The following is a 56,275-nucleotide window of genomic DNA, read 5'->3' as shown; positions in this document are numbered from 1 at the left end:
ACACGGAGGGTGCAGAACCGGGGAGGGGGGGATAGGAACAAAAGCTTCCACATCCTCGCCCCCCCGGCTCCTCGGGGCTCGCTGCCCCCGGGGCGATGAAGGCTCCGGTTCCTCCCGAACTTCGCCTCGGAGGAGGAGGAGGAAGGTGGAGGGATGTCAGGGGACGCTTTAGCTGCGCGGGGGAGTTTAGTGGTGCCTAAAACTCGGAGTAAAGCTTAAGGGGGGTGGGGGGGAAACCCGACAAACCAAAACTAAAACCGACCCCCAAAGTAGTTCTCAATTCTTAGTTTGGGCTTGTAAAATATAACTAAAGAAGAAACAACTAATCGCGCCGCGGAGGGCTCGGGGGTGATGCTGCAGAGGGACCCGAACTTGGTGTGTCCCCAAACCCACCGGTCCCTTCAGCCCCTCTCAGTCCAGCTGCAAGAAGGGGTTCGGCTGAATCCCCCTCTGTTCCCCTCGGGAGGGGGCAGGAATGATTTCAAACCTCCTCGGGATGAAGAGCTTGGGTAGAATGTCCTTCTAAATAGACATCTGTTCATTTAGGAGTAAACTTCCCGGTGTGAGGACGGTGAGGTCCCTGGGGGGCACGGGTCCCTCGTCCTCATGACATCTGTGATAACGGGATAAACAAAGCTCTGGTTGTTCCTCGGTGTCTGCTCATCCAGCCTGGATCTGGAGGGTCCCCTTTTTGTCCACGGCTAATGGGCTCCAGGGCTCCTGGAGCCTTAAAAAGGAAATGACAATCTCTGCGTCCTTCATTTCGTTTTATTTCTTCCAAATTCGCTTTATCTTGAGGCATTAGCCGGGCACAGGAAAGGGCAGGGCTGCTGCTAAGTTCTGCTGGGGAATAAGCGAGTGCCAAGGGCTGAGCCTGGTTCAAACTCTTTGTTTTGGAGTTGCTCCCGGTGCCAGCACGGCGGGGACGTGAGCGGGGACTTGGCTGAAGGTGGGAGAGGAACCTCTCGTGGGAAAAACCTGCTAGCTTCGATGAAATGCCTAAAACTAGAAGGGGGAGAGGGTGGGGAGGCAGCCCGGTTAACTCCTGAGCGGCACCCTCGGAAGGTTTGACTCAGATTTTGAGTTCAACAAGATGCAGCGTGGAAGCAGAGGGGATTTCTCGCACAAAGCGCCTGGCTGGGCATATTTATGAGCGAGCTGAATGGCTGGGGAGTGTATTTAGGCTCCTGGATTATTTCTTTTGATTTTCCACCCGTGATCACAGAAGAAAGCAGCTCTACCCTGTGTTACGGTGGAAACTGGCACCTCGACACTCGCTGTCTCTTAAACCCATCCCTGTGTCGTCCTGCTCTAACGCTCCCACTGGAAGGGGGGAAAAAAGAGACTAAGAAAGAGAAAAAGCCATGAGCTGCTGGTGCTGTTCTTATTTCTGACAAGCGTGGGAGTTTTCTCGTATCCAAGATACAGGGACAAAGAACCCCCAGCATTTTATTTTCCTTAAGACCCTCCTCCTTGAAGAAAAGAAACAGTTTGGCTCATTCTTAGGCAAGTTTGGATGCCTCGGCCATAGCAATTTCCCATGGCACTTGCTGGGTGAATTGGGAGAGCTGGAAAAATGTGAACTATGGGGAGGGAATTCCTGGGGCCACACTCCGAGGGGAGTGAGGTCAGGAGATCCTGGCTGGTTCCCAGCAAAGTGCTTGGGTGAGGGTGATATCCAGCCTGGTGCTTTTTTTTTTAATTTCATTTGGTCTGTTTTGAAGCAAACTTTGTAAATGGTCCCATCACGACCACATCAGGACGACCAAGTGAGCTGCAGGACTCCCTGCTGCACATGGGGGGTTCTGCTAAGACAAAACACTGAAGGGATCAGGCCAAGATCATCAATAAATTATAGTGATGTGAACTTCCTTTGTTCCTCTCGTGTCTCTGCTCTGCTTCACTTGATACTTTGAACCCTTCACAGTCTTCCCTGCATGTTACCAGCTCCGTGTCTCCCACTACCAAAGTCCCAGGGGTGGAATCCTGACTCCTCTATGATCAGAGGATGCTTTGCCTCTGAGAGGGGGAGAGGATTTCAGTGCTGGGACCCCCCCCCCCCCTTCAGTTCTGCAGCACACCCCTGTGTTTCTTTCCATGTTCTCATATCTGTTCCTCAGGGCTTCACTGGGGCTTTTTATAAGTGATGGGTGGAAACACAAAGCACTCCTCCCTAAAAAATCAAACTAGGACTCCAAGTTGCAACGCCTCGTAGAGATTAAGTGCAAGTAGTTGAATGAGCGTGGGGGGGAAGTGTTTGCACGCCACAGCCAAAATGTTCCCCTGGAAAAGAAAAAAGAAAAAGGCAGAAAACAAAATATATTCATCATCCGTTGTGGTGTTTGCTCTCAAAGAAGAAAGTTTGTGATGCAGTCGGAGAGCAGAAGGACGAGTGAATTCAAGGAGCTGCTACACACTGCGAATACCAACGAGCTCCTCAGCCCCCCTGGCGCAGCTAGAGAGAGGAGGAGAGATGTGTGTGTCTGTCTGAAGGAAATCAGGGCTGATTCCCCAGCGGTTTGCTAATCAAGGAGGGGGGAGGGAAGGCTGTCGTTTGAATAAATAATTTGCCACGTTCCAATTTTAGGTTATTGTTTCCTTGAAACGGCCACGTTAGGCTCTTGCGTTGCGGCAGGGAGGCTGCGAGAAGCTTCTGCCTCTCCCTCTCCCTGATCCCTGTGCGTGTGTGGCTGTCCCAAATCCTCCCCTTCGTCCCCATCCACCCCTGTCCTCAGCAGGACTTTGAGTGAACGTTGGCCCAGGCCAGGGCCGCCCTGCAGATGAGGTTGTCCTCAGACGTGGCTCAGAGGAGGACCAGCAGTGGAGGGATGAGGTGTTTGCATCCCAGAGTTTGTGTGTCCCAACAGCGTTGTCACCTCCCAGTTCTTGCTTTGCTGGGACATCTCTGCCATCCAGGTGCTGATGTCACCTACAGCAGCTCCCCAGCCCTGAAGGGCTCATCCCTCCCAGCAGGGAGTTGCATCTTAAGAAACAGAGCAAGCTTAAATGAGGGATAGGCCTCCCCAGGAAAAAATCAGGACTCTGGAAGAGATCCTCTGCAGAGGGCTAAGGAACAAACTAGGGTTGAAAAAGGCTTGTCAAGGGCAGGATCTCCCAACCCGAGTGGTATGACAGAGGCTGGCACACCCAGCAGCACTGCGGGCTGGGTGGGTCCTGGTGGGAAACCACAAGCGAGGGCTGGGTGTCAGTCAGGGAGATATTAAAAAATCATTGATTTGCTTCTTTCTGCCAGCGTGAGGCTGCACCCAAAGTGTGCATTTTCGGCAAGGGATCGTGCACTGAAGGCACTCTGGGGATTTATTTCCACCGAGTACGGAAAATTCCCTCCCCATGCCCTGCCCCAATAAATCAAACAACTGTAGTTTCTTTACATTCTGTCCGTGGCTTGAGAGCTCAGATGCCAAGCAAAGCCTGGAGACAATTTTACAGATACATTATAAATCCCTCTAGAATAAGAGCTTCTAATGGAAAAAGTGACTAATACTTCAAAATGAGCAGAGAACCAGGCGCCCTGGGACGGGGCTGCACATCGAGACTAACCAAAAGTAACTATATACCTTTATTTATTTATTTCCTCCTGCTCTCTTTCTCCCTCGCTCCCTTCCCAGCCATGCCTTTTTTAATCTCTTACAGAAGGGATTGACCATTTCTGGGAACTATTTGAAACCGGCGTAGATCCTCCTCTTGGAACTCCAAGGGGTGGTGTGGGTTTGGTGGAGGGATAAAGTGCCAGAGGGCACTCAGGGGGTGAGGGCAGCAGGGGAGTGTGGCAGATAGGCTGGGGGGAGTGAGAGGCAGAGGCTGTGAAGAAAACCCAACCCCTCAACCCCAGCTGAAAGAGGTGGGATCTATGAGGTTGGCACAGGTGGGCTGCGAGGGGGAGGGTGGTGGAGCATCTCCCCATCCAAGGTGAGGAGCAAGAGGGATCGAGGCATCCAGAGGCTGTAGAGACGACTCACTTGGCTTTTCCCTCTCCACTCCAGGGGCAGGGGAGGGGGAGCAGGACCCGTCTCCCCCCTCCTCTGCAGCTGCCTCCAGAGCTGGGGCGGTCGGTTGGTTGGTTTTCCACATCTCCTGGGGGAGCGTTGAGCTCACGCAGCTGCGGTAGGGTCGAGGCAAGAGCAGGTGCAAGGGGAAGCTCAGTGTCCCTTTGCTCATCACGCCGCTTGGGACCCCTCCAAAATTACCTTGAGCTCTCCCCAGCTGTTTATCTTCTCAGTGGTTTGTGCTTTAAATGATAATCCCTCTAGGGAGGGGACTATCTTCGGTGCATGTGCACGACACCTCGCGCCGTGAGGGCTTGAACCTTTCCTGAAGTACTCCAACAATACTCCAGGCTAAATAATACCATAAGTCTGAAGAGTGCGTTTGACAGATGCTGTCCTCTCCGTGTCTGCTCCAGACAAAGGAAAATTAAACCGTGCCAATAATAGAGCTCGTCAGCATTTTCCACCCAAGCTGACTTTCAGTAGAAACCTGGGGATTTGACTAAATGAATATTTGCATGAGAAGTATCTGCTTTCCGTGGACAATTCTGAGTTTTTCTCCCAAGTTTTGGCCGGAATATTTTGGCCAAAAAGCAAAAATGTGCTGGCAGACGTTTGCTGTGCTGGCAAACATGTTTAATTTTGGAGTTTTGGAGCCCTTCTGACAAAAAGTTGAATTTTTTTGCGTGCGATTTCTTCTTTTTTTTCCCTTTTTTTCCTGAGCAGCTGGAGTCGGTCCCGCTGTAGCACAGTGGGCTAAGCCCAGGAGCAGCCCAAGGGAAGCTGAGTTTGGGGTCCGTGTTTCAGATGATGTTTCACATGGTGCCTTGCCCAGCAGCCCACATCCGCGAGTCCCAGCGCGGTGGCGGGGGCTGCAAATGACTCACAGGAACCACTTTCCTTTGCATCCTCTAACCCAACCCAGGAATGAAATTTGGCAAAAGCCAAGCCAAAAAGCCAAGCTGAGGGCAGGGTGCTGTTGAAGTGTTCTCTTCTGTTCTTCTTCTTGGAGAACAGGGCTCTGTTTTGGCTGATGCAGGGTGCTTGCCTGACCGCTCTTTGATTTCTGCAGGTCATGCTCTGCTCCTTTGCCTTCCCCTTTGTCCTCTCTCCAAGCACCAGGGCCAGGCAAGAGGAGAAGGAGCCTTTTTTCCCCCCATGGGGAACCTCTCCCCTGGCTGGTGTGGGGTTAAAGGAGCTGACGTTGCTCCATTGTGTGCTAATAATATACGGAAACTCCTAAGGATCATTTTGGCTGGGGTGCAAAGTGGAGCTCTTCCAAGAATCTGCTCCAGGGGCCCTCAAGTAGGAGCTCTTGGAGAACAAACTGGATAACAAAGGCCAGATTGTGATCGCTTTTCCTCCAGGAAAACCCTGGAATAGCCCATCCCTTTTCGAGCACTTAAGCAAATGCTGATGATCCAGCAGCACAAGTGCCCCAGCTGTAGCTTTCCCTTTCCCCATTAACAACACATTGGGTTTGAGGAGAGGAGATCTGAACCTTTCTTTCTTATTAAAAACCACCAAACCAGAGGTAGTTTGTCATTTAATGTCCTTATGCTTGTGGGGTTCCCTTTGTCCCCACTCCTCCTGGGCTGCAGTAGGTGTGGTGAACACACCTAACCTCATAGGTTGTGTCTCTCTGCTTAAATTGGGTAGAAAAAGTGTTTTCAACAAAGTGGAAACTTTTGTCTCAGAAGCAGCACATTCTCCTCTCGTTCCCTGCCTCCAGAACAGGAGGAGGGGGGAAAAAAAGGACATTTCTGGGCACAAAAATGAAAATACTCTGGCATTTTGCAATGTTTGCTGAAAATGATGGGGGTTTCATTGTGCCAAACCCCAAATATTTTGAACTTTTCCGAAGCGTTTTCGAGCTTCTGTAAAAAAGCTGAAAAGTCTCACTAAACGTAGTTGGTTTTGGTCTTTTGTTTTTTTTTCCCTGTGGAGTTGTGCACTGTGGAAGTTCTCATCTTCCAAATATTTCTGACGTCATCGTGTCTCCCCCAAACCCAGCTCGTGTTGGGGTTTGAGGGGAGAAGTCCTCAAAGAGAAGGCAAGGGCTTGGGTGTTGCCTGCAGGGTGGTTCCTTGCTGAGTTGCTGGTGGGTTTTGGTACCTGCCACAATGCTGGTTGTAGAAGAAAACCTGGTGAATAAGCTCCCAGCAGAATTGCCAATCTGAGATATTTTGTAGTCATTCCAGAGTCATAATATTACCTTAAAGTTCATGAGATTTCAGAGTTAGAATAAATGTTTTCTGCTTTGTTTTTTGGTTGAGCTTTCATACAAGGGTCAGAATCTTGTTTCATCTCCTCCTTGCTAGAGATAATAGAGAGGACTGATAGTAAAAAGTAGGGAATCTGTAGGAGTGAAGTCATAACAGGGAAGTAGGTAGTAATAGTAGGGATGAGAAAACCTGAAATGATTGAAGTATCTGGCAGAAGTCTCTGAGATGGGCTTTTGCCTAAAGTGCTGCTTCTCACCAGCCCATCAGATTTGTGTGTCACATTGAAAACTCAATGGAGATGTTCCTGTGGCCTGTCCCTGGGCCCACATCTGAAAGTCCTTGTGAGGTGAAGAAGAGAAGATTTATTTTGCTTTATGTTCCCAGGTTTCACAGACCAGAGAGGAGCGAGCAGCAGCTCTCTGCTGGGGCAAGCTCAATAGATGCTCCCTTGACTTCGCTGTAGCTCATGACCATCAACTGTCTTTTCCTAGGGATGCTTTTTGGTCTCGTTTCCATGAGGGCTTAATTGCCATTTTTCTGGTGTCTGTGGCTTGTTCTCAGCACAGCTGCTTCTGTGTCAGGACGTGAGACACAAATCTGTTGTGTATCTGGGAAGCCCACGGCCCAGATTTTCCCTCGGAGGTGAGGATTCATGGAAATGAGGAGAGCAGCTTCTCTGGTCCCCCTTCCCCCTTCATCCTGGGTGTTGTTTGGGTGAACGTAGGTTCGTAATTGAGATCTCAGATTCCCTGACACCTTTCAAGGGAAAGGCTGGCGGTGTGGAAGCGGTGACCTCTGGTGCCATCTGCCACAGCTTAATGGAAATATACTGTGGGAATCGAGGCAGCAGCTTGTCTCCATCACCTGCTTGGAGAAGGCAGACGTCAGGACTCGCTGTGCCAGCTTCCTTTGCCACCTTTCAGCGACCAGCCAGCCCTGCAGGCAGCTTCCCACCTGCTCTCCAGGCTCTCTCAGGCCAGCCAAGTATCTGCTTTCTTCCTTTTTTTTATCTTTTCCTCTCCAATTTTTCCATCCAATGCTCATACTCTAGAAAACGAGGTCCACCATCCTATTTTTTTCCTGCACCAATGGAGCAAGCACACAGATGCCCACTCGAGCTCTGATTTTTGGAAGTGTGGAAGCAGGAGCTGCCAGCCTGTTATAGCAGGAGTTGTGGTCTTGCTGCACAGCGATGGGGTGGGAGGGCTGGATGTGTGTGTGGGACCCAACCTTCACGTCCTTTCTGCACTGTGGGGCAGCCCCTCACCACTCAGACTTGCTCCCCAGTGCACTGCCCATGGGCTCGATCTCCCAGGTTTAGGAGGATGCTGCTCTGGGGCAGAATCTGCTTTATTAGCACAGTTCTTCAAGTCTCTTTCCCTCTTGTTATGCCATCCCCAAGTGACCTGGGATGTCGCTGACCTACAGAAGATAGGTCAGAATAGTACAGGACAAACTGTGACCTTCAGCAGTGGGTGCCTGGGCAACCAGTCACCTGCTCAAAGATCTGAAAGAACAAGAATTGGGTATTACTGAAGATAACTGGGTTGCACTTCTCCTCAAGAGCTATGTACACATACTAAAAACTGAATCCTGGTGCTCAGATGAATACACAGTTACAGCAAATATACAAAGCCTGGGAAGATGCCTCCTGTGACCCTTCTCTGGGGAAAAGGGACCTGTCCTGTGTCTGTGGTGACCCTGACAAGAGACTCGGACCCGGTGAAGCGTTTGGTGCTGAATTATATTTACTAAATGCTGTTCACTGGAGATAGTTCCTCTGTAAGCACCATTTCATCTGAGCAGGGAAGGTGAGATAGAGGACACTAAAGAATGGGATGGAGCATTTTATTACCCACACAGAACTTATAAAACATGGAGTGTAACCTTGCATGGAGTGCTCTGTATGGTGTGTTCATCCATCACAGATAAACAGCCTCCCCACAATTAACAGTTTGTCACTGCCTGTCTTCAGCTCCACCTGAAAATTACCTCTGTGGTAACCATCTCAGTGCCAGGATGGACAACCTACCTGGAGATCAGGAGGAATGGATATCCTGGCCTCATGGGCATTTGTACATATTTAGGAGGTTTGGACATTATCCTACAATAAGAGCACTGCCCTGCTCATTGGAACGTTGTGTTGGGAGCATATTGAGTTGTGCTTTAAGGTCTACAAGCAAACTTCTCCCCTACAAGAAGCTCAGCAGATAGATGGTCTTTTTTTTGTGGAGGGTATGTGGCAGGGTCTTTGCTTAATGTTATTGCTATGGTCCAGATATTCAGGAATGGCCAACTCCATGCTGTGGAGCTTGGGAACATCCTTTCCTCCTTTCAGACCCTTGATACTCCATTAAGAGCAAGATAGCCCCACTTTGGTGGAAGCATCATGTCCAAATGCTCCAAGGACAAGGATCTAGTCATGGGTTCCTTAAAAAACCTTTCTGCTTCCCTGAGAAGGAATTATTGAGTGAAGCAGACTGGAGGAGAAATTCCTCCTGAACCAAAGACCCACCTTAGCAGGACAAGAAAGAGCTTGCCTGGCCTGCATGGTTCTGACCTTCATTTAGAGGTCTTGAAAGCAGCAGAGCCCACAATTATGTATTTCTCAGCTAACAGGTTCACAGAGATAAGGTCTAGGCCCATTAACCTTGTGGAGAACGACCAAGACCTGACTCTTGGGCAGACTATTGCACCTCCCCAGAACCCAAAACACCTTTGAAGGAGGTTCTGGGCCAAACGCCTCCTGTTCAACTGCACCGCAGAAGAGCTTCTCCCGCAGTGTCCTGGAGGATGGTGAGGAGACCATCCAGATCTCTGGCCAGATTTGGAGACTCTGCATTTAGATAGCTTGCACAGAATACTGAACTACTGGCCACTGAGCCAAACCAACCCCAGCTCCAGATTTGCAGGAGGAGTAGGGGAAGGGGCTCCAGCAGACAACGTGCTTCCTGTGACACCATTGTGGCAAAGGCAACACACTTGCTTATATTGTATATGTACAGAATTAGGGGAGAAATCTGATTATCCTAATTACTCAAAAATGCTAAATATGTGCAGAATAATTAGCCTGGAAGATTGCTGGCTGTGCAGCAGGGAGGAGAGCGGGCGCTGGGAGAAGTGTGGTGGGAGCTCACAGCCTGTTCCCTGCCCTTTGCACTGGAGAAGATCCAGAGTGGGGAGTTGGAGATGTGATTGGCAGCCTTAAAAGAAGTCACCAAGCTGGGAAAAGGCAATTTTTTTTCAAATGTCTGCCACTTTTGAGGATTCTGGGTCTTTAAGTTGCCTCTCTCTTTATTCTGAGAGGAGACATCAAAGGGAAGGGTGGGTCCACCCTGCTGCACCAACTGGTTGGGGGGCTGGTGAGAGCTCCCCCATGGCACCTTCTCACAGGGATCTGAGTGCTCCTTGTCTTGCCTTGTGCTGACACAGGCAGAGTCACAAATGCCCTCAGAAGCCTGAGGAGACCATGGTGGTGCTGTGAATGGTCCTGCTTCATTTGCACCACAGGCATTAAAAGAGGTCTTCTGGCCCCAAACCTGACCTGTTTTTCCCAGAGAGGCAGTCAGGCAGATGCTAGGCAGGGTGGAGGGTGGCTCATGCTGAGTGTATCTCAAGGTAGCAATCTCCAGGGGGTTCCAGGGATGGGGCACTGACACCTCTCTGGGCCAGGGGCTCACCACCCTCAGTGTAAAGAACTTCCTCCTATCTAGTCTTAATTTCCCATTTTTTTTAGTTTCAAGCCATCCTCCCTTGTCCTGTCCCAACAGGCCCTGTTCAAAAGTCTGTCCCCAGCTTTCTGACAGGCCCCTTGAGGTCCTGAAAGGACACCAGAAGGTCTCTCCAGAGCCTTCTCCTCAAGTTCTTCTGCAAAGGTTAATTTTCCTGTTCCTAAGCCCGTGGCCCCACTCGGCGTGCTCAGGATGAGTCCTGCTGCCAGTTTAAACCAGCACTGGCTGGGAGGTTAGGGGGGAGAAGCTACAGATGCATTTGGGCTTCCAGAGCTGCCACTGAACCAGCTTCAAACTGAGTTGTGTGACAGCCTGAAAGACCAGATCGAGGGATATAAAAACTGCCATGGCTTCAGACAATGAAGACTGTGTCTACCTTCTGATGAATAATGGCTCTTTGTTTTATTCCTCAGATGACAAGGGCTGTTACAACTGCTGAGAACTATTCCAGGGCTAAATATATGGCTGTGTAATAAAGGCTCTGCAATCTATGAACTGGGACTGAATGGGTACTTGAGTGAATCATTTAAAGCACGATGAATTTCTGAAACAGCTCCCGGTGACAGGAGGTGGAGGGGCAGTAAACTCCTTTGCAGATCCTTTAGCCAAAGGATGCTTTCCCTGCATGTGATGTAACCCAGGTTTCATGGCTGCCAAGTTTTTCCTTCGTGGTGGAAAGCTCCTTGCTCCCACTTTTGGACTCTAACCTGCCCACAAAGGGCATTTCAGATGGAGCTGCAGTGGTCGGTGCTGAGACACTGCACAGATTTCCTAGCAGGAATCCTGGCAGACTCAGCAGTAAACCCCAGGCTCAACCATAACCCAGGGCTGGGAGCTCGGAGGGATTTTGCTGGAGCCCATCAGAAGCAGTGATAGCCTGGAGCCTGCTACGATAAGGAGGAAAATGCTGCTGGGGTGCTGCTGCTGGTGGAAGAGGGGATTGATGCACAGATATTGTTATCACTGTTCTGGCGTTCACCTCGGAGTCTTGCCAGATGAAACTCCCTTGGCATTACCTCACGTAGCAGCCAGGATTTGAATTTCTATGATGTGGATTAGCACTTTGCTGTTTTAGCTAAGCCTTGCAGACAGACCTGTGAGCCAGGAGATCAAAAGACCTGAAAAAAAATGGCTCTGAAAGTTTGGAGTAGGGATAAGCCAAAGACCCTGTTGTTCCAGGGATGAGGAATCATCTCACTCCTCCAAGGGGAGTCATAGCTGGCAGGGAGGCAGGGCCCTGCGTGGATGAAGCTTTGGTGACACAAGCTAATGGAGGGCAAGTCTTTGTCCCCTTTTGTGGTGGGAGGAGACACAGCAGTTCAGGAGTGCCCCACGTCTGAGCTGCTGCTCGGAGCATCCACTCCCTGCAAGGTCACCAAACTCTTGCACCGTGGAGACATGACCCCTAAAGACTTGCTGCAAATGAACTTTGTTCTCCAGAGCTGCCAAAGGGGCATCTATTGGCCAGCCTCTATTTTAAAAGAGGGAGGGGGGGAAGGGGGAGAAAAAAAAAAAAAAGAGAGGGAAAAGAGATATTCAGCTTTGCTGTTGAATAAACCATGAGCCATTGAGGAGCTGCAAGTCTGCAGGGGCAGCGCAGAAATGAAGGGGATGCAAACGTCATGCAGAAAAATGAAGCCCAGGAGGAGCCTTGGCCATTGTGTGACACTCTTGGAAACTTAATTGGAGAGTCGGTTGGTGGGAGGCCAAAAGATATATACAATAAAGCAGAGACACTCGAGCGGGCTGAAAACGCAAACAAATTGGGCAGCACAACAGAAGGGAGAAATGATGCTCATAAACCCAACAATGGCTGAGTGGCACTGGATAAACAGTTACAGATAATAACACCACTGTTTGTCCCAGCCATCCTAATTGGGAGGCTGGGCAGCATCCGATGAAAACTCCACGTTGAACATTTTCCCTTTCTAATGAGGAAGATTTTTTCTTTCCCTCCCTGCTGAAAGCCTCCCCCCCCAAAGTCCCCTTTAGCAGCAAACTGAAAGGCCTGGTTTCATTCCACTTTCCCACAGCAAACTCATCCTGGCAGGGACTGCATTAAGGAGGACAAGGAGAAAATGATAATAAATTGAGGACTTGCTCTTATTTCACCTTGTGACAAATCTATCCAGTGGGTGACTCGGGGAGGGTGATAAGAGCATGGGCTGGGCTGCTGCTTCCCCTTTGGTGCTTGGTCATGTGGAAAATAACCCCATTCTAGCCCTCACTCAAAAGGGCTTTCCTTCAAAAATAATGCTTTTTAAAAGGCCCTGAATCCTTATTTAGACTGTTGGGAAGGCAGCGGCTCGCCTCCATCAAAGGGAACATCACAGGTCTCATTTCATCATCTGCTTGGGCTGAGTGAGGAGCAGCTACAAAGGGGATGCCACACAAAAAAGGGATATGGTCAATGCCATTGATACCAGTGGGAGAACTCATTAAACCTCAGGGTTTGGGGTTTTATTTTAGCATGATACTGTATTGCTAATAAATCCCTGATGGGAATCTTCTGTTTCATTGGGACTCTTCTCAAATATAGGAGGAAACCACAACGGTGCAGGAGATGGTGAGCATGAGAAAAACTCGGGCTGAGTGAATTCTCACACTTTGAGCCTGAGATTCTCTGCCCCAAAGCTCTTACTTCCAGCTCTCCATCCAGTTTGTAGCAGAGATGAGCTCTTACCCTTCAATGACTACCCAGAGCAGAATGCACTTCCCAAGCTGCTTTGTCAAACCCCTGAAAGAGAGAGGCTGATCTTCAGCCTCAAATGTCTGTCTGAACTTTTCACCATCTCCATCCTTGGGCATTTACTTATTAATCTCTTTGAGCACTTCATACAATTGCAGAATTGTTTGGGTTGGAAGAGACCTTTAAGATCATCAAGTCCAACTGTTAACCCATCTAACCCATGTCCCTCAGCACCACATCTCCACGGCTTCTAAATACTTCATGTGTCTCTTTTCCTGCCTTTATTCACTTCAGAAAAATAGAGGTGGATCTCTGCTCCCCAGCCTGTAATGCTCCTGGGGAAGTCACAGCTGAGGAAGGCACCCAGGAGGTGTTCAGCCTTCCTCTCCTCCCAGAGCAGCAGGTACCACGCTGCTGGGGCTGTGCCAAGGGTACCAGTGACTCCTGAGAGGTGGGCGACAGCTTAGAAGTCATCTTGGGCCACACAACATTGGCTTTGCCTCCTAAAATGGCTGGAAAATGGAAACATCCCTGGTTTACGTGTCTTGAGGGAGGAAAAGGAAGCTAGATTTGTTACCTATAATCACTAATCAATGACCTAAGTACAACTGATTTTCATCCAGTGAAGCCATCAGAAGATGAAAGTCAATACTGATGGATTCATTTTCAAACCACTTCGTAGAAGGGAAGGTGTTTGTGGGGACTGTGGCTATTGGAAGATTCCTGCAATACCCCAAAAGCCTCTGACAGTTTGTTTGTAACCAAAAAAAAAGTAATTTTCCTGTTTGTTCCAATTTAAAACCCTTCCTGTCAAAAGCATTTCACTGGAACCAGAAGCTGGACCACTGAATGTTTTTCATGCCCAAAATATTCTTCTTCATTTCATGCTTTGATGACAGGCCTGAAGTTTGCTGGTACATTTTTTAGGGGAGAGCTGGTTGGTATTTCTCCACTGATATTTATTCTTCAGCTGCAATGTTTGCTACATGATTTTTCCACTATAGTTTTTTGAGGGAAATTTTTCTTTTGTCCTTTTTTTAACTGAAACAAGCACATTTTTAGGTTGGTCTTTTGGCAAAGGACACACAAGGGGTTGGAATTGAGCTGTCACAGCATGGGTCATCCTGGACTGAGAAGAGGGTGCCTGAAATCCAAGCAAATCACTCGGCCCACTTGCAGCCAAACTCCTGCAATCCCTCCAGCTTCTCATTTGCCTGAAAACTTTCTGCATCTTGCCCTGACTTGCAAAAGGGAAAGTCCTCTGGGTCACTTTTGATGTATAAACCCAATCACTTCTGCAGGATTAACTCATCTGCTCTGCCCTGCCTGCCCAGCTCTTTGTCAGACTGAAGTTATGTTGAGGGTGAGGGGAGAGCAATAGCTGAGCAGCAGTGGGGGTCTGGCAAGGGGCTGGCTGGGAATCCTGTGCTGGGATTTGGCTGGAGCATCAGCTGAGCTGGATTTGGGGGGATGGAGGCCCAGGAGCTGGCAGAGTTCACCTCTGGCTTGTAAATGTGGTGGGAAAGGTGAGGGGCTGGTGCTGGGATCAGCACAGGGAGGTCCCCAAGCTAAAATCCCACCTCTTCTAATGGGCATCCAATAAAAATTGCAATGGTGATGTGGTTTCTGCTGATGTAGGAGGATCAGCATGAAAGATTAAAGCAGCTTTTTACAACCACAACCCAAGTCCCCAGCTATTCTCTGTGTAAAATGTTGCCTCTAGTGCCATTATCCAGCTGGGAAGACAGTTCAGAACTGTGCTGGAGGGCTTGGGTGGAAGGAGCAGGAGCAGAATCAAACCCAGGAGACTGCTCCATATTTAGGATGGCACCAATCTGTGTGTGGGAGTCAGTGCATCGATGCCCAGATGTCTCCACCTTGTTCCCATGGGATCTTCTCTCCTGCTCCACCAGAGCCAGAGCTGCAGAGCCCTTCACACGTGACATGGGCTGTGCCTCAGGTCAGCAGATGCTCCAGGGCTTCACTGAATGGGCACCTCTGTCCTTCCCAAGGAGCTGCTGCTCATGGCATTACAGTGAGGCAAAAAGCATCTTATGCAGCTGCTGGCAGGTGGAAAGGGAAAGCCATAAAGTGATGGGAAACATCCCCTGGGCTACACATGTTGCCTCTCCCTGACCCCCCCCCAATTTCACAGCTTCCTATGAGGAAGCAGAAGTGCTAAAAGCATTTCTCTGTGTCCTGGTGGGGTGATAAACTCTTCAGGGCCACTTTGCTTTCGTGAGAAACGGTCAGTTTATGAAGAAGGGTCCCTTGGCACAGTGATTCCTGGTGGAAATTTGGGGGTAGCTGTGCTCTCTCCCCCTCCTGCTGCAGGAGGAGGACAAATGGGCTTCTATTCTAGGAGACAAAGGCCAATTTCTTTGATTATTAATAATAAGAATATCATTTTCTTCCTCCCCCACCCTGTGCTTCCCTTTTAATGACCCCTCTCCTCTTGCTGGGCCACCAGCCTGATTTGGAATGGAAATGGGCAGCCCAGAGTCAAGGCGACCGGCGAGAGCACCGCGGGGCTCTAATTAGAATTTTCATTAAACTCCTTCTGTTTAACGACTATCCGAGCAATCTGGCACGGAGGCAGGAGCAAGAGGAAATTAAAGCAACACGACCACTCGGTGGCAGGGAGCAGGGACCCAGCTGTCGAGCAGAAACTGAAGCAGGGTTCCTCCAGACAAAGTTTCCAAGGGTTATTTCAGCTTTGGCATCCTCCCTCCCTCGGGCTTTGGCCCCTGCTTGCAGAGCTGGAGTGTTTTTCCCTTCTGAGGATCTGGCTGGTGCAATCAACGCGTGATCTGTTGGTGACCTAATTAAGGGGATCAGCTGCCAGAGCTCCCAGTGCAATGGGCTGGAAGGAGCTGGGGAGAGCAGCCCCTGAGACCGAGCAGGACAGGGTGGGTGGAAGGTGTGGAGCAGAAGGAAAGGCACCGTGAAGCCACGGGGAGAGCAGGAGCTTTAGCGAGGCTCAGACCAGCAACACAGAGACCATTTGTCCACACGTGCTGGGGAGCATCCTGCTGAGCTGAGTGCTGCTCTGCTCAGAGCTGTGCAGAAAGTGGGGCTTTGTTGGCGATGCTACGTGGACACCCAAGGAACTCTCATCCTGGTCAAGAAAAACAGCTCCAGGTGGCTTTCTAGAGGTGTTTCCCCTTCAAGGAGGCAGTTTTGTAGCTCAGGCCACAGCTGACCCTTCATGAGGGGAAAGTGCTGCTGGTGCCAGCCAGGAATTAGACCTGCAGAGGACAATTTTGTCCCTGAAGCTAAAGGCAGGGGATGTTCTGTGTCCCTTGCACACAGCAAGTCGTTCCCAGGCCGTGTGTGGACACAAAACTGAGCTTGGCTTTTTGAAGCCTGAAGCAAGAGTTTCTTCCTCCTTTGGGAAACTGCCAGCAGTATATTTAAGGTCATAATTCAACTTTGGGGCAACCAGAGGCAAAATAAGATTGCAGTTTGCAATAAAAGCCTATAAAATAGCAAAGAAAACCATAATTTTGTCTAAACTGGATGAGTCCAGCTGGTGTCTCATGGACTTTATACATCCTGTGAGTTTGGGTCCAAGTCCTGGATGATTTTAAGTCTTTCTAGAGAGGCCATGGGGCCTCCCCCATTCACAAGAGTCCAGAGAGCTGCATCTTTAGAAGACAGGCTGGGTAGTCCTGGCCCAAATAGTGCTTGTACCCTCTACATAAGTCTTACTGATGTGTTTGCTCCCCTCCTCCAGCAGCAGAGGTGCTTATTTTAGTTAAGCAGACACTAATTAAGTCACCAGGTCCAGGGAGTGTAGGGGATATTCTCTACACCAAAAAACCTTTAGCCAGTTTTAAAGTATTTTCACTTTTCTTCCTGCATCCCTTGTCATGTGGTTGAGCCCAAACTTTGGATGGCCTTGCTGGCTGAGCAGAGGCAGGGATCACACTATCTAGTGCCCTGTTTATACAAAATAAGTCTAGGAAATTAAATTCCTGCTCATCTCCAGCACTGCTCTGCCTCAGGGAACATCTGGCCAGCAAAACCACCAGGCACTGGGTGAAGAAAGGAATTTTTTTCTGTCTGTTGCACAGTCACATCCACTTTGTTCCAGTGCCCCCCTCCTTTGCTGGCTGTGTGCCCCAGTAGGAAGGATATTGCCACTAGCAATAAACATAAATAAATACATCAATAAAGAAGAAGAAGAAATACATCAATGCATTCACTCACAGACTATGACAAAGCAGAGAAAGGAGCAAACCGAGCCAGAGAGCAGGTCGTGGGGGAAGGAACAAGCCAGGTCATTAGCCCAATCATGTAGTCATTGCCAAGAAACAGCATCATTACATTCAGAATCCTCCTTCTGTCCTGGTTCTGCTGTTGTCCCACATCTGCTGAGAAGTCCACTTGTAATGGACAGTCAGGGAACCCTTCTAAAAACTGTTCACAGTGCATCCACTACACAGGTCAGCCCTTCCCTGCAAGCAGAGCCAGCCTTTATACTGCTGACTATAGAGGCAGGACACCTGATGTTAATGCTAAAGGCAGGGCACCTGGTGGGCATCTCCTAGTGGCCTTTCACCCAAGGTTGGCCAGGCCTTGAGAGAAAACCAAGAGGAAGATCTCTCTTGCCTAGTTGTGAGCATCATCCATATGTCAGCCCCGATTCAGGGCTGGGGGATTAGACCCCAGCACTTCACCCCCTCTTTGTTATGAAGCTGGAGAGCCAAAGCTGAGCTGTGAGACTGAGGGAGGAGGAAAAAGCTGGGGAGGAACGTTGTGGGCACAACAGATTAATTTAATTATCTTTGGGAAGCTTAGGTTTGTGTGTTGACGTAGGTTACAAATAAACCAAGATGCCACTCTTGTCAGAGGGCTTTTTATTTGCCTGGATCACAAAGGCACCTGCTTATTAATTTATCCTGATTGCTAATCTGGGCAATCAGCAATCACAGCAGCGTGTGGTACCTGGATGCTGCCAAGTGGAGCTGAGCACCCTGCTCAGGGGGCTGTGGAGCAGGAGAGGAGCTGCCACCCTGGGGGATGTGCTGTTTGGAAGGGATCATGGACTAGGGAGTCTGTGCCCAATCCAGCACTCAGAGTAAAAATCTTGAAGAGTTTTGTGTTGATGGATGCTAGTCCAGAGCTGGTGTCTTCAGCTGAGCAAGGCTGGTGGCTCCACGTGGTGCCTCAGTCCTTCTGAAGCTGGAGCTTCAACCCCAGACACAAACAGGCTCCTGCAGCATGTCGTTGCCAGTCTCACCCCTTCTGTTCAGTGAAGATTGTGCCTTTCCTGGAAAGCTAAGCAGCATTCCAGAGTGTGGGACTGAGTCATGACGTGGCTTTGCAGACAGGATGTTTCTGAAAGCCCAGGGACCAAGGTCAGCATCCTTGGATGGTGACAGCACTCCTGAGATCATCACCACAACACACAAAATGATGCTGGGAGGGGAGAATCCAGAGCACAGAGGTGCCAGGCCAGGGGGAGGGGGAGGTGTGGGGCTCACCCCAGCGATGGGACCTTCTCCAGCTGCCCTGGGGGCCTTTGGCAAGCCTTGGTCCTGAAGGCCACTGACCAGAGTTTGCTTCTGAAACGTAAATGATTCAAAGATTTAAAGTTCTGCTGTTGGAGGCCTCTCTGATGTCTGTGTGAATAGGGGTTTCAGCAGCTTCTGGGGGAAAAAACCAGACCAAAGTGAGCAGAGAATGGGACTTATTGTATCCAGTGGCCAGAGAGAGCAAAGATGTCTGAGGGACAAAGTGACCAACAGAGACCTCCTGGACAATTAGACTCTTGACCTCTCTGGTTCCTTGAGGGATGCTGGGAAGGGAGCTGTGGACCAGAAGACCCCAAGGAAGGTTTCCTTGACAACACTTGCTGAAGAAAAATGAGATTTCCTGAATGCAGTGGGCATTGGCACGTGAGAGGCTGACTTTAGAAGAGACAAGGACTCAGCACCCAACAGAACCAGCCCCTCGGTTAGTGGGGTGTGAAGTAGTGCCTCAGTGAACTGCTTTTGCAGAGAAACTTAATTAAACAGCTATTACAACCATTAATATTTATTTAGAGATGCAGTCACTGTGGTAAAAGCAGACGTACTGTTTCATCTTTTTTTTTCTAGCCAGAAGATCTTCTCCCCCTTGACTAAGCACTGGCACACCAGGGGATTTTCTGCTCACTGCTGATAGTTTCACCACCCTGCAGCCTGGGTTTAGGATTCTTTAGATCTAGAATTGCCCCACCATTTACAAACACAAAGCAATTGCTTCTGAAGACTATGTATAATAATGTAATATATCATAATAATGCCAATACAATTATAATAAACAGAGCAAACTGGTTTTAATTATTGTCCAGCTTAAACTGCATGGACGAACCAAAACTAAAGGTATTTGTGTTCCAAACCTAAATGGCTATTTTTGTTTTAAATGATACATTTGAGACTTTTTCATGTTTTCCTGCTCGTTCAGGGAGCTGGGCTTAAATTTGCATCCTCATATGCTGTCTCCTAGGGACAGCAGCCCTGTGACTTTGTCCTGAACTCAAGCCACCAACGGTTGCGTGGCTGAAATACCTCAGGAAATCAATGCAAGTTTTGCCTGAAGAAAAGACCCGTGACCTTTCACAGTGGAAGCCTTGGCTGCTCTGGTGGTGTTTGCACAGTAGAGGAACAAAGAGCATCTTCTTCAAAAGCAAAGCCAGTTGGCAGGGAACCAAACGCTGAATGGACGTGTCAGGAATCGGCCAGGCAGGAGCCTGCTGGTGACCAAGAGCTTCAGCTCAGGCTGGAAAGTAAATACAGGGCTTTAACTTGCAAGTGTTGAAGCTGTAGATACACCCTCAGAGGTCCACGGTGGCTTGTCCACCACTGAACAAGGCCAGTGCAGGAGGTGGAGCTGTCTGTGAGGCTCCAAGTCTTTATAGTGGTGAAAGATGAGGAGCAAAAGAGTTTTTCAAGTTGCTTTTTCATAGGCCAAGTGGAAAATGGTCCAGGTTTCTGGGTAAAACATTTTTTCCTCCTCATTTTGCAAGAGTATTTCCCCAAAGTCCTGGCTGGCTCACAGCAGAGGGTCAGCCTTTCCCATCTCCTCCATTTATTGCATGCTTGGGTATTTATTTCTACCATTTAATTTTAAATAGAGATCTCTGACTAGAGCTGAAGTTGGGAAGTGTAAAAACAGGTTTCCTGGCAGGAGCAGCTTCATGTGGACGTGTGTATGTAGGGAGGACATCCTCTTTGTGCATCTCTACCTCTCCTTGGGCTTTCTGAGCATCTTTCCTGCAACTGGATGAGTCCTGTCAACACCTTGAAAGTGATATTTGTTGGGTGGTGTCCTAACTGATTTCAGAACTGCAGTGACAGACACAGGTCCACACAAAATAAGATTAAAGGCTTTAAAAGCTTGATAAGCCAAGAGCAAATCTAGCTGATAACATGGACTGGATAGCGGGCTAGGAAGGCAGTAAAGAATTAGAGGTGACTGACTTGTTCATCAGCATCCCTTCTTCCTTATGTATGGAGGCACAAGGTTGAATTCTCCAGCTTATCATCATGACAGGAGCAACAGCAGACAAAGATGAGGGGCTAGGAAAGATTTGAGGAACCAGAACTTAAACAGACACCCCACAACCCCTGTTGAATCAGCTCAGTGTGTCCTGCTGGCATTGACATCTGCCAGTGCAACTGTCCTGCCAGAGCCAGCAGAAACTCAGCTGGAATGGTTTGAACCCCCTGATAAGACACTGTTCCACATTTTGAGGTGTTTTCTAAGACCATTTTCCTAGTCTTCAATAGACTCTGGAAGGCAAGGCTCCCCTCCAGCTCAGATCCAACTCTCTGGTACCCCCTGATAAGACACTGTTCCACATTTTGAGGTGTTTTCTAAGACCATTTTCCTAGTCTTCAATGGGCTCAGATTGCCCAGTCCCCTCCAGCTCAGATCCAGCTCTCTGGTGAAGTTTTAATGGTGTAAAGACCTTGAGGATGTCCATTGTGCTGGTTACAGAGCCTTTCTCTGCTCACTGTGAGCTATGGGATAGGACTCCCAAAGCTGCAGAACATCTCCTCTACCTTTCTTACCTTCCCCAGCCATCCAGATGAAGGATGATCCAACAGGGATCTTTGGCTTGTTTTGTTTGCCTGCCTAACGACTGCTCCACATGGTTCTTTGCTGTTCCAGTTTCACCCAGATCAGCAGAAATGTGGTTTAGTTAAAGTCTGCCACAACTATCCTGATTTTAGTACTGCAACAAATCATTTCATTTAAAGAATGAAAGGTAAAAATGTTCTATGGGATGGAGAAGCCAAAGGAGCAGGAGGAACCCTGGTTTTAATAAGAATAGTCATAAAGAAGAAGAATGTATCCTCCCTGATGGAAAGGTCCTGTCAGCTTTGAATGGTTTGAAACCAGAGCCACAATCTGTGAAATTTCTCTTTACAACCAATATCTCTAGAATATAATAGTCTTTCTCAATAGAAGAGTGTGAATCATCATAAAGAACATCACAGGAGGGATATTACTCTGCAGAAACTTGGCAGCAGCAGAGAAAATGCCCCAGCTCAACACGAGGGATCTGAGGGAGGTTCAGGACAGGGGTGCAGATAGGTCAGTGCTCGTGGGCAGGGGCAAACCTTGACCAGGATTGAAGGGTACCACGAGGTTCTTCACATCCCAACCCCAAATCAAGGCCAGCTTAGCACAACCCTCAGCCCTGTTTCCCTGCACATCTCAGCAGCATTTAAGGGGTCAGCTTTGCCTTCAGACCCATCATGGGATAGCTGTTTATCAGGTTGCTTTTGGGAAATGTTTCCTTAATTATGCTAGTTTTCTTTGGCAACAGGGACAAGCCCAAGGTAACTTGAGGCTGCATTTCTGATTGCTTTTATTTTACTAAATGAGGAAGCAGCTTGCCTGAGCTACACATCACACCAAGGCACACTGAGCCAGCTCCTGCTGAACCAGCTGATCTCTGCACCAGCTGAGTCACCCCTGCAGCTCCCAGGGACACAAAACCATGACAAAAATGCAGAGAAAGTAGCAAAGGAGCATAAATCAGGACAGAAAGAACCTGCAGATAAGGGCAGTCGCAGTAAGGAAGAGGGAAATATGACCTGAATGGGATCATGGGGGAAAATCCACTTGGCCAGGGACTGGAGACCTCTCTAGGAGTGTTCCTCAGTCTGAAGTCAGTGTGGGTTGGCAGGTCCATCTCCAGGATGGTTGGTAGCTCTCACTTCACAGACCAATGTCTTCCCTGGTCCAAACAAGCCAGGAAACATCATGAAGCTGTAGCAGGACAAGCTTTCCCCTCTCTGTGCAGCCCTAATGGCAAATGTTCATCTGAGAGGCAAAAACACTCTTCCGGGCATGGATGCCCTGACTCTAGAGTGGGAAAACTCATGGCAGAAGACACGGGTGGGAAGGATCTGTCTTCACCCCCCTTTTCAGGGCCTGGAGGCAAGAGGGGAGGCTGAGCAGGGCGTTATCTCTGCAGAGCACACACCCGTGCTGTCCCCTTGGCTCAGGGATGCATCTCAGCACTGGCTCTTGGGGCCAGTGCTCCCCCATTCATGTAAAGCACAAAGCCAATTAAATCCCTGATTGGATGAAGTGCTCACAGTCAAGTGACCCATCGCCAGCCAGTCAGGATTCAAAATTTCCCATTATCGTTAAGGTCTGTGCGTTAATCCCCTCCTAAAAGATTAAGCTTTTAACCTATTACTGCTGTTTCTGCTGAGATACAGAAAATCTCCGTGCTGGGGGGGGAGCAGGGGGTGTGTGGAAGGAGCAGAGCTTCCCCTGGTCCAGCCCCAGAGCCCCGTGTGCTGCAGATCTCACAGCATCTGCCAGGAGGTTCAGGGGATCACAACAGGGCAGTGTGTGTTGCTTCAAAGGGAAGACAGATTATTTTGCAGAAGAGACAGATTTGGAGGCTGCCCCCATGGTCCCCCCACGCTCTCTGCTCCCCTTGGCCAGCAAAGCCACTTAGCACCACCCCAGCTGATCCCCTTCAACCAGGGCTGCTAGAGATTTCCTTGGAACACAGATTTGGGTTGAACTTCCAAGGTGGTGTTGGGAATGGCAATACCTTCCTAGCCCAAGAGACGTGTGATTTCCCCACTGACCTGGGAAGAAGGAGGAATCATGGGCATTTAATGCACATGGCTTGAACCTGCAGCCACTCACACCCTAAAATGCTTTAAGCCACTCCAGAAGCTTGATCCCCAGCTGCTATTTAAAAGCCAAGCCAGGAGAAGACATCACGTAGCTGATCACACACAGTGGATGAGGCCCACCCATGGTTAATATCTAATTAGTAGTTAAATTACTCTTGACTATCGATGGTAAATGGTGATGGTGTATTTGGGTGACAATAAATGTGAGGTGCAACATGCACAGGACAGAGAACGTGCTCCCACTGGGGCACTGGAGCTCCCTGGTCTGCACTGACTTGGCCATCGGAGGAGATGGGAGGAGTGTAGAGTGGAGGTGGGCAGGTTGTGGTGTGCAGACTCATCTTCTGTCCTCCTGACCTGCCTCTCAGGCAGTAAATGGCTTGGGGAGTGGAGCAGCACCTTCAGCTGCTGCAGTGACCTGCTCAGGGAGCCTGTCACAGCCTCCAGAGCAGAAGCCAGGAGCCCAGAAGCTGTAACTCTCCTTCTTCTCCCTTCCAGCTTGCTGCCTTAGAGAGGCAAGTGTTTGATTTCCTGGGCTACCAGTGGGCCCCTATCCTAGCCAACTTCCTCCACATCATCATCGTCATCCTGGGCCTGTTTGGCACCATCCAGTACAGACCCCGCTACATCGTGGTGGTAAGTCACACCCCTCCTGTCCAGAGCCTCCCAGAGACCCTCACCCTCCTTGCTCTGGTGGGATAGGGCCATTTTACCCTAATTTCCCTGCCCTCATCTTCACCACAGAGATAGAAACTGGTTCTAGTGACTTCCCAATGTGCATGACTCCTCTCTCTCCTCCCCTTCCCTTCCAGTATGCCATCTGGACTGCAGTGTGGGTCACCTGGAACATCTTCATCATCTGCTTTTACTTAGAAGTAGGAGGGCTCTCCAAGGTGAGTAGGAGCTTTGTGGGTGAGTGCCCAGGGCCTGAAGGGGATGGAGCTCAGCTGGGGGATAAGGGAGGGGGTGGGGAAGGTGGGGAGCAGCTCCTGCCCTCTTGCCTAAGGAGGGGGCTGCCTTGGAAGGGGGTGAGGAGCACAGCTTGGTTGTGTGGTACAATGAGGAGCTGATGGTGATTTCTGGAGCTCTTGGCTGGTCAGTGCAGGCAGTGGGTGAACAAGCCCTACCCCTGTAGAGTGTGTTTGGTTTGAAAGGTGGGAGCAGCCTGGCAGCAGAGCCAGCCCCAGGGGAGATGGGGCTGGAGGGCTGATGCCCAGCCACGATGCAGAGGAGGCTGAGGAAGGCTGTGAGATGGGAAGAACTCCATCCCTGACCAGCTCCTGGTATATTTTTTTTGCCTCTCAGTCCTGTTGAAGACCTAGTGCACTTCAGCAGCAGGGATCTTTACCTGGTTATCACTACAGCAGGTGAAATATTTCCTGTTGCACCTTTTGGGAGAGGCTCCTCTCTCTCTGCTGAACAGAGGACAAACCAGAGGGGTGCTGGGGAGGCTGGGGCATCTCCTCTGGGTGCAGGCTCAGAGGTGATGTGGCTTCCTTCTCTTAATTCTTCCTTCTTAAACACAGTGGTAGTTACTCATGGCTGTTGGCCAGGGGTGTTGTGAGTTAATATGTGAAGCTCCCCGAGGACTAGATAAGCAAAATATTGCTCCTTGCTTAATGAGGGATGAGTCAGGAATAATAAAAATGGGAGACAGGTCCTAAATTAAGCCTTGGCTGTAAGCAATGAATTACTAAGTGTTGCTGTAGCTCAGCAGCCTCAGAGTGATTATAGGATATGGGTTCATTCTGGAGCACTCTACATCTGGCCTAAATTCCCAGGTCATACATCTAAGTTGGAGTCATAATTGGAACTGCATTAGGGTTTTTTTTTATCAGCCCTACAGCAAGTCATGAGTGACAGCATAAATCCTTTGCAGATAAGAAAAAGTCGCTTCCTAATTCTTCAATTAATCTCCATTTCCCTTCTCAATTATTCCCAGAAAATTTGAAAGAATTCTTCCCCAAAACTGAATACTCATGGGCTGAAGGCTCAGCCTGAGATGATCTTGGTGTTGGCTGTGACCAAGTGAAAAAAATAAGAATCATGTAATTAGTTAAACACTCCCTTCTGCAGAGGAAATATTGGCTTGATAGACTGCTCTGAGAGCTTCTCTGGCAGCCAAGGTTTGCTTCCAGCAGCTGATGATTTGTGTTTACTGAGCCCAGCCTGCCCTGCAACACGCTGGGTTGCTCTCCTGCAATTCAAACAGCACAGCAAACTTTCTCCACTCCACAGGAGCTTCAGCCCATAACCTTGCTCTGTGCTGTCCCTCCTCTTAGCAAAGCCAGCACACAGAGAACCTTCCTTTAACCTCCAGGGTGACATTTGTGATGGGGGGCTTATTTTTTATGGAATTGAGCTGCAGTAGAAGTTATTGACAACTGTAGAGCTGCCCTGAGAGATTTGTGCTGTTAGTTCAGGGGCAACTGGCAAAACCAAAAGTATTTGTGCTTGTTTTGGTGGTAAAATGCTTCACAGCTTTGCTGTTCTTAATGAGTTCCTTTCATTTGAAAAGGCTGTCTTGTAAGAAGAGCTCTTGATGCTGCTTCCTTTCCTCCTCCCCTTTAAATGAAGTTATTTTGGTCTTTGTAATGGCAAAATAAAACCTTGCTTGTAGATGAGGGCCAAAGAGGCACGTGGAACAGGAGTGAAGGTTTCTGTAGGGCAGTGTGGTGCTCTGCAGCCTGGACTCAAGAACAGTGTTGCTTTCCTCCTGCATCTCCAGAGACCTGATCCAAAGCCACCAAGTCTTATTGATCTTGGTTTTGGAATGAGACCTCAGAAGGACACCTGGGCTTGGGTGAGCAAGTGTTGGCCAGGCTTTTGGAGAGGGCAGAGGAGCAGGGACCTCTGTGTGCCCTCAGGAGCCTTGGGGGGAAGCTGTCCTTTAGTTCCCAATAAAAAAAATCAAAGTCTAATTAGCCTGGCAGTAGGCAGATAGGTTGCAAATAGAAGAAGAAGAGCTTTGGTGGAGCAAAACTGATGGAGCTGCTCAGGTAACCACTAACTCATTAACTGCTGGGCTAAGCATGATGATGCTGGGCAGTGCTTTGGACAGGGCTGTGCTCCCGTGCAAGTCTCTGAAGGGGCTGATAGCCCTGAGGAAAGTCTTTGGGTGCTGTTTTGCTCTGTGATTCCTGGAGAGCCTGTGGGAGAGCAGGAGGGAATTGGGAGAGTCGTGTTCCTGCTGGTGCTGTGCTTATCCCTCTGTATGCCTGACAAGGGCAGCCTGCCAGGGACATCTCTGTCAGCAGCTTCCTAATTTACAATGACAAAATGCAGGCAGGGCAGCGAGCTAGAAAGAACAGAGTTTGTGAACTTGGCTGCTGGTAAGGACAGCCCCGTGCAGCTGAGCCAGGGGATAGCTCAGGTGGGGTGAGAAAGGGGTAAAGGATCCAAGTGTTTCTGCTGTAACAAGTTCAGGAAAAACCTGAAGAATTGCAAAAATGAGGAACTGGTTATGTGCACATAGTGCAAGTAATTCTTTGTGCTCTGGTGCCCAGATGTGATTTCCTGGGCTGCGAGCAGGGGGGTGCAGCCCAGGGCTGAGGTGAGCATGGACACTTGTCCTTGTGCCCCCCTTGAGCTGGGGGCCTGGCTGATCCAAAGAGCAGAAACCAAGGGCACCAAGGGGTCTGTGGGCTACGGTCCCATGTCAGCCCACGAGCAATTTGGCAAAGGGGTGAAGAGAATACTTCTTTGTTGTAAACTCTGGCATCAGTAGACTTTGGGCTGGTAGGTGCCTGGTGGTGGAACTGTGCTGAGGGGGCTGGCTGCTCACTTTGCTCTGCCAAGTAAATGCTTCTCCACTGACTCTTTTCCTCTGCTGGGTTCCCTGCCCACCACTTCTCACCCTCTATTTCTTCCTGTCTTTTCTTTCACACCATGTCCTGAACTGCTCCTTTATCCTCCAGGTTCCTCCAGCAGTACTGGCTCTCTGCTGGCCATGGAAACCCTGAGAATGGCTGTTCTGGTCAGCTCTGCTCAAAGCAGTTACAACTCCTTGCTAACCATCTGCTGGGTATAACTACCCCAAATTATTTTATTCTAAAGGAAAATGCTCTTTTCTTGCTCTGTGAATCTACTCTCTACTTGGAAGAGCTCAATTTGCCTGATTTCTCTCTTTCTATTCTGTCTCTTTTTTATCTTGCAATCTTTTAACACCCTGATTCCTACTAAGAAATATATGGCACAGTAGAACCTCATGAGGTGGCCAGGGACAAATGGATCAGCACAGGTGTCTAAGCAAGCACCTCCCTTGTTGCTGCAAGGGCTTCCCTAAGCACGTAGCCCTTGCCAGCTTTCCTGCCAGTGCTTTGCCAATGAGCAGGGCAGCGACAGAGCAATCTGGATTTGAGGGGCTGCTTCTCAGCTCTGGCAGTGAGATGATGGTGTATCTCTCATTTTGGCAGCATTGCTGACTTGTTCTGCTCCTACTTGTGAGCACACTTGCAGCATCTGGGGGAAATGGGGCCTCTCCAAAAGTGCTGTGCCACTGCTGCATGGTGGGGCTCACCAATGGATTTCCAGATTGCTGCTGTTCCATCTCTTTCCTCTTGGTCCATTTGGTTTGGTGAATCGTTGGGAGCTACCTCTGAAGTTTCTAAGCTGTGCTTGAAAAAACATGTTAAGCTTCTCCCTGTCTACTCAAGTGTGAAACACAGCCCCTCTTGCAACCCCCTAGTCTGAGTTAATAATTAAAATCCTGCTAGTAAGATATCTGAGCATCTGTCTGTCCAGCTGCCATGCTGCTGGACTCTTCATCACGTGCTTGAGAAATGCTCAGGGAGGTTTGAAGAAATGTTTTTTTGTATTTCAAAGTATTCCTTTGTCTTTTCCCTCTGGAATTATTCATCTTGGAATGGTGATTTTTTTTTTTTTTATTACCCTTCCTTTGTATTCTCTCTTGTCTACCCAGTGCTTTGATCTGAATCCAGAGCTGTGCTGGTGGTCTGAGTCTCCTCTTGAAATGGAAGCAGCTCTTATCAGTCCAATGGGGGGTTATTGGTATTCCAGAGAATCTGGACAGCATCTTGGGATACTTTGTACCTGGAGAAGATGCTGTCAGGAGGATGGATAAATGCATGTCTAATTACAACTCTCTCAGCTCCACCTAAATTTAGAAACTGGAAGCCTGGGATTTGGCCTTTAAATGCTGTGGCATTGTCAAGAAACCTGCCAAGGGACAATGAAAGTGCTTCTCTGCTGTGGCAGGGTGATGCAGCAACTCAGCACTCAGGTCTAAAAGATAAACATTGTATTTCCTATTTTGATAAGAGATGTTTCCAACTGAAAAGATTTTCAAATGATTCTGCTGTCAGGCTCTGGGGGCTCCTATACAGGGTTCAGTTTGTTTCTAGAGCTGTTATAGTGCTGGCTTGCCTGCTAATGAAGAAAATTTGGGGGGAGGCAGTTCAGAAGGCTGTTGACAAGAGGAAATAAAACCATCTCTTATAGTCCCCCTTGGAAAATAATTTGAGGCCAGCTTTCAGGAAAGGATTTTGGAACAGGAGCACAGCTGGCACTGTGGGTGGCAGAGGGAGGTGAGAGTTTCCCCGTGGGACACAGCGGGATGAGGATGAGAGTGGAAAATAGACTCAGTAAAATGTGGGTGCTGCAGTTTTAGGGCTGTCACCAACTGTCTCACACAGAGGGCAAACAGGGAGCAGCCAGGTGCTGCCACAGCTCACAGTGAGCTGTGACTTCTTGGCTCACCTTCAACGTGCTCCCGAGAAGGAGCTCCTCTCACTCGTGGCTCATATTTCTCTCCAGACTGAAGGTTAAGGAGGAAGCAATAGCCCTTCAGATAGCAGCCTGTCAGTGACACACAGATTGCTCTCTCCTTGCAGCAGGGTTTGCACCCTTCTGGGACTGATTACCACCTTCCAGCCTGAAGATCCCTTTGGGGAGTTTTGCAGTGTGTTTAGACTTCAAATGGCTTGCAGAGAGGTTTTGGGAAACAGCTGGTCCCTGAACTTTCTTGCAGCTGGTTCTTTTCTCCTGCTTGTAGTGTGCTGATTGTATTTTATAGCTTCTCACCAGCCATCTCTTCACAAATGAAAGTGGCAGACCACAGGAGACATCCTGGGCTGCTTCTCCCAGCCTCCCAGCAAGCACCGAGCCACTGTGGAGGTCAATTAATGCTCTTTCTCCATGCTCCACCAGCACAGGTATCCTCCAGGGACATCCAGGCAGGGACAGAGCAAAGGAGCAGCATTGCTTTGCATCTTGAGACCCTTTCATCCTTGCTGCCCTCATGCCCTGCAGTGCTTGTTCAGAAAGCTGAACATGTCAGCTGGATGGCTCCTGGGTGCCAGTCATGGTGGTGCTTTTAGAATCCAATTGGATTGGATTCTAAAAGCTCAGTTTTCCCAATCTGTTCTTAGCTGAAGTGTATATATTTTTTTTTTTTCTTCTTTTTTTCAGAGCTGGAGTGTGATTGTAGGCAAAAAAGTAGTGAGTGCTGTTAGGACCTACTGTTCCTCCACCTGCCCACCTCCAGCCCAGCATCTGCTCTGCTTTTTCAGGCTTAATTCACAGCCAGTTCAGCTTCTGCAAAAGGAAAGTTAAACCAGAGCCAGTTCTTGAAGGCTGACAAGAAGGAAAGCAGCCTGTGCCTTCCCTTTGCCAAACACACATAGGTTCTTCTGCAGGGAGTAGGGAAGGTGCTCGAAGGGGCTCTTGGCATCAGCGAGGCAGAAGGTTTGGGAAGACACCATCTGTGAGCTGGGAGAGAGGAGCCCTGGGGACTGGGGTTAAGAGTCGATCCTGTGGTGCCCTTGGAACAGCTTTGATTCTGTGGTAACAGGGGGAAGCCCCACGCAAAGAAACAGGAATCAAGTCCGTTTTTTTGAGATGGATTCTTTCCTTCCCTAGCCAAAGTGGCAAGTGGCTTCTGAGAGGGAGAACAGCACAGCAGCTTGGAGGGCTGGCTGTCTCCAGGAGGAGAAACTGTTGCTGGGGAAGATCTTTGTGCCTCAGAACTTGCCAACTTGGGGGAGGAAGGACGAGGTATGCAGCAAAGATGAGATTTGGTGGGGGTGTGGGATGCCTGTGGGCCACCGAAGAGCAGTTGCCCAGCAGAGGGAGCAAGCCAAAAACCGACTCTGCCAAAGCTGAGAAGCTGGAAGAGAAAACCCTCTCTAAAAATGTAGATAGCACAGCACCTTGCATTGTGTGCACTATCCTGCAGCTGCCAGTCTCAGAATCATTCCCCATAGCCTTTAAAATGCAGACAGCTCCCTTCAAACTCCCAACTATTAGCAGAGTTTCCCCTGTTGTCTTTGCTGCTGAGGTGCCATACTTCATCTCCTCCATCTCCTGGAGAGCACATCCCATCTGCTGTGGTGACTCTGTCAGGAGCTTGGCAGCTCTCTTCTCACTTAATTGTCCACGTTTCTTACCACATGCTTCCTGCAGCATGTTTTACCAACAGCTCTGCAAACCATTTCTGTATACCTGGGGTGGAGTGGAGGGCACCTCCAAAGTCCATGGTGGGGCTTTTGGTTTCTATTCGCAGGTTTTCTGGCTGTCCTTCAAACTTTCTGCTCTTGTAACTGAAGTTTAGCCCTGGATGTGAACCTGGGGAAGTGTCTCTGCAGGACTACCTGGCTAGACTTCCTGTGCTGGCAGTGGAGACAAGTCCTCTCCTGGTCCAGAGCAGGAGCCTGGATTAGCTGCTCTGAATCTGTTGTTCCCCCTTGGCTCTCCGGGGAGCTGAGGCAAAGGAGCTGCCACCTGAGGTTTCCCACGTCAGGAAGTGAATGCCCCAAGCTCTGACAGCTGCTGTTCTGGGAGCTGCTTCTTTCCCACAGGGACTGTGGAGGACCCTGGCCTGAGCAGATGGGTAGGTGCTAAACCTTTTAGTCATGGTTCAGTGAGGTTCGTGCAGTGGATGCTGTGAAGTGATGCAGCTGATCTGCCCAGCCCATTCTGGGTTAGTCTCTTATTGTCTGCAGGGAGGACTTGGCCACGTCCTGTAAGCTCAAAATCCCAAAGCTCTCCTGGCTACCCCAAGGACCACTCTTTTCTCAAGCCTGAGGGAAGCATTGCCAGTTTGGAATGAGAGCCTGGGTGCAGACCAAGCTCTGCGCTCCCTGTGTGGTATTTCACCATGTAACCCCCACAAGGGCAGAGTTTAAACCTTTGAACCAGCAAAGACAAGAAGAGGAAACCAAAAAGCCTCTCTGGGTAGAGATGATAAGGAGTTGCTGGGGAAGAGTTTGCAAGAAGCTGCAGTCATCACGTTGGGGTCAGGATCAGCTCAGCTGGGTCATCTGAGGCTGACAGTGTGTCAGGGCAACAGGAGACAGAGAAGCACCATATGTGAAGAGGGTGGAAGGAAATCAGAAGTGGTAAGGGAACTTGGATTTATTAAAAGCTAGGAACAGAGGAAGATCTGTTGGGTTTTGAAACTCACTTTAGGGTTATGAAACTCACTTTAGAGTTATGAAGTGCATATTTCTCAGTTATCTGTGTTGATTCTCCTGCTGGGAAGAGCATCCCCATAACACATGGTGCTTGCTGCTGCCTTGTTTACCACCTTCTTCCATATCTGCACAGTTAATCTCTCAAACCCAAAACTTGAGGGTTCTTTCCTGGGTGCAGGCACCACTTACAAAGTGGTCTTGGTTTTGCAGCCTAGAAACTGTTTGTGATTTAAAAGCTGCTCAGTCCTGCTCCTGAAAGGTCATGACGATGAAATAGCTTTGCTGGAGTGCTGCAGGTCTGCCTCAGAAACGGTTCCCACCACAGAAACCTGTGAAATACTTCTAAGGAACACAAAGCTGATGTATTTTGATCTGGGCTATTATTTTTTGAGAGCAGGGATCTTAGAAGATTTAGGTTTTCCATTGGTTTTGCTATGACCTCCATCTGACAGCCTACCAGACACTCGTAGGGTAACTGGAGCTCTCTCGGCAACTTCTCCCTTTAGGACAGTGAACTCCTGACGTTCAACATCTCACGGCACCAGTCCTGGTGGAGTGAAAACGGCCCTGGCTGTGTCAGGAAGGAGGCTTCCACAGCTGGCATCAAGGGGCTGGACAGCCACTCCTACGTCTCGGTGATCGGCTGTGCCCTGGAGTACCGGTACATCGAGGTGATGCACAGCTCCTGCCAGATCCTGCTCGCAGTGAGTATGGCCCTTTTGTGGTGAAGGAATAAAAGGGAGGATTCTTATCTCCAGAAAATGAGAGAAATGTGAAAGGAAGCAGAAAGCAGCATGTTTTCTTTCTGCTGACACCTAAGGTCTGCGCACTAAATGTTTTCACCAACTCTTTCCTCACCAAAGTCTTCCTGCAGCCTTTTAAAATTACTCTGCAGTAATTCAGTGTCCTTAACGTTCACTGTTAATTTTTTCTCACTTTTCTGCACAATTAACAGAAACAAACTGCCCGTTGTCCCCCTTGCTCTGGTGGTGTTCTTGAGTTAGCAGCCTGCATCTTTCTGCTCTGCTTTGGGTTGTTATTTTGTGGTTCATGGCCATAAATACAAACAGTCGTGGAGTGGAGAAATGTTCACGTTTCAGCTTCCAGTTTTGGCTCAGAGAAGGGTAACTTAGCCTGCCTAAATGTTAAAGGATAACAAAGAGACAAGTTCCAAATACTTCTCTGCACGTTCTTGGTACAACTTTCTGTTGTCTGGATCCTGCCTTTCCTATTAGCTGGGATGATCTGTGTGACCCAGTGAACTGCAGCGAGGGGGGAAGACCCAGCCCCCTTTAGTCCATGTCACAAAAAAAAAGAGGCAGACAGAGGAGCTCCTGTTTCCTGAGTTGGATGGACTCCCTGGCGTGTGTGCTGGCTGTTAATATTTGGTTAGTTCTCCTTCAGGGAAAATGATCTGCATTAAACTGTCCGAGGGTTGCTGATGCATGTGTGTGAGAAGGGCAAACCTGGGATCCAGAATAGAGCCTGTTGTCCCCTATAAAGGGCTGTTTGCTGGAAGGGGATTGATGCTGCTGAAACAACTGACAGCCCTTGAAATCAGAACATCCCAGACTTTTAAAGTGCAGAACTCTGTTACTGCTAGCATCCTTCCTACCCCCTGAGCTGGCACCAGCCCCTCTGCCCCAGGCAAGAGGTTCAGCCAACAAATGGTCCTGAGCTGGCTTGGAACAGACCTTTGTTTTTTGGCAGCTTACTAACATAAGCACAGGGCCCTGAGCTAAGTGATCACACCCACACAGACGTGTCTGTGTCTCCAGGAGTGTTTTCTGCTTTGCTTCTTCCCAAAGGCACATGACAATATTCTTTGTGCATCTGCAACAAGGCACAAAGGGCCAGATGGGAAGACAGAGGGAACTGTAAGATAGAGGAGTAAGGTAAATGTTTTCTTTCTCCTCCTCCTCAAGATGTAAATTGAAGTGGATTTTTGAATCCTAAACTCTGGGAATGAGGGTAAAATACTTGTATGCAGGAAAGCTGTATGGGCTGAGCTGTGCAGAGTGAGGTAAACTGCCTCTTGTCCTGGAGTAAAGGTAGAGTGTTGAAGCTCCAGGCCTGTAACTCCTGCCAGCTCTGAAATACTTGTGCAATTTTGTCATGCAGTGGGAGAAATAGAGTTTTTCCTCTCTGCTTTGCTGAGCTAAGGCAGAAAGCAAGACTCTTCACCTTCCCACTCAGACCCTGCCTGAAAACAGCCAGCCAGTTCTCTCCCTTTTTAGTCTCCGAGGGTCAAACTCTTTGATCCCTGCCAGTATCTTTTTCTGTTCTCTTTATCTCATTTTAAGGCAGATTTTATTACAGGCTGCTGTCCTTCCCAGGGCTCCTGGCAGGTCCCATGCTGCAGACAGCCAGCGAGACCAATCGATAGGACAAAAAACACGACGAGGAGCTGGAAGGCTCAGGGGATGCAGCAAGGGACATGACCTAGTTCCCTCCTTCTCTGCCACACATCTCAGAACAGAACAGTCAGTGCCCTGGGACAGGCAAAATTGGGCTTTCTGTTGATTTTTGCTTTGCCCAGTGGTTTTTAGAAGTTGTGGGGGGTGTGTGGTTTTGGGGTTTTTTTTAATGATTATTTTAAGTTGCAGATATAGTGCCACACATCTCAGAACAGAACAGTCAGTGCCCTGGGACAGGCAGAATTGGGCTTTCTGTTGATTTTTGCTTTGCCCAGTGGTTTTTAGAAGTTGTGGGGGGTGTGTGGGTTGTTTCGTGTGTGGTTTTGGATTTTTTTTTAACGATTATTTTAAATTCCAGATATAGCAGTGTGACATGCATGTCCTTTAAGCAGTACTCAGCTGTGGATATTTTGGTTGTTTTCTGAAAATACTGGTTTCTTGAGGTTACTGTAGTGCACCACGTTGTGGACCTGGGGTAAGGCTCACTGAATTCAATCTGGCATGCCAAAAAAGAGGGAAAGCAAACCTGAGCCCATATGGTGAGCACAGTCTTGGCTGTTATCTTGGCTCCTGCTGACTGTATTAGCCTGCTCCTAGGCATACATTTGAAGACACATAAGGTCCCAGCCTGCTTCTGCTCAGAGCTTGTCTCTGCTCCTTGAAGGCAAAAGCAACTCCTTTAATCTGGAATGTGATCAAATTTGGGCATATCAGTCACAACGTATGATACAAGCAGCTCTAGGGCCCAGTATGAAAAACTAGCAGTGTGTTAGCACAGAACATGTTGGAGGAAAAAGCTCATTGTAAATACATCTTAAAGTCTACGCTGGTATAGAAATCTCCCTGTAAAACTAATCCTACCAACCCAATTAGGACATGCAACAGCAATTAGTTTGTCAAGAAAAGAAATCTGCTTTGTTTTCATCGTGCCTCTCCCCAGCTTGCCAGCCAGCAGGGAGAGGAGTGATTTCTAGTTCTGAAATACCTGGCATAGCTCTGGGCTGTCCATATGGTTGTTCTGGGAGCTGGGGAGGGGAGGGGTGTTAGTTTTTTCCTGAGGCTCCATCGAATGGGATGGAAATTGGAAATGTCTTCCCAACCGAGAGAACTCGTTGCCTGCCTGTCTGCTGTTTTCACTCAGACTGACAGGCTGGAAGGTTCCCAGGAAGGCTGCAGAGCAAGCCTGGACAGCAGATGTTATGTGAGAAGCAACACGCGAGAGATGCTTTGCTGTTGGCAGCAGCTAGATTTTCAGTGGTGGTAATTGCATCCAAAGAGTAAAGAAGGTCAGGGACTCAAAGGATTTTGGTTGCCTCTTTTTGGCTATCTGGTCACAATAGCTCTTTCACAAGCTGGCTTTTTGCTGTTTTGTAGCAGAGATCTTTGTTTTCCCCCTGTTGCACTGCTGAGAGCGTGCACACTTCATAGCTCTGATGAGAAGTGAAGCCTAAAAGAGATCTGCCCCAAAAGAGGAGACTCTGCACCTTTTCTTTTTAGTGAAGATTCCAGAATCTTCACTAGGACAAGATGCAGACTAAAGCTATGATCTTACACAAGCAATAGCAACAACTCCTAAAATTTCCCTTCCCGTCCTTCACACATTTTGCACCCTTGCAGTCGGTTGATCCCTTTCTGTAAGGGACCTGCTCAGGAATCTTGCAGGTCATGCTGCTGTAACTCAGTCTTGCTGGCTCCAGCACTTCAGTTCAATGCTCTGGTGGATGAACACATTTCAACTCGCTATTAAAAGTTCACTTCAGCTGCCTGAGGGGCAGAGGGCTGCACGGATTTACATTTGTCCCGTTCCCTCTGGGTACGCTTGTCTCTTCCTGCCTCTCCTGCTCTGTTCGTTTGCCTGCAGGATGCTTGGGATGTCCCAGCTCCATCCTCTTCCCCTCGGCAGCATGTGCGTTCCCAGGCTGCCTGACAGGCTGACTGAAGACACCTGCCCAGGACATGTGTTCCTAATAAAAAGCTTAATCGGATACTTCTGCAGCCTGGAGGAAGCTGGTACTGAACATGCAGAACAAGTCAAGAGACAGCAGCAGAGGCTAAAGCCCAAGAACATTCTTGGGGGAATTAGACCCATAGCTTAGTGTCATTTTACACCACTGATGTTCCCCCTCCTCTCCCACCTACCCTTGATAATTTGCAAAGATCTAAGAATTATCACTGTTTCCTTGGGGTAGTAGAGCTTAAAACCCTCTTTGGTATTGAAACCAGCAACCAAGGTGGCACTTGGAACAAACGACATTGCTTCCAAATTCTGGGCCTCTGTGAAGCTTCCAGGTCTGTGTTACTTGCTGCTAAACTTGGTCATGTTTGGGGGCTTGATAATCCTTCATCTAGGATAGAGTCAGAAGGGAACCACTGGTGATGGTGATGAGGAGACTTTGGAGTCAGCTCATCCTATGTTCTAACAGACTCTTCCAGAGAGCAGGACTGGACAATAGGAGCAGCATTTCACCTCTGTAGCTATATTTCATTCATAATTCATGCAGGAGGTAAAAATATGGGCAATCCCAGGAGTTTATTCCATCCCTGAGGTGATATGTTTAATTATAACTTATGTCAGCCCCTATAAAAATGCAATTCATGTTTATGTTGTAAGTATCTTCCCTCCTTGCCACTGAAACTCTTTTGTTGCAGCCCTCAGATGTTCCCTGACATGTGTAGGTACATGTTGTTCAGGATAATAACAGGGAATGGATTCAGGGCTGCCACTTTGCATGGCTCTTAACCTCAAGGTATAAAAATATGGAAAAAAATGGAGAACCTTCCTCAGGTTCCCTTGGAATCAGGGCACATGTTCAAGAGGTCTTTCCTGCTTGGATGTTTGTGTGTATGGAAACTGCAGGATTTGACCTTCCATCCTGTTAAATGAAAAAGGTTGGGTCTTCCAAGTAGAAAATAAAAAGAAAAAAACCAAAACCTGATCTGAGGGGGGTGCAAACACACATCTGTTGGAGACCACGGCACGCGGATGGGTGGTGAGACATCTCCCTGGGTGCTGGGACAGCTTCAGGCTGAAGCCCTCTGGTTTTCCAAGAGCAGTGAGTGGGAGTGTTGCCTCCCAGAGCCCAGCTGGTGGGTGCTGGTCGCTGAGGTCGTTGCTGATGTCACACCGAGCTGCTGAGGTCACCGCTGATGTCACAGGGCCCCGGGGAGCAGCCCTGGGGCAGCGTCAGCACCATGGTCAGTTCCCGGCCCCAAACCTGCCCGGAATGAGCCCAAAGCGCCCGGAGGAAACCCGGCTCCCCAGGCCTTGGCTCAGCACTGAACAAGCAACAGCAGAGAAGAAAAATAGCTGATTATTCTCATTATTTTTCTGCCTGGAGCATCTCTGTGCAGAGGGAAGGCTGAGAGCCCTGGGGCTGCTGAGCTTGGAGAAGAGAAGCCCAAGAGGGGATCTGATCAATGAGCTGAAGGGTGGGGCCAAGAGGATGGTGGCAGTCAGTGGTGCCCAGTGATAGGACAAGGGGCAATGGGCACAAACTGGAACCCAGGAGGTTCCATCTGAACGGGAGGAGAAGATTCTTTGCTGGGAGGGTGCCCAAGCCCTGGAGCAGCTGCCCAGAGAGGCTGTGGAGTCTCCTGCTCTGGAGAGATCCCAAAACCCTCCTGGACACAATCCTGGGCGACTTGCTCTAGGTGACCCTGCTCTAGAACGAGATGGTCCCTTCTAACCCCTCCCATGCTGTGATTCTGTGGGTTGCTTGTTTGTATGGTCGGTTGGTTGGGTTGGGTTGGAGTTGCTGGTTTTTTTTCTGCCTTTACAAAGAAACCCACCTGGACACAATCCTGGGCAATTTGCTCTAGGTGACCCTGCTCTAGAATGAGATGGTCCCTTCTAACCACTTCCATGCTCTGATTCTGTGTTTTTTTTGTTTGTTTGCTTGTTTATATGGTCGGTTGGTTGGGTTGGGTTGGGTTGGAGTTGCTGGGGTCTTTCTGCCTTTACAAATCAATGGTTTTATTCGGAGGCAATTCTAAAAGTCAGCAGGTAAAATTAGATTGGCCCTTGCATGTGGCCTCCTGGTTAGCATCACACCCAGAAGGATTTTTTATTAGTAATTTTTTTTGCATAAAGTCCACTGTAGCTCACCAAAATCCAGCACTGGTTTCCAAAATGCACAGCAGGGGACTGAGCCCATAGAGTACTTCCCTTCCACTGAGGCACTGGGACATGCTCCCCTAAGGCTCACCCAAGAGGAAAGGAGAGAGCTGACTTATCTTCCAGACAATTCAAGAAATTTTAAAGGCAATACAAGGTTTAGTGATGGTACAAACCCCCTCGATCTCCTTCCATCCAGGTGTGTTTTCTCAGAGCTGGAGAAACCAAAAGCCTTATACCTCCTCAGCAGAAATCTCATTATCTTGCCTTTTGTTTGCTGCTGTGATCTATTTTTCTGTCATGTTAAAAATGAATGGACTCCACTTTTCAAGCCCTACCATGCATCATCCTGTCTTCTCTTGGAGAGAGTCAGTGGATGCTACATCCCAACTCCTGTTCAAAAGAATTCAGCTCACAGTGGAAAACAATTATCTCTTACAATAACTCTGCTAACACAGTTACTGTCAGCCAAGATCTCGCTAAGTGGGGAGTTATGTAAAGATGGAAAATGAAGGAGGGAGAGGAGATTTGATTAACAGGAAGAAGGCAAAGCAAAATAAACCCCCACTGGAGCTAAAATGCTTAACTCCCATAACACCAGAAGTTTGTTTCTCAATTCAGGCTGGGTAACAACTTGCTGCTAAAGCTGAATGAGGCAGTTCTGATGCTTTAGAGCTTCTTCAAACTACCAGCTAAGGGCAGGCCCACCAGGCTCCTTTAAATTGCTTTTTTAATGTGGGTTTTAGTTGCTTGCTCTAAAAGCTGCTCTGAGCAAGGGGTTGACATGAGCCACACCACGCCACGACTGCTGCTATTTGAGAGGCACCCTATTGTTTTACTGCTCCTTCCCTGCTTCTGTCTGGTCCCCAGGAGGTGGCATTTTACTGCTAACCTAGGCAATTTGTGAATCAAGACCACTGATATCATCTTGACTCTTTCTCACCATGCTCTGGCCCATTTACTTGGCAGGCCCAATGCTTCATTAGTCCATGCAGAGTGTTTATACAGAAAGAACCTTAGAAACTGTAGAGCTAGACTAAGACTGGGATTTCTTGCCAATGAGTTTTGGATCTCCAAGCCTATGTTACTAAAGATTTCAGTGTCTCTGAACACTGCTGCCTGTACATCACCATTTCATGGGAGGTGTTTCTCCCCTTCTGTTACACTCTCATGAGACCCCACCTGCTGTACTGTGTCCAGCTCTGGAGCTCCCAACACAAGAAGGACATGGACCTGTTGGAGCAAGTCCAGAGGAGGGCCATGAAGACCATCAGAGGCTGGAGCACCTCTCCTACAAGGACAGGCTGAGAGAGTTGGGGCTGTTCAGCCTGGAGAAGAAAAGGCTCCAGGGAGATCATATTGCAGACTTCCAGTATCTGAAAGGGGACTACAAGAAAGCTGGGGAGAGACTTTTCACAGGGGCTTGTAGTGGTTGGACAAGGGTTAATGCATTCAAACTGGAAGAGGGAATGTTTAGATGAGAAATGAGGAAGTTGTTCTTCACTCTGAGGGTGGTGAGACCCTGACCCAGGTTGCCCAGGGAAGCTGTGGATGCCAACACTGGATGTGCGCAAGACCAGGTTGGATGGGGCTTTGAGCAACCTCCTCCAGTGGGAGGTGTCCAAGCCCGTGGCAGGAGGGTTGGAACTAGATGATCTTTAAGGTCCCTTCCAACCCAAACCATTTGATGATTCTAAAGCTTTGCTGATTAATTAATTTTCTCTCTCATCTGCATTAAAACTATTCACATCTTGGTGGTAGCTCCTGCACCAAAGTAATTTCTCTTCCCTTGCCATACCCCTTACAACAAGAGTATAGAGTTCTTATCTCTGGCTCTCTGTTAGTAAAACCTATCCCTGTATGTTTGTGTCTGTCCTGTACATAGATGCCTGTCTAAAATGTTTCATAGGACACTCTCCTTCTCCCCCATTGCTTCTTACAGTGAGCAAACATAGCAGGGTAGTTTTGGTGTCAACAATACCAACCTGTGTCCTTGCCAGTCATTCTAGCACAGCAGATTGCTCTGCTGAAGATGGAGATGGACCTTGCAGGATTTAGTTCTGAGCTTTAAGTGTGCTCCCAGCAGTCTTCCCTTAAGCCTAGACCTGCACCTCCCACCTTACAGCAAGTAGGACTTGGCTCCACCATTGCAGCAGTGCTGCCAAGCTAAGGAGGAATCCTGGCTGTTGAAGTCATGCCAGGTAGGTTTTGACCAGCCTCACAAGACTGGTGCTAAAATGATTTATTCTCTCTGTTTTCCAGCTGGTGGGCTTCGTCTATGCCTGTTATGTTGTTAGTGTTTTCACAGAAGAAGAAGACAGCTGTAAGTATTTCTCAACAGGCCCTTTGGGAAAGGTTTTATTATGTTTTATTTCTCTCTCAGATGTTTGTCTGTAAGGACTGAGGTGCCATCAGACATCTCTCCATCTAGATGACGTGGCACTGCCTACCTTTCACAGATCAGCTGGTTTTACTGTGAGGGTTTTTTTCCCCCATGTCAATATATGTTAGATGCTGTCATTCTGCTATGCTTTCAAGATAAAAAAAAAGGTTCAGTTTTGGCTTTTCACTCAGACTAAGCTTTAGAGAAACTCTGCTCTCAAGTTCATATAGCTTAAGACTACTGCTGCTGCAATATTCCCACTGGAATTAGGAGTACCTACAAGGAAGAACACAGCCCAGTACTCGTCGGCCACCCGCTGAGTGTCATATGCTCCAAGCTGAGGGTGAAGCAGAGCAGGAGATTTCTTGCCAAGGACCAACCTGACCACTTAATTTAAAAGCAGAAGTGCTGTATTTGAATGACAAGGAGGAGGGAGCAGCTGACTCCCTCTGGTTTGCTACACAGATCTCTGGAGTGCCAGAGAAGAGCAAAGACTCAGAGGAGTCCCCTGGGTCTGTGGGATGCATGCAGACATCCCTAACCTGTCCCTGGATTGTTTTGCCTTTCTAAAACTCCCTTTGAAGCCAATAATTTTACAATGGAATCATAAGGTTCAAATAAATGTGAAGTCTGATTTCTTTGGCAGTGTGTTGGGTCCAGGTGAGGATGTGATCCAAAGGCTTTCTAGCCAACTATCACTTCTTGAAGGCATTCATTAGGTTTGGGCAAGTAGCTTTGTTATTTTAAAGAGCAGCTGGCATGGATGTTAGCTGAAAAACAACAGCTTTGAAAGGAATGTTTCAAAGCACGTTGATTTCATTGGAGGGAGATGAGATGTGTTGCTTATCTGACTTGTCCTCATGTTTTCCTGTTCCTTCCCCTGTGCCTGAACTCACCTCACTGGCTTTATTGATCATTTCTTTAGAGCTTGGCAGTGCACTCAGCAAAGGTGCTACATGATAAACAGTGTTTTTTTTAATTACCCTATAGCTTTGCTATTAGCTAAATAGCTGGAGTTCTGAGCCCCTTTTGAATCCTGTAAAGCAATAACTTGACAGAGCTCATTTTTATAGCAGGGATCTGCTAGGAGAGGCAGCCACATGGAAAGAGGCATTATCTAGAAACACAGACCTGTTAATTTAAAGATTTATGTTTTTTTCCCCCACTAACAAATTCCTTTTCCCTCCCAGTTTCTCAGCTTGGTGTTAAAATGCCAGCTTGAATAATTAACAATGACAAACCATCAATATTTCACACTCACAGTGGTAGATCCTTCCAGTGACCTGAACAAATCTGAGCCACGTTTTAATTTTCTCTCCCATTTGTGGTTTCCTTTAAATGTTGCTTTGATAGGCAGCACGAAGTAATTATAAGTGCTGAGGCACATTAATCAGGAAAGCTCATGCTAACGTGATTTTCATGAGAAAACACAGCAGTGGGGATCTACTAATGCTGAATTGTGGGCAAGAATATTTGAGGTGTGCTAATGCATTGTAATATATTGCAACAATGAGCTGCAGTTAAGGGCTGGGGTTTTTTAAGTGCCTCAGATTTTGAGTGCTAACATGGCCAGGTGCTCAGATGATAGAACTTTGGTTTGTTTAAGGTATTAGCTACTAAAAATTGCAATTCTTTAAGGCTTCCTCATTTAGACATTCCACAACTGAGGTGATATAGTACCTTTTTTTTTAAAAAGAAAAAAAACTGAAGACTGTCTTATTTTTAAAATACTTCAACATTTTCAAAAGTGGCTGGGAAAAGATGAAGTCTCACTGGAATGACTGGGAATTGTCCTCCTTAATTTGCTTAGAACCTCTACAAATTTCACCCATTCACTGACAGTTGTTCCAGAATCACAGTAGCAGCATAAACCAAGAGGGATTTTCTGAGAATATGTTGTCCTTGGGTTTCTAAATATATTTTAATAGAAAAAAATTAAGATAAAAACCCTTTGTTTGTTCACTAAATACCACAACTCTTTATCTAAAGTTTAAAATAATAGTGCCACCTTCAGGAAAGAAAAAAAAACCAGATACTTATATAATTAAGAAGACTCCGGTTATTTTTCAGTGGTAGTTGGATGGCTTTCACACTTCCAAACAAAAAATGCACTAACTTGGCACCAAAAAGTGGCCTAAGCTGGATCTGTTTGAAAAGGTTTTTGCAAGGCCTGCTAGGTCAGCCCCAAATCACAGCCCTGCTGACCTGGCTGGGTTGGCCAGCTCAGTGATATAGACTTGGCCTAATTTCAGGGGAACTAAGAGAGACTTGGAAAATTCTTCTGTGGTTACCAAGGGACTTGTCACTTCAGACTCCCCTTGTGTAGTCACACTGCCCCTATGTGAAGGCTGGAGAAGGGAAGCATTGTTCCCACTTGTATACAATTAAAAGAAATAGAGTTGGCAGAGGGGACGTGAAAAAATATCAGTGCTGAAGATAATGAGGTACTCGGAGTTTCCCAAAGCTGCTGTTGTCTGTCTTGCAAGAAAGACAAGTGGGGCAAGGAAAAAAAAAACCCTCTTACTTGACTACAGAAGCTCCCTGGGGATTGCTGTGCTGCCAACTTCTCTGCTGGCACCCACTGCCGAGCTGTTCCCCAGCTTCCTCCCCTCGGCACACGGCTGGACGGCCGAGGCCGGGGCAGCTCAGCTCTCCTGGGAGGTCACAGCACGGTGGCAAGAGCCAAGGGGGCTGAGGGAGGCCCCTCTTGTTTTTCTGGAGTCTTTTCTTAGCTCTGCTTTAAGTCTGGGGTTAGCTGAACCTTCTCCTTGGCACACTTTCTAGACATCCTGGAAGAGAGGTCTGTAGGGGCAGAGATTTCCACCAGGCAATCCATACCTGAAAAATCATTTTCTTTTCCTCTGTTCTCTCACTAATTTGTGTTGTGCCATGACATGCACCAGCTTTTTATTTCCTTTCCTTTCAACGTTTTGGCCATGTTTGTTTGTTTATTTGAGTTCTGATTTTTTTTCAGTTGATTTCATTGGTGGATTTGATCCATTTCCTCTCTACCATGTCAATGAAAAACCCACCAACCTTTTGTTCAAGCAGACATACCTGTAAGTATCATCTCCTGCCACTGTGAGGCTGGGTGTGCCTCTTAGTTTGAGGGCTCAAGGGTGCCACAGGTTTGGGGTTTTCCCTCCTTGCAGGTTGATTTCTCCAGCAGGCTTTTCAGGCATGAACAAGTGGACACCAGAAGGGTTGAAATGGCCTCTGCTGAGCCCAAGTTGCCAGGGTGGAGCTGGTGTTTGCCATGCTTGGCTCATGGCAGTGCTGTCTGATAGGGAGCAGTGGATGTTACTGTCAATAAACTACTGGATGCCTTTGCCTTGAAGAAAGCCAAGGGAGGCTTTCCACCAGTGAATGGTGCCCAAGGAGGTAAAGGTAGGAGGAAGGAAGAGGCAGCCTCAGTGGATGCTGAGAATAAGCCACAGGATTAGTAGAACATGATTCTCCAGGTTAAGCTGTGGTCTGTCAGTCAATCTCAGTCTTTACTGTGGTAAAATGTATCCAACACCTGGTTATTTAAGCTGCATTTTAGTTTCAGACAGTCACAGCTGAACTCTGACCTCTATACATCCATGCAGTTTTGATCACTGGCACTTCATCCTCCAAGAATCTCATGGTAGCACCACAAAATTTGGTTGTGTCTTGGGTGCAGAGTCTCCCTGTACCTGCTTGTGCTTCCAGGGAACCTGCAGGGTACAAAGCTTGCAGCAGTGAGCTCAGTTAAACTGTTAGGTGGTTTGTGTGCAGGATGGGACAGGTTTGCTCTTTATTTTTTTTTAAAAGGAAGAAAAACTTTTTCTGTTGACTCTTAAGAACAGAGGTTCCTATGTGTGGGGCAGCCCAGGAGTTCCAGGGAGGGCAGTTGTCCACAGCAGCTCCTCTCATACCACGAATAGAGATCTATTGTTGGGGTCCAGCTTCTGCCCTCTGACAATCTCTTCCCACTGCTGAAGGCACAAGGTGACACTTTCACACTTAAAAGCTGGTTTTTAATGAGATTCTCAGACATCAAGGCCAGTGTTATCTGTTTAAAGCAGCAATAAGATCTGAGTTTTTTGATACTCTTTAAATAGAGCTGCAAGAAGGCAGCTGCTAAGGAAGGTTGGGTTTTTTGGGGGGAATGTTAGCAAAGAGTCCTGCCAAAGAGAAGGATATGAAGAAGTGGGGCTGAGGGAAGAAAAGCTGCCCCCAAATAGATCTGTAGATGTTCCACTCTAATGTACTATGGACTTGCTCCCTACTTTGCCATCACAGCAGAAGACCATGAAAACAATTTTTGTAAAGCAGCTGAAATTTCTGTGACTTTGGGGGTTCTATGGCATTATTAGAAGGGCTGCTGCAGGAGATAAAATGAGAAGGAAATCAATATCTAGTCAGTGGGATGGAATTTTCCCTAGTCTGCAGAAGCTGGGGAGCTTTAAGCAGCTCCCTGATTTACTAGCTTGATGCAGCATGGTGCTGAAGAAAAAAATCACAACTTTTACATTTTCATAAAAATGACAAATTCTGCTGGTGAAAGATGCTGGTACTTATAAAGGAAGTTTTCTATATGGGGAGACTGTAATATGAACAGAAGCCAGCAACATAAAACTTCCTTACAAAGGCCTCAGGAAGATGGGAAGCTCCTACTGAAGCACACAGATAATATTGTTGTTCTTCAGTTCCATTCTTCAGACCATCACTTATCTATTGATAGCTTCTGCCAGCACAATATAATATTTCTTTCTGGCTCACAGGAGGTGAAAACAGCTGCTGAGCAGTAGATAAGGTGACCCTCTATACATTTCACCAAACAGCAATTTTTGTTCATTTCTTTCAGCCTGGCTTTTGTCTGTCTCCCACATATATGGATAGGAGAGAGAGGAGGAATGAAGACTTGATTCCTAGCTCATGATGCCAGGGGGTTTTGCAGCCCAGGGCACTCAGTGCCAGATTCCCTTGTCCTGCTGTCAAAATTGCTTCATGATGACTGAAAAAAACATCCTTTTTTATATCCTATTCAAGAAGATGCAAAACAAACGCATCCAGCTTCTTTCAAGTTTAAATTTAACTATCAGCTAGTGGTCAGGAACATGAGATTTCAGTTCATAACTCCTTTCTGTTGAAGGAAATGTAGACTGGATTTGGTTTTGTTCAGCAGCTCAAGACTTTGAGCTAACTGCAGCCATGAACTTTGTTTTAGGATGGCATCACCCCATTGTCAGCTGCTCTTCTGATAACGCACTTGCCCTGTTGCCACAACTTAACAGGATCACTTTCCTTCCCTCCCTAATGGAATTACCCTATTCACTCCAGTTTATCTCTCCCTTTCTGATGAGATCACATTCTTCCCTCTCCTCCCAGTGTGCCCTTTCCCTTGTCCTGGCTTGGGTTTTCCCCACAGCATCTCTTCTTCATTGCTCCAAATTGATGAATTTTCATAGATCAGAGGGACCCACAGAACAATGACATTGACCTAGACTGGTGAGCACAGCTCAAGTTCAGGCCCATCCTCCTTAACCTCTGTATCAAGCACACAGCCTACGAGTTGGCTAAATACACTGTCACAGTTCAAAGACATTCAGGGGAAGCTGCTGTGCTCTTGGCAGCCTACTTCAGTGGTTATCAGCTGCTAAATTCAGGATTCAAAGTGCACAGCCCATTTCTGGCCTTCAGCTTCCATCCACTGCACTGTGAGACATTCTGAAGTACCTTTACCTCCTGCTAGGAGGAAAAAACATGTCCCCAGGCTATGGCTGGTAATAGGTACTTCCAGACCACAAAGCAGTTACCTCCCAGCTTTATCCTGGTCATCTGCTGACCTCCTTGACTTCAGTTGCCAAGCTCCACTTAGTGAACACCTCAGAGGTTACCAAGTCAGGTGTTATTTGTCTTTTTAAAAGAGCCAACAACAAAATACCATGCAAGAGTTTTGTACTGTTGCTTACAAAGCCAGGATTTAAGTGGGCTTCATCCTAATTAGCACCTCCACCACTTACAGAGCAGCAAATGCTATTCTACAAATGCAGTTATTTCTATTTCAGGTTCCACAACTGCTTCTGTTCCTCATTGACTCTGGTTGTGATAGTTCCTACTTCAAGTCACAAGCTTCAGAGACTCAAATTATCATAAAAATTGTTCTAAAAGTTTTACTGTGTAACAGAACTACCTTTAATCTCACTGGTGATTCCCCATCCAGGCACTGCATTAATTGTTTCATAAATTACTGTGAATGATTGTATAGGAATCTTGATAGAAGACATGTTAAAGTCTTCAGTCTGAGTTCCTGGGTCAAAGTACTTAACCGAAGGATAATAAATCACTTACTGAAAGCCACAGTTATTCTCTGGAGACCAAAGGATAACATTTCCAAGGAGTTTTCAGGTAGGAAAGGCTGACCTCTTAGTCCTGCCACAGCTAAAGCTCAAATTCAGGCCATGCCTGCTTGCACCACTGCCTCATCTTGTGCTGCACAGGACAGGACATCAGCTCCAAGCTGCTTTTGTGCTTGTTCACTTGTACTCACAGTATTCTCATCCTTTGAGGCAAGGAAGGATTCCTGCACTAGGTAGGTGTGAAAGGGTTAACCAAGACAGCTCTGAAGCTTCTGGCTAAAGCTGTTATCTCCAAATCCCCTGCAATACCTGCCAAGCCAGGAAGATGCCCAGATCAGTCATTTGTCAGCCCTTCCTGCCTGCTGCATCCATTCAGTCTTTGGACATCATTCTGTGAGTGTTTCAGGAAGCAGCACTCTGCAATCTCAATTATGAAGCAGCACAGTCTCAAAGCATGATTTTGGACATGATTTAGTGCTAAATCAAGAGCCTGCAGGATGACAGGAGGTAGCCTGTGTTTCATTGAAAGAGAGATGAGCAGTAGATCTGCCTTTTAGGAGTGTGTTTGTAAGGCCAAGCAGTGAACTGCAGTTGTGAGGCTCCATCAGACTCCCTGATCTGGCACCCCAAGGACTACATCACATTAATGGCTTAAGAGCTTTAGCTTGATTTTAGTCATGTAGCCAGATTTCACTGAGTTGGCTTCCCTCAGATGTCTCAGGGGCAAGGGCTCTATGGCACCATAGGGTGTGACTTCTCCAGGGTGTAGACTTCAGTATTGACAGGGTAGCAACAGGAGGTATTGGTTGATTGAATGATGTAAGGCTACACTGCTGGTTGCTCATTTTAATACTCCCTAATCAGTTCTTCTGTGGTGCTGTCTGTCTGCCAGAAGCATAAAGCAGCTTTGAGCATACAGTCTTCAAGGACTAGACCCCCACTTACAGGTTGAAAGTAGGTTCCTCAGTAGGTCAGCTGATAGGTACAAGTACACAGACAACATTCTTCAATTAAAAAAGATCAAAATCCTGACTAAAACACTGGGGGAGGGAGGAGGGAAACTCCTTTAGGATTAACATCCTCTCCCACCACCTCCAAACTTTGATAAACAGGAAAAAAAAAAATCCCACTTTTTGAGGAGAAAAAACAAACCACAGAACAAAATGCTTCTGCTTTTCTTTCTAGGTAGACTTTTTTCCCAAACAAACAATTTGCTGAATATCAACATGAATTTGCAAACTGTTTTGATCAACCTGAAGCTGCATGTTTAAGAGGTGATGTTTCAGCTGAAAACATTCACTCATCTCTTACTGCTGGCTACAGAAATAGATCTGCTTACACTGATGCATCTACACAAAACCCACAGCACTGCAGTTTGCAAGAAGCTACTTTATTCTAGAGATTACCTCTAGCTTCTAAATTTCCTAACCAGATTTTATGCAGCTCCAAATGCTGAGGACACAGATCTAACACTTGGCTCTTCTCTACTCCTTAATCTAACTGCAGTGTGCTCAGGTCTGGTGTATGCATAGAGTTCTTTCTAGACTTGAAGACTATTTAACCACATTATCTGAGCTCTCAATCCCATCCCTCAGCTGTAGTCAAGCTCATTTAAAAACCCAGAACAGAAGAAAACACACCAACAGCTTTGTCCTCCTTATTCCCACACCATTTCTGTTATCTTAAGTAAGCAACTTAGTACTTGCTCCAGACTGATGCTCTACCTTCACTTTTCCCCCTCCTACAGGCCTGCGTAAGTGAAGAGGAGCCAGAGGATGGACAAACCTTGCACTCCACCAGCAAAGCTGCTGCAGGAGACAACCCCCTGTGGCCAGGATCTTTGGCAGAGGAAATGCAGGATGGTGAACTCCATTCCATTTTTTTTTTTTTGGTTCCTTGTCTTCTTTTCCAATGCAATGAATGTACATGAAGAGTGGCCGTGAGGTTGGGTTTTAATTCTCCAAGTGCCCTGACAAACCATTCCTACCACAGGCTGGTGGTACTAGCCAATAAATGGCACAGACCTGGAGGCCTCAGGCAGAACAAGTTCACCAAGAGCCTCTCTCTGAAGAGAAGTTGAAGTTGGAGCTGCTTCCTTGCACCATGGATCCACAGAGAAGGCAGCACTGCACAACACCCTGGGACATTTCAGATGTTCTGTAGTTTCTTCCCCTTCTCCTTCCCCTTGTTCTGAAAAGAGCCTTTATCCCCTAACACAGCTTCATCTCCTCCCTGCCTGTGTAGAACTAGGTGGGGGCTAATTACATTTGAGTTTAGACTTTTTTTTTTAAGTTATAGATGAGAGTTCTTCCCTTCTGCCCCCCCACCTATCCAAGACTTCCTTCCTCATTCTCTATTCTGTAGGCATGGCCTTAGCAGTAGGCATTTGTTCTGGATTTCAGCATTCCTATAATGCTGAACAGCTAAAAACTAGTACAAGCACCAATCCTTACTCAGCATGGAGCTTAGCCCCATCTCAACATGCCAAGCCATCCTCAGAGCAGCTGTAGCTTACTCTGGGTGTCTCATCTACATTAAATTAATACTGGTGTAGCCACAGACCCAGCTGAAACCTGCTGCAGGACCCTGGCAAAGGCCTAGTTCTCATGGACCAGAGATGGTTTTGTCCCTGTCTTCTTCATGAAGCAGCCACACTTATTCCATGCACAAGCCTGGCAACATCCTGATGGAAAAGGGTTTTTTTTGGTGACAGGATGACTTTAAGAGGAGGGATATGGGCTGAAAGAAAAGGGGAATACACATGTAATTAAGTTGCATCAATGAGCTGCAGCAATCAATTAAAAACAACCAACAGAAAACAATGTCAGTTTTGTTAGCCACATCTCCCAGCATGTGAAGTGTCAAGCAGAGAAAGCACTTGTCAGCCATCCACAGGGTTCTGTGGCTGGTACTTCCAAGTGCCATTGTAATTCTTTATTGTCTTGCCTAATCAGCTTGAGATTGTGGCATTTTTTTTGAGTATTGACTTTCAGAAGAGTCAAGCTAGAGTCATGACTAATCAAGCCATGCTAGGGAGGGGAAGTGTGAGGGAAGAATTGAAAGAAAGAAAACCATGAAGTGCTAAGTCAAAGACAGAATAATGCACCTTTTTGTCCCATTCCAGGAAGCAAAATCCTCTTCTATAAACCCCAAAGTATAAGCACTAAGAATATTTTTTTTGTTTGTTTCTGTGCAGCTTCTATTCCAGGTACCCACCACAACCAAACCTCCTGAATTTTTGAGGAGCAGCTGCAAGTAAAAATGTTTTAACACTATACCTCTCCAACTGACCAAGCCTTGATGCCACATTTACTAATAAAACTGATCAAAACCACTTGCCAAGGAGTCTGAAGAGACTAAGCATCCAACTGTGCACTTAATGGCATACCTCTTGACTTTAATACACACTGGTAAAGATCAATTAAACACAAGTGTGATGGCTAAGGAGCTTCATAACTACCACTCTATGTTATGATGAACACAGGTCATTAAGTAGCTTTTAATGGAAGTAAAATAGGTGTTCAGGTAAGCCTGTAACATTTTGTATCAATGACTGCCATAAATCAGACAAAAATCAGTCTGAGAAGACAGACAACCTACCAAGGATCATATTCCACACTTAATTACCTCCTTTAGTTTTCATTAGCAGAGCCATTCATCCTTCACACTCTGACAACCCTTCCTCCTGGTCTGCCTGTGCTAGACCTTCTCCAAGGTCATGCAATGACCCTGTTGTGTGAGGGTGGGGACTCCCAGGCATTTCCATCTCCAGAACGTTGTAAAAGTGAGGAGCAGCTGAAGGTTCTGCTCCAGTGGGTTCCCTTATCTCCAGGTCAGGAGTGCCCTCTATTGGGGAGCAGCACCACTTGAGATGCTGCTATTTCTGAAGGGACCTCTTCCAGTAGAAAAAAAACAGCTCCACCCTTCCATACCCAGGAAAGTCACAGTTTTCAAAGTGTTAAATAAGAGCAGCCCCAGAAATAGCTGAGATAGTTACAGCCCTGTGGGCCTGTTGATCCTCAGGCTAGGTTCCAGCCACCCTGAGCTGAAGTTTAGGAGGCAAGAACACTATTCCTACACTGGAAGGTTTTGTTTTCCCTTCTCACATTAGCACATCTAATTAAACTGTCAGCTTTTGCTGTTGTTTACAGAGGCATAAAGCCAATGGTAGCCTGTACCCAGACACAACACCTAATTTGTCATGTTCCTTACAAAACCTGCTGTCTGTCAGAACCTCACCAATTCCTCCAAGAGCTGCAGGGTTTGAACTGCTCAATTAGCAATTTCTCTCCTCTTTGTCAAGGGCTGGATCAACACTACCTTCTTCTGAAGGCAAGGATGAAAAGATCTGCCCTCCTATGTGACCCAGGGATAACTGACACCTTGAAGTTCCTCAGAGACAAGCCTATTACTCTGCTCAGGATCCAGTGCTGGAACCAAACAAGCAGCTCTAGGCACTGCTCTAGTCCCCACAGATGTGTTCAAGAGCCATGCACCCAAGCCCTGCATTCAGTTCAGATGCAGAATTATTCCCCACTTACACAGTTCAAGTATCAGGTCCTCATCTTCCTGCATCCTTACACCTCCTTTTGGAGACTAAAGAGCCTGGAGGACTCACATGGTGTCTTGGGAATTCCAAAGGAAGCTAGTGGATGGTAAGAACAGTGGTTTCTCTCACTCATGCTGTGTAGTACTGAAGGACAGAAGTTCAGGTGATGTACAATCTGATGCCACTCACATCTTAGGACACCACCACACTCCCTCCTCCAGAAGGGCATGATACTAGAATCAGATACTCATACCTCTAAGACAAAAGAAATTTTATTCAGTGAAAAAAAGGACAGTTATTTTTAAAAACATTTTTCCCTTGCAGTTTCACAAGGCACAGCATTGACAAAGATTTCTCTTTAGCCACATTACAGGATTTTCCATTTAAAATAAGAATCATATCAGTTTAGTCAAGCAGAAGTCCTAAAAAGGTTTCCATAGTTACCATCTAGTAGGACTGTACTCAACAGCCAGGGAAGAGGCTCTGTAAGAAGCTTCCATGAAACCACCTTGTAACCCTGACCAAAGAGCATTTCACCTTCTGTCTAGGGAGGTTTGCTGAGAGTAGGGAGGATGGAGAGTCTACAACAGGCCACACTTTTCACTTAATTATGTGGATTTGGGTCTTATTGAAGCATTCTGTCAAATGTTGACAATTCAACAAGGGGAAGGGGGAAAGATAGCAAAGAGCTTAGAAGAAAAGGCTGGATTCTTCTTCCCCCCAACACACTGATGCTGAGTATTCAACTCAGTAGCACGCATTTGGTATGAAAATACTCCCACTTTAAGTCATCAAACCTAGCAGAATAATCTCTAAACAACTGCTAAGTGAGAGAAAAAGAACCAGAGACAGTCTACTGAAATCAGCCCTTAACTTCCACATGGAGCAGGGATTCATTTGAGGATGCAAGAATTTGAAGAAGGAGAATCTGTCAACAAAATCCACTTTTTGGAGGGGGGGGGAAAAGAAGCTAGCAGAATTTTTCTGGAGCAGTCCTACAGCAAGATCAGCAAGAATACAGCAAACCATCAACTCTTACTAGAAACACTGTGCCTAGGAAGCACATTGGGTAAGTTTTTAGACTTGTGGCAGCTACCCTGCAAAGAAGACTGCTCCAGCATCATTCAGTGATTTGTTTTCTTCCTCCAACGTGTTATGAGTGAGCTGTACAGACTTATTTTTTCCTTCAGGCACATGATGGTTCAGGACATGAAAGTCCTCACACTTCCCCTGATGACAGCTCTGCAGATAGGACAGGACCTCAAATTGACAGCACAGTCCCCACAAGCTACCAGGTGGCCACAAGGAACAAACACAACAGACACATCTCTGTCCATGCACACTTTGCACCTCCTTTCCTCTTGCAGGCGGCGGAGTTGTTGTTCTGTGCTCATCCCAGGCTCCTCTTTACCAAAAAAAAGATGATAAAAGCCCAAACTTAGTATTATAACAGCAGCTCCAGAGTGCCAGTCCAGTCATCTTAAAAAGTCACACTGCAATTTGCTTATCACTTTGTTCAGCTACTGACTGACAACTAGAATACCTCTCAGGCAAATTTAATTTAAGCTGAGAACTAGAGCTATTAGAGACTCTGGCTTATCTACACAGGATTCAGCCTGACAGGGACAGAGACCAACATTTTTTCATCAGGATAATTTACATATTACAGTAAACAATCTTTTATAAGAGTCTGCTTCACAGTGGAATTCTAATTCCTGAGTAAGAGTCTCTATGTTTAGCTACCATTCAAGCACGTCCCCCTTCAGGATTAAGAAGTTAATGCAATGACCATTGATGTCATTACTACCAAAATGCTCCCAGTTATGCCTAGGCTTAGCTTCACCACAACTCCCAGCCCAGTGCACCTGATTCCTTCCGTTGCACAGGTTGCATTTCTTCTCCTGATCTTGGTGTTTCAGTCTCTCTCTGAACAGCATCTGCATAACCACAAAAGAAGATGGCATTAAAAGTTACCCCTTTCCTCCCTCTTCAGAGAAAATCTGGATTTCAGTAGCCTTGGGTTGAATAGCTCTTCACTCTGCTGTTAACCTCACACACTCAGCCTGGGGAAGCTGAGGTTCTCCATGGGGCTTTAGTCACTGTGTATGTTTACCTCCCAACCAAGGCATTCACATCACATTGTCCCATCTGCAAAGCTGGTTTACCTGTCAGACAGGAGCCATCCACTGCCCATTCCTGGTCCTGTGCTACTATTTAATCACACTTTTGGTTTTGTGGAAGTCTCTCTTTCTCCCCCTTAGCTATAGACATGGCAAACAGTGATACAGAGACAGGAGCTCTGGAAAGAAGGCTTGGTACCAGAAAGCCAGCATGGAACTGCATCTTCAAACAAACTTCACTTGGCAAACAGACTCCACAAAATAGGTAGCACAAGACAGAAATGGATAAGGAGAACATATTATCCAAACAAACAAGTACAGCTCTGATCAAACCACTGACTGAGTTTTAAATAGGCTTGAAGTACTCTTCCATCCTGGAAGCCCTGCTTCAAACAACTGCCCCTGCCTGCATCAGGTGTGAACGTGGGCACAAGCCCCCACATTGTGCAGCTGCCTGCCTAAAGGCAGCAGGAAATATTGAGGATGTGAATACCACAGCCTATTGGAGACAGATGAGCTACTGATAGCCCTGTAATCACAGCTCCCTCAGGTTTCTTTAAAGCAGAACCTCCCTCTTCAGCCTCTCAAAGAAAGGCAGCCTTGGGTACATTCCTACTCTTAATTCCAGTCGAGGAAGAGAATGCAGACCCACAAGACCCTCACAACAGTGCTCAGGGTGAAGTGAAGAAGAGGTTAGACAACCACCAAGACCATGGGTGTGTGAGTCAGGCATACCTCTGCTTCTCCCTGCACTGCTGCTCTCTGCCCACTCTGGCTGCAGCAGGTCAGAAATCAGCTCAGTCTCAGAGCAGTAGCAAGTCCCAGTCAGCATATATTTATTCTCTACCAGGCTAGCCACCCAGATGGGGTCAAAACCCATCTGCAGGACGTTCTGCACTATGGTCACCTGATCCAGGGAAGGAAGAGCCTGCAATTCCCAGTTCCTCAGAGGATCTGTGAAGCAGCCAAGCAGATACTTTACCAAAAAAAGCAGAACTTTGGGCCAGAAGTATGCCACCCCCTGAAGCTGTTATAGATAAAATGACTTTAATATATTCTAGAACATTCCTGTCTATATAGCTAGATTAGATAGACATATTTACAATTGTTTACTTCCAATCATAATTCACAAAAAAAAGTCAAAAGCAACTTCATAAAATCCAAGAGACTAATTTTGGGTGGCTTATTCTCTTGTAACAGTGAACCAAGCCTCCCACGTTTGGCCCCAGTCCAGAATCCTTATCTTTGTTTTCACATCCCACAACAGAAGTCTCAAAACTGCTTTCATGAAGATCAAGTGGAACATCCCAATTGAAGTCCCTCCTACCTCATAATCTAGCTCAGCCATGTACCAGTAAAGACAGAAGTGGGAAATTCAGCTGGCAGCCTACTCAAAGGCTTAAGTCTTTCTTAAGCTCATCTTAGATAGGCTCTTGAAGAGTGAGAGAAGCATTTTTCCCCACAGTTACGGGAGCCAAATTTCACCTATTTCCAGGAGCAATTGAGGAATGGGAACAGAGCCCCAGGATCAACCCTTTCATGAACAACTCTAAACCCTCCAGCCGTTCTCTGGTCTTCTATCAAGTGTTTAAAATGCTGTAGTGTGAAAGACTCTACAGACAACAACAGCAAGAGCATGGACAAGTCAAAGGAATATCAGGCAAGCACACAGCAGCCACAGGATTGTCCAGACTGGCTAAATGTCTCTGGTCCTAGACTAAGAGCTCTCACAAGAGCAAGCAATTTTGCTTGCTAGCAACTATTTTCTCAAATTGAAGTGAAACAGCTTCTAGAAGATCAAAATATCTCACAGAGACCATGTCTACAGTGCACAGCAGCTGGGGTGGGGCAGAGGCAGTCAACACCACATGATGACAGCACTGACCTTGGGAAGCAGGGGAATCTCCTTCAGTCTGATCCCAGGACTCCCTCTGAAAATGGCACAAGATAGTCACAAAAGAAGCACGTGTTCAAATCTGCCCCCTCCCCATCTACCAAACTATATACAGAATAGTCATGACTCACTGGAGAGAGCAGGGTGCTAGAAAAGGACTCCTGAACACTGCTAACAAACTCACTCCCCTTAGACCGCAATAAAAACTCACACCTGGAAGCAGAAAGAGTCAAAAATATTAGTACAGGATCTCTCAAGAGAGACCAGTGGTTTAAATTTTAGAAGCAAAGGGTGCTATTGGGTTATGAGCAAACTGCTACAGTCATTAAAGAGGAAGTATCATGGTCATCTTCATGTTTGGCCCAAGATGAGCTGGGTTGCAATATCCTTTGGAACAGGTCACAATATGATATAGAAATCATAATGATATATGAAATGATAGACCAGTCACAGAGAAACAAGGTTTACAACAGCTTTCTTCGTGTACCTCCGAGTAGAGGAAACCCAATCGATGTCAAAGAAAGTGATTTTAATTGAACTTTTAGATGGTGAGCTTCAGGCCAAGTTAAAACATCTCAGGTCTGAGCTGTGCCATTCTACCCGAGCTTGAACATTTGGTTCTGCTGTTAAAGAGGGAGAAAGGGGAGAGGAGAGGCAGTTGAAGAGATGATGATTAGGTTTCCAGGCACACCTTTGGTTTTCCCACACGAGGGGAGAGTGGGAGGAAGGCACTTTTGGAAGACAGTACAGGCTAAGTGGCAGGTCTACAAGCAAGTTTTCCACCTCAACTCACTCCTAGGATCTGAAGGTGTGCAACTTGGACCCTGAGGAGTCAGGGATTTTGGGGGTTTCCATAGGGTTACACACTATTACAACACCTTATGCAGTTAAATATGACTGAACATACCTGACTAGCTTTTAACCTGCTCTAGCTAGGTAAAAAAAAACTAGAACTAAGCTAATAACAGAGCCTGGAATTAGCACTTATTACCTGTACACTTGTGACTCATTTACCTCTCAGCTAGGGATACTTCTACCTTAGGCAAGAACAAATCAGTGTCAACGCACAGCACCTCTTTTGGTCTTGCTACAAGGGACATTTAACAAAGACTGACTTACTCTGGATACCATTTGGCATGTTCCCTCCAAGGATCATCTCCAAACGACCAGTTCCTCACACCCCCATCACAGTGGAAACACCTCACTACATCACCTTGTCCTGAAAAAA

At 47.3% G+C, this 56,275-nt stretch overlaps 2 protein-coding genes across 2 annotated transcripts; one reads left to right on the top strand and one right to left on the bottom strand.

Moving 5' to 3' along the window:
• Positions 1 to 17,891: 17,891 nt before the first annotated feature.
• Positions 17,892 to 43,221, top strand: NKAIN4 (Na+/K+ transporting ATPase interacting 4; the record flags this gene model as incomplete). Its single annotated transcript, XM_008935237.1, has 6 exons — positions 17,892 to 17,918; positions 23,311 to 23,448; positions 23,625 to 23,705; positions 31,751 to 31,948; positions 40,038 to 40,098; positions 43,133 to 43,221. Coding segments are annotated over 6 exons (594 nt in total), but the record flags the coding sequence as incomplete, so codon positions are not given.
• A 9,014-nt stretch (positions 43,222 to 52,235) lies between these two features.
• LOC103768104 (baculoviral IAP repeat-containing protein 7-like) lies at positions 52,236 to 56,272 on the bottom strand (the record flags this gene model as incomplete). The annotated part of the gene is made up of 6 exons (XM_008935234.1): positions 52,236 to 52,438; positions 52,899 to 52,970; positions 53,907 to 54,107; positions 55,039 to 55,084; positions 55,179 to 55,260; positions 56,167 to 56,272. Coding segments are annotated over 6 exons (710 nt in total), but the record flags the coding sequence as incomplete, so codon positions are not given.
• Positions 56,273 to 56,275: the final 3 nt, after the last annotated feature.

This window comes from Merops nubicus, unplaced genomic scaffold (assembly GCF_000691845.1).
Source record: "Merops nubicus isolate BGI_N331 unplaced genomic scaffold, ASM69184v1 scaffold6462, whole genome shotgun sequence".
Lineage (NCBI taxonomy): Eukaryota > Metazoa > Chordata > Aves > Coraciiformes > Meropidae > Merops > Merops nubicus.
Note: the sequence above shows the minus strand (reverse complement) of the source record. Positions and strands in the feature narration are given on the sequence as shown.